Source organism: Cantharellus anzutake (assembly GCF_015039405.1).
Source record: "Cantharellus anzutake strain C23 chromosome Unknown EI90scaffold_133, whole genome shotgun sequence".
Taxonomy (NCBI): Eukaryota; Fungi; Basidiomycota; class Agaricomycetes; order Cantharellales; family Hydnaceae; genus Cantharellus; species Cantharellus anzutake.
This window is the reverse complement of record NW_024067083.1, coordinates 1-69,605: the sequence shown is the minus strand read 5'-3', so window position 1 is coordinate 69,605 and position 69,605 is coordinate 1. Positions and strand designations below refer to the sequence as shown.

The following is a 69,605-nucleotide window of genomic DNA, read 5'->3' as shown; positions in this document are numbered from 1 at the left end:
GATGCGCAATACCAAGCTCTCATTGATTCAGGATCGTTGGATTGTTTCATTGACGAAAAGTTCGTGATTAAAAACAACCTGTTGACCTATCCAGTTTCACCTTTGTCCCTCTGCTTGTTTGATGGGACCACAAATTCTGTCATCACTAAAGCAGTGGACATAAACCTCCATTTTGCTTCCGGTAACATCACCTAGACGAGTTTCTACATCACCTTGTTGGATGTTACTTGTTCCATGGTTCTAGGACACAACTGGCTCACCTGCCACAATCCGTTGATTGACTGGGTAAAGAGCAGTATCTCGTTCCGAACCTCTGAACATACCAGTCCTGCCTCCATGTGCACCCCTCAGTCGCATCCGGAACTTATTCTGCCTGTTGACTCCACTACCCCAATTACACCGATTGCATCTGACGACCAGGCTCCCTCCATCAAGTTCATTAGCTGCTCTGCATTCGCAAAGTTGTGCAAACTCGAAGGTTCTACTTCATATAGCCTGAGCACACTCCTGTTAGAAGCTAAGCTTCGTGCTGCTTCTTCAGCCTCCAAAAGTGTTGACCTTTCGGCCGTTCCAGAGCAGTACCACGAATTCACAGATGTGTTTAGCAAGAGCAAAGCCTCTATACTAGCGCTGCATTGTGAATATGACTTAAAGATCGACCTTGAGGAAGGCACATCACCACCCCTAGGGACCCTTTACTCCCTCTCTCCCCTGGAACTTGAAGCTCTTTGCGTGTTCTTGGAGGAACACTTAGCTTCCAGTTTCATCCGCCTGCTACATCCTCCCATGCAGCACCAGTTCTCTTTGTCTGCAAGAAGAATGGTTTGCTCTGCCTTTGCATTGACTTCCGAGGACTGAACAAGATCACGAAGAAGGATCGTTATCCACTTCCCCACATATCAGATCTCCTTGACGCTCCTAGCCATGCCAAAGTCTACACTAAACTTGACCTCCACCATGTGTACCACTTGGTCTGTATTGCTGCAGGCGACGAGTGGAAGACTTCCTTTCGCACCCGCTATGGATCCTACAAATGGCTAGTCATGCCGTTTGGTCTGACTAATGCCCCTGTGGCCTTCCAACGATTTGTCAACATGATCTTCGCTGACCTCTTGGATGTTTCCATGGTTGTGTATCTGGATGATATCCTCACTTACTCTGAGGATGTTGCTTCTCACCAGGAGCATGTCCATGAGGTTCTCTGGAGACTCCATGCTAACAGCCTCTACACCAATCCAAAGAAATGCAAATTCCACACCGATACTATGGAGTATCTCAGCTACTGCTTATCTCCAGTTGGACCCACCATGTCTGTGGAGAAGGTTAAGGCTGTTCAGGACTGGCCTGAGCCCTGTAAGGCTAAGGACATCCAGTCCTTCCTTGGCTTCGCAAACGTCTATCGGTGTTTCATCCACAAGTATTCTGACATTGTAGTACCCTTGACATGGCTCACACATAAGGATGCTCTGTTAGAACCGGGCGAGCGACTCAAGGGGAGTGCTGTGCCATTGCTGTTTGTCCATTTGGTCCTTAATTTCAGAAGCAGTGAGCAGGAAGTCTCTAGGGGGCATTTCTGGTCGATTTTAGACTGAGGGTCCAAAATGAGTATGTACAAGCGCCTGTATATAGTGGAGAGACGAAAGCACAAGGAAATCAAAGGGAGTCTGAATCGGAACAAAGGCGTCCGAACGGAGACAAAGGGATGACAGAAGTGGAGCGGTACCGAAGGTCATAGGTTAGACTCTGTGGTACATCTGAAAGGAGATAGGGAGGGCAAAGCCCAGAGGGGCAGGAGGATGAGGTGAAGTGGGGATGATGACTAACTGGCTAAAATGGAAGGAAGCAGTAGTCCAAATAGGGATGAGGGAAAGTGCGAAAGATACATTACAAGCGGCGAAAGTGCCGAGTATGGTCCGTGAAGCTCAGAGGTTGCAGAGCTTATGGAGGTTGTGGGAGGTGGGGTTGAAAGTCCAAGGAATATTGGCAATGGTGTTTACGTAGAATGAGGTCACCAATGCAATGGACTTAAGCCAAGGTGGAGTCAAAGTCTGAGGTCGGAATCATGATGGAATCTCGGAGCGAAGGTATGGGTGGTGTCCGAGTACGAGGTACGGGACGGTGGCAGAAGGTCGTAACTTGGTGGAGGTTTGGCAGAAGAGGGACAGAAGGAGAGGAGCGAGGAGGGGAGTGAGAAGAGGAGTAAGAGGAGGAATGATGTCAGGTCCAAAGGTGAATATCGGAGCAGATGGAGGTAGGGTAGGAGAGGGACAGATGGGGAGGAGGTGACATGAGGAGTGAGGAGGAGTAAGAGGAGGAGGGTGGTGAGAGGAGTGATGTTCAGTCTGAAGGTGGATATTGGAGCAGACAGAAATAGGGTAGGACTCTGGAGGTGATGAAGTGGAGGGTCCAGGAGTCGGATTGGGGTCGGGTTTGTATGGATATGACATACTCTATGGCTCTTCTCTGACAAATGTCACTCTGCTTTCCATCTTCTTAAAGATGCCTTCACCTCTGCCCCCATCCTTACTCATTGGGTGCCTGACGCTCCGCTCATTGTGGAGACAGACGCTTCCAATTATGCAGTATCAGGGATCCTCTCCATCCATTGTTCTGACAGAGAGATATGCCCTGTCGCTTTTCGCTTGCATACATTGTCCCTGCCGGAGTTGAATTACAACACCCACGATAAGGAGCTCCTTGCAATACACAAGGCATTTAAAGGCTGGCCTCATTATTTAGAAGGATCTGGAGACCCAATCAACATTGTCACTGATCACAAGAATCTCGAATACTTCTCCACCATGAAGCTCCTGACGTGGTGTCAAGCCTGTTGGTCTGAGTTTCTATCACAATTCAACATGATAGTCTGCTTCCATCCTGGAAAACTCGGTGCCAAACCTGATGTGTTGACTAGACGTTGGGATGTCTATCCCAAAGAAGGGGATATGGACTATGCTCACGTCAATCTGCAGAACTTCAGGCCCATTTTTTCATCGGAATTTCTCGCATCATCCCTATGAGCTACCTATCTGGCTGCTTCCATTATTGAAGCTAGTTCCATGGTCAATACAGAGACATTGCACACGGACATCATCTCCACACTTCCCTTGGATACTTTAGTATCTTCACATCTCTCCTCTCCCATACCTCCCGACTCTCGTTGGTCACTAGATGCTGAAGGCCTGTTGAGGCTGGATCACCGCATCTATGTTCCTGACCTGAATGATCTCCGACTTCGGATCTTGCATAATAAACATGATCATCCGCTTTCAGGCCACTTTGGCCAGAATTGGATGCTGGATCTGATTCATCGAGATTACACCTGGCCCGGAATCCACACCTTCATCAAGAATTATGTCTCATCTTGTACATCGTGCACCTGTGCCAAGGTCCCTCGTCACAAGCCTTTCGGCTTGTTGAAACAACTCCCCATCCCTGAATGTCCTTGGAACTCCATATCCATGGATTTCATAGAACAACTCCCCTCCTCCTCCGGTTTCACTTCCATGCTGGTCGTCGTGGATCGTTTATCGAAGCAATGCATCTTCGTCCCCACATACAATACCATCACCTCACCAGAGCTGGCAAAGTTGTTCCTCCTCCACATGTTCTCCAAACACAGAGTTCCTTCCCATATCACCTCCAATAGGGGTCCAGAGTTTGTTTCACATTTCTTGTGTTTGCTTGGTAAAGCCCTCAACATCTGCTTCCACTTCACCTCTGGTTATCACCTGGAAGGAGATGGACAAACTGTCATATCCATCCCTGGCCATTGACTTCCACTCCCTCCGATTCCTCCGGTCTACCTCCGCTCCTTCTTCACTAACCTCGGAGCTCCCGTATTCTGCAATCACCTCGGTACCCCTCGATGGTCACCACCCCCTCTTTTCAATTTACTACCTATGCCTCCCTAAGTACGGAGCCCTGAAGGCTTCTGGACAGCTCCAACGTCTGCTAGTGCACTCCCGCCTCCACTGGGCAATACACTTGCTTGCCCTGCAAGCCCACCTTTGGGCCTATCCCTCCTTTCCATTTCTGGGTTATCGCGTTAACCCCGTAACCCGACTTGTCAGTAATATTCAATCGGCTAATGTCTAACCCCGTTAGCTCCGCTCTGCTCAGCTCCGCCATTTGCGGGCCCACCCTCATTGTAACTATATATATACTCAACTTGTACATAGGTTACACCTCAGTAATAAAATCGACTAGAGTTTACCCCCTTCAGTTCTGGTTGCCAGTTTAGTAAGTTAGGGCACAGACGTGTTACTTGGCACAGCGCTCCTGGCATAAGTCGCTGAGGCCGAAGCCCTCTGCCACGGAGACACTCCTTCATCTCAACCTGGTCTCTGACAGTATTTTATTACTCCCTGACTAGTACACGTCTTGTATGGCACCAAAAGCCCCTTGCACTCGTTCGCAACTACGCACATTAGTTCCCAACTCTGCCTCACCATCCCCAGAACCCTCACAGCCTGGTCCTAGTCGATTGGTGAGAAACCCAGTTGAGTTTCGTAGCTTTTCTAATCTAGAAACCCCTCTCCCATCGACTCCGATCATGCATCCCGTTAGGAATCGATCACCAGTTGCAGATTCCGATTTCGGAGACACCACAGAACAACCCATAGACCCTGTTCACTTCTTTGGACTCGGTTCCGAGGTCCCCGACTTCGTTGACCCTCCTCCTGCTGATCCTCCCATCCCCACTGTCCCAACTGCTGACGATGCCGAACCCATCCCCAATGTGGCTATTGCACAATTAGCCCAAGCCATTGCCAGCTTGGCTCATCACACCGGATGCCCACCACCTCCACCATCCTCCACTCTCCGGACCAAGGTCCGCAAGCCCAAACAGTTCAATGGGAAAGATCCCCAAGAACTCCGAGTATTTCTGGTCCAATGCGAACTTAATTTCCAGGACCATCCCCTTGCTTTTGGTAGCGACTGTGCTAAGGTCATCTTCACGCAGTCCTACCTCAAGGGAATGGCCCTCGATTGGTTCGAGCCGGATCTATTATTTGATCAAAATTCTATGCTTCGTCCGCGATGGATGAATAACTATCAAGAGTTCGTCAACGAACTTCAAACCAACTTTGGTCCTCACGATCCTGTGGGCGACGCCGAAGTTCAACTAATGACCCTGGACATGAAGGACGGGCACCACATCAATAAATATGTCGTCGAGTTCAACTGACACGCCTCTCAACTTCATGGTTACGGAGAAGCTGCGCTTCGTCGTTTTTTCTATAACGGATTGCCGGAATGTATCAAGGACGATATTGCCAGAGTAGGTAAACCTTCTACTCTTTCGGAACTTCGCACCTTGTCGCAAACTTTCAATGCGCGCTATTGGGAGCGTAAATCTGAAGTTACACGTCACACAAAACCCTCCTCCTCTAATGTTTTCAACAAGTCCACCGCCGCTTCTCGTTCCAATCCCATCCCTTCCTCCTCCTCTTTCAACTCCGCTTCCGGTAGCAAGCCTCCGAAGGACAATAAGAAGTCCGAGGCCAGCTCTGCTAAACCGGACCTTTCATCAAAACTCAGAGACAATGGCAAGCTCACACCACAAGAGTGTAAGCATCGTCTCGATGAGAAACTTTGTATGTTCTGCGGCCAGTCTGGCCACATGGTCAAGGACTGTCCCAAGTCTTCTTCTCGCATGTCTAAGGCCCATTCGGCCCAGACCGAGGAGCAAGGATCCGCAGAAGCAAAAAATTAGTCCGCACCCCTGTGGACTCCACACAGACCGGGGGTTGCGATTCTTCCCTCCGTGCGCTCAAAGAAGTGCATTTAAACACGTCTTCCATCTCCGACTTATCCTCCCTCCATATTCCCGTTTCTTTTTCTCTTTCAAATGGTCTATTTTCTCCTCTCAATGTTGACCCTCTGGTTAATGTTCTACCCATTGTAGATAGTGTTGCTGATGTACCACTCTCTCCTCCTCCCCCTCCGACTATTTCAGTAGATCGATCCACCTCTCTCCATTTCTCTTCTTTCTCTTCTCCTGTCCCTTCTCCATCCAATGATAGGACACAAAATAAACTTTTCCGCTCCTATGAGAACGTACCCGCACTCATAGACTCTGGGTCTTCGGACTGCTTCATTGACGACACATTTGTAAAGAAGTTGGCCTTGAAGACATATCAGATTAAACCCCTACAACTACGCCTATTTGATGGTAGCACCAACTCGATCATAACCCGTGCCGTTGATATTCCCCTCCGCTTCGCTTCTGGAAACATCACCCCCACGACTTTCTTTGTCACATCGCTGGATGGATCATGTTCCCTAGTCCTAGGACACAACTGGCTTACCCGCTACAATCCGTTGATTGACTGGGTCTCAAGCAGTATTACGTTCCGAACTTCTGAACCTACCAAGACAGTTACTCCGAGCTCTCCCCCATCATCTCCGGCACCACTGCCGTCATCCGACATCCAACCATCTGATGTTCTGCCAGCACCTCAGTCACAGGCTCCCTTTCCTCCGTTACCATCTATCGAGTTCGTCAGCCATTCCGCGTTCACGAAGGCTTGTCAACTTGAAGGATTGGTATCCTTCAGCCTAACCATCCCTTCCGAGGACAGCCACTTGAGGGCTGCCTCATCCCACACTGATTCTGTTGACCTCTCGGCTGTCCCGAAGGAGTATCACAAGTTCGCAGATGTGTTCAGTAAGAGCAAAGCCTCGACACTGGCACTGCACTGTGAGCATGACCTGAAGATCGACCTTGAGGAAGGCACTTCACCACCCTTGGGTACTATGTACTCTCTCTCTACTTTGGAACTCGAGGCCCTCCAGGCATTCTTAGATGAACACCTGGCCTCCGGGTTCATTTGTCCTGCTACTTCCGCTCACACGGCACCGGTCCTCTTTGTCTGCAAGAAGGACAGATCCCTCCGTCTTTGCGTTGACTTCCGAGGGCTGAACAAGATCACCAAAAAGGATTGCTACCCACTTCCCTGCATCTCCGACCTCCTTGATGCACCTAGCCGTGCCACAGTCTACACCAGACTCGACCTCCGGCATGCTTACCACCTGGTTCACATTGCAGCAGGCAACGAATGGAAGACTTCCTTCCGCATGTGCTATGGTTCCTATGAGTGGCTTGTCATGCCATTCGGTCTCACAAATGCACCCGTGGCCTTCCAGCGATTTGTCAACACGATCTTTGCCGACCTCTTGGATGTTTCTGTGGTAGTCTACCTAGACGACATCCTTACCTACTCGGAAGATATGGCTTCACATCAGGAGCATGTCTGAGAAGTTCTTAGGAAACTCCGCAAACATGGCCTATATGCCAATCCGAAGAAATGCGAATTTCACACGGACACTACGGAATATCTCGGATACTGCCTTTCTCCTTCCGGACTCACCATGTCCATCAAGAAGGTTAAAGCCATCCAAGATTGGCCCGAGCCCTGTAAAGTCAAGGATGTCCAGTCCTTCCTTGGCTTCGCTAACTTCTATCGGCGTTTCATCCACCAATACTCCGACATTGTGGTTCCCTTGATGCACCTTATGCGTAAAGGAGCCCCCTGGTTATTCTCTGATGACTGTTGCTCTGCTTTCAACACCTTGAAAGAAGCCTTCACTTCTGCTCCTATCCTGACACATTGGTTACCTGACGCCCCCCTCATTGTAGAAACCAACGCCTCCGATTACGCGATCTCCGGAATCCTGTCCATCCATTGTGATGACGGAGAGATTTGCCCCGTTGCTTTCCGCTCTAGAACACTCTTGGCGCCGGAGCTCAATTACGACACCCATGATAAGGAACTGCTCGCCATCCATGATGCGTTCCGATCATGGTGTCACTATCTTGAAGGTTCATGTCAGAGACTGGATTATAGTCGGAGTCTGAAATACTGTCAGAGACTGGATTTTGTCAGAGGCTGGGATATTGTCGGTGTCGGAGATTGTGGCAGAGGTCTGTTGGAGCGCGCACGCGCGGATATGCGGGCAGAAATATGCGGCGCATCCGGAAGCGCTGTTCAAGGTTAGCAGAGTGGGATCACGGCCTCAGCGACTCAGGTGGAGCGCTGTGCCCTGAGCTTGACGTTTGGGGGAGATCCCGTATTTACAAACTGACACTTACAGCGGACTTCAAACCAGACTTGTGGGCGGAGCGGACCTGTAGGAGGAGCGCGGACTCTGCGAGCACGGACTCAGAGGGGGGAAGCCCCCTTTGCAGAAGGAGAGACTCAGACCAGACAGGGGGGTACTCTAGTTGATTTTAGACTGAGGTCCCCAAAAGTATTTACAAGGTATATAAATAGGCAAGAGGGAATATAGAAAGGCCGGTCAGTCCGGCGCGGTCCGGTGCGGAGATAAGCGGGGATTGTCAAACTAAATAAGGACAAGAGCCCAGGAACCGGAAACGAGGAACAGATCAATAAACAATAAGTGGCAAGGGTTATTGATGAATAACTGAATGAGATCAATAACCTAGTGCCAATAAAGAGGGGATCAAATGCCGATATTGGCAGGGAAGCAAACAATAAATGGCACTTGGCAAGGAATGAATGATAAGCTGCCAAGTGACAAATGGCCAGAGGAAAAGCGGAGGTCAGCGTGCGGCGCCGATACAAGTCCGAAATAAGCGGGGTCGGTGCGGTGCCGACACAAGTCCGCGAACAGAGGATGATCTGCCAGCACTGTCACACAAGGACAGCATGAAGGCCAACAGAGGTGCAGAGGGGAGTGGGAGTGTTGGCCTGACCAGAGGTGTCAAGGGCAACCAGAAGTGGCCAGAAGGTGCAGAGATGGGCAGAGGGTGCGGAATGCACGGAAGCGGGGCATGGCTGTGACCACATAGTGGGAAGCGATGAGTGTGGTTCAGGTGGAGACAAGGCAGGCATGACTGAATGCCGGGAGCACCAAGGGCTCAGGAACTGGAGGTAAGGTCGGAATACCGGCAGGGTCTAGGTTCTGATTATTGGCCAAGTCTCACGCAGTAAGGCAGGGGGCCAGACATGGGGTTGGGGGCTGGTTAGGATGGGTTTCGGGTCGGCGGATTCGCCTATCGGCATTGATTCGCCACTGACGGAGCCCCAGGATTTGTCGGTCGTGACAGTTCAGGAACTCCAATTGACGTCGTTACTGACCACAAGAACCTCGAGTATTTTTCCACCACCAAACTCTTGACCCAGCAGCAAGCCCGTTGGTCAGAGTTCCTCTCCCAGTTCCACATGACTGTCCGATTCCGTCCCGGAAGACTCGGAGTAAAACCAGATGCGTTGACTAGATGCTGGGATGTCTATCCCAAAGAAGGGGATATGGACTACGCTTGCATCAATCCGCAGAACTTCCAACCGGTCTTCACTTCGGAGCAGCTCACTGTGTCCTTACAAGCCACGTTCTTAGCTGCCACAGTAATCCGAGCAGCCGTACTCGTCGACACAGAGGCTCTCCACCGAGACATTCTAGCCTCTCTCTCCTCCAATACCACAATCTCTTCTCATCTCGCTTCCCCTAACCTCCCCAATCCCTGCTGGTCCGTTGATGCCGAAGGCCTGTTAAGGCTGGACAACTGCATTTACGTTCTGGATTCCAACGATCTCCATCTCCGCGTTTTGCAAGACAAACACGACCACCAACTTTCTGGACACTTCAGTCAAAACCGGACTCTGGATCTAGTACGTCATGAGTATACCTGGCCAGGCATCCGTAACTTCATCAAGAGCTACGTCTCCTCCTGCACTTCTTGTGCCCATGCCAAAGTCCCCCATCATAAGCCTTACAGCTTGCTCAAACAACTCCCCATCCCCAAACGTCCTTGGAACTCCATCTCCATGGATTTCATCGAACAGCTACCCTCCTCTTCCGGATTCACTTCCATCTTGGTCATTGTGGACCGCTTGTCTAAACAGTGCATTTTCATTCCTACCCACGATACCATCACCTCTCTGGAACTGGCCAAGCTCTTCCTCCTCCATGTGTTCTCCAAGCATGGAGTTCCTTCCCATGTCACCTCCGACAGGGGTCCGGAGTTTGTCTCTCATTTTTTCCGTTCACTTGGTAAGGCCCTCGACATCCGCCTCCACTTCACCTCCGGTTATCATCTGGAAGGAGACGGTCAGACCGAACGGATGAACCAGATGCTCGAGCAGTACCTGCGCATCTACAGTAACTATCAGCAGGACAATTGGTCTGAGCTCCTGCCTCTCACGGAGTTCACATACAACAATGCTCCGAATGCCACCACAGGCATCTCTCTGTTCTTCACCAACAAAGGCTACCATCCAAACATCACTGTTCACCTGGAGCGAGACCTAACATCAGTATGTGCCTAGGAGTACTCTGTAGATCTCGACTCCCTCCATCACTTCCTTTGCAAGGAAATGCACCTCACTCAGATCTGTTATCAGGGCCCGGCAGACTCCTGTCAGAGTCCTGCCCCAGCTTTCGAAGTAGGAACCTCGGTCTATGTAAAGGCCAAGTATTTCCGCTCCACCCAACCTTCCAAAAAGCTCTCCAAGAAAAACCTCAGCCCATTCGAGATCATTGCCCATGTAGGAACTCACTCCCTCACTCTCCACCTGCTGGAAAACATGCGAGCCATTCACCCGGTATTCCATGTCTTGCAGATCGAACCCTCCATCCCGAACATCATTCTGAACCGCCACCAGCCACCTCCGCCTCTGTCAGGGACTCGTCCGGGGTCGAGGGGCCCGGGTGTAGCATCCGGGGCTGAGAGCCTGGCAGGGGGTGGATCGGGCATGCATACTGACAGGCCTGATGCGGGACAGTGGTCCCTGGCCACTTAGACTGAAGTGGAAAGTTGTTATTATCATTAAAGGAGAGATATTGTACTACTTACCTGAAGTGGAAAGTTGAGAAGAAGGCTACTTCTTCGGTTCCCACTTCAGGTTCATTTATATACATGCGGCTTAGATCACATGATGGGTGCCACGTCACCCTCGCACACAGCCGTAACCACCTGGGTATCTCCGTGGGAGATCCTGAGGGCATCCAGTGCAGGCACACATACTGGGCACAGCAGGAAGTTGCCCAAGGTGCCCGGTCCGTGTCATATCCGTACAATCCCGACCTCCGCTCCGGGCTCCCGGAACTCCGAACCTGACTTCCGGAGTCCTACTTCCCTTCCGTCACCTCCTCCTTGCCGACTCCCAAGAGGTTATCCCACCTCCGGCTTGGACACCACCTTCGGTCCGACTCCGGAACATTCCGGGTCCGACCCCAACCTCAACACCTTCCAGACGAGTACGCAAAACCTATGCTCCCGACTCCGGACCTCCACTCCGGAATCCTGTTCGCGTCTCTGTCTCTGGAACCTCCGGTCTTAGCTCCGACCTCGGACTTTGACCCCACCTCCGCTTATACCCATTGTATTGGTTAGCTCATTCATTATGTTTGCCAATATTCCGGAGTTTAACTTCCGAGTTCGGACTTTCCGGACTTATGTCGGACCTTGCAACTATGTCACGACCATGCATTCCGGCCCGTTAGCCACCCGTCCCGATGCCGCCCGAGCCTATTCCCGCTGTGCGAGCGCAAGCACGAGCCCCGACCTCAGCCCTATCCTCCCTGAGGGCTCCCTGCTCACTCCCTCTCTTGCCCCTAGGCTCCCCTACACCTGGCCGACTCCCCCACAGCCACACCGACCTCCCTGCCCCGAGTCCGCCTCTGGTACCGACCTAGCGTGACTCCACGACATCGCCTACTCCGCTATGATACCATCGCCGCTATCGCGGCCCTACACCCCTTCGTTTATTTATCTGTTATTGTTTGTTTTGACCCTCGGTCATTGCCGGCCACAGTGCGGCCAACCCCGCTCGTTGTTCCTATTTGCTTCCGGACCCTTCGGCCTTCGGCCCGGGTCCGCTTCTATTCATTCTATCTTCATATATATATCCTGTATACTACATTATAGTACCTCAGCTCTAATATCGACTTGACCACGACCCCAAGCCCTGACCCCAACAAGGCAGCCCCAGTAAGTTCGAAATGGGGGCCAAGAGACAACTAGGGGGCACAGCACTCCCTTTAGAGTTGCTGAGGCCAAATGCCCTACCCTCGGGCCTTGTCTGAGGCATCGTGGCCATCGCGGCCCTTAGCGGTCCGCATCGGCGACCTTCAGTGCCCGACCCCAGATCAGTATCTAACAAACTATTGCATTGTCCTATTCAATTCCGCTATTCTCCCTCATTCCTATTTGGGCTGCTGCTTCCTTTCTATTCAGTCAGCTAGCCATTCCCCACTCCCAACCTCCTTCCTTCCTCCTTGGGCCTTGGCCCTTCATTCCTCCTTTGAGAAACACCATTGAGTCAAACCCTTGACCCTCGGTGTTGTTCCTCTTTCCATCTCCCTTTGTCTCCTTTCGTCCTACCCTTGCTCCTTTTGATTCCGGACCCCTCCTTATATACAATGTACATAGTAACTTGTAACCTCAGTCCGAAATCGACCTGAATTCCCCCCAAGAGACTTTCCCTCTGCTAGATCCGAAATTAGGGACCCCTAGGACAACCAGCAATGGCACAGCGCTCCGCATGAGTCGCTGAGGCCGAGGTCCTTCCATGCTAAGTCTCCGATTCCGCTCCGGAGTCGTCCGAATCCGCAAGTTCTAACAGTCCGGGTACATGGTGGGCGCACTGCAGATGGGTCAATGGTACATTGATACAAAGAAAGTCGTCCATGTAGAATAAAGAGAGAATAAAGAAGAAGTAAGATAGGGAGAAAGTGAGGAGGGAAGAATGAGGAGGGAGGAAGGGAAAGGGGGAGGAGGTAAGGAAGGGTGGACAGCAGGGTACCGGGTCAGCTTGGGCCAGGTGGAGTTGGGTCAGGTGGGTGTGCCCTGACAGCCTCCCATAGAAATCGAAGGCAAGATCGAGTTCGAGATCGAGGAGATACTCGACTCCAAGATCGACTGACGTAGGTGCAACAAGTTGCTCTACCTGGTCAAGTGGCTAGGCTATGAAGGGACCGACGAGGAGACACAATGGCTCCTTGCTGGTGAACTCGATCACGCCTCCGACCTCGTCGAAGTGTTTCACTCTCAGTACCCAGATAAGCCTGGACCCGAAGCCCCTTAGGAACCCTGACTCCTCTCCCATCTCTCCCTTTCTCTCCACTCCTCACTTCCGTTTTCATTTTTTTCTTTCTGTAAGTACAGCTCCCCTCACCTTACTAATTCTGGGCCTTCAAGGGTTCAGGCCTAAGAAGGGGATACTGTCATATCCATCCCCAGCCATCGACTTCCACTCCCTCCGATTCCTCTGGTCTACCTCCACGAGTTCAACACAGAACTCAATGCCATGTTCCAGGACCCCAACCAGGAAGCCACCGCCTGGCAGAAGTTGGCAGGCATCCGACAGGGGAGTGACTCCGTGGACAAAGTCATCCAGGAGTTCGAGATACTGGGACCCACCTTGCAACTAGGCAACGTTGGGCTTGTCGACTGTTTTGAGCAAGCAATCAACACCTGGCTCTGCGAGAGCATATATCGCCTCCACCCCATGCCTACCACCTGGGCCAAGTGGAAGCACGAAGCCACCCTCCTCATCAGCAAACCTGGATGCGGAGGCCTGAGAGCTCATAGAGCTCATAGAGCTCTCAGAGTTTCAGTACTTTGAAATTGCAGGTCTGTCAGAGACCAGATTTGAGATGAGGGAGAGTCTCCGTGACGGAGGGCTTTGGCCTCAGCAACTTATGCCAAGAGCGCTGTGCCTAGTGACACGTCCGTGCCCTAACTTACTGACTGGCGATCAGAACCGAAGGGGGGTAACTCTAGTTGATTTTATTACTGGGGTGTAACCTATGTACAAGTGGGATATATATATGGTTACAGCGAAGACGGGTCCGCAATTGGCGGAGCCGAACGGAGCGGAGCTAACGGGGTTTAAACATTAGCCGACTGAATATTACTGATGAGTCAGGTCGCGGGGTTAGCGGAAAGGCAGGCGATAACCCAGAAATGGAAAGGAGGGATAGGCCTGAAGGCGGGCTTTGCAGGGCAAGCGAGTGTATTGTCCAGCGGAGGCAGGAGTGCACTAGCAGACATTGGAGCTGTCCGGAAGCCTTCAGGGCTCCGTACTTAGGGAGGCGTAGGTAATAAATTGAAAGGAGGGGGTGGTGACCATTGAGGGGTACCGAGGGGATTGCGGAATATGGGAGCTCCAAGGTTAGTGAGGAAGGAGTGGAAGTAGACCAGAGGAATCGGAGGGATCGGAAGTTGATGGCTGGGGATGGATATGACAGTATCCCCTTCTTAGGCCTGAACCCTTGAAGGCCCAGAATTAGTAAGGTGAGGGGAGCTGTACTTACAGAAAAGAAAAAATGAAAACAGAAGTGAGGAGTGGAGAGAAAGGAGAGATGAGAGAGGAGTCGGGGTTCCTAAGGGGCTTTGGGTCCAGGCTTATCTGGGTACCGAGAGTGGAACGCTTCGACGAGGTCGGAGGCGTGATCGAGTTCCCCGGCAAGGAGCCATTGTGTCTCCCCATTGGTCCCTTCATAACCTAGCCACTTGACCAGGTAGAGCAACTTGTTGCGTCTACGTCAGTCGATCTTGGAGTCAAGTATCTCCTCGATCTCGTACTCCATTTCGCCTTCGATTTCTATGGGGGGCGGAGGTGGCTGGTGGTGGTTCGGAATGATGTTTGGGACGGAGGGTTCGATCTGCGAGACATGGAATACCGGGTGAATGGCTCGCATGTTTTCCGGCAGGCAGAGGGTGAGGGAGTGAGTTCCAACGCGGGCAATGATCTCGAATGGGCCGAGGTTCTTCTCGGAGAGCTTTTTGGAAGGTCGGGTGGAGCGGAAATACTTGGCCTTTACGTAGACCGAGGTTCCTACTTCGAAAGCTGGGGCAGGACTCCAACGGGAGTCTGCCGGGCCCTGATAACAGATCTGAGCGAGATGCATTTCCTCATGAAGGATGTGATGGAGGGAGTCGAGATCTACGGAGTACTCTTGGGCGCGTACTGACATCAGGTCTCGCTCCAGGTGAACGGTGATGTTCGGATGGTAGCCTTTGTTGGCGAAGAACGGGGAGATGCCTGTGGTGGCATTTGGAGCGTTGTTGTATGCGAACTCCACAAGAGGCAGGAGTTCAGACCAATTGTCCTGCTGGTAGTTACTGTAGATATGCAGGTACTGCTCGAGCATCTGGTTCATCCGTTCGGTCTGACCATCTCCTTCCAGATGATAACCGGAGGTGAAGTGGAGGTGGATGTCGAGGGCCTTACCAAGTGAACGGAAAAAATGAGAGACAAACTCCGGACCCCTGTCGGAGGTGATGTGGGAAGGAACTCCGTGCTTGGAGAACACATGGAGGAGGAAGAGCTTGGCCAGTTCCGGAGAGGTGATGGTGTCGTGGGTAGGGATGAAAATGCACTGTTTGGACAGGTGGTCCACGACAACCAAGATGGAAGTGAATCCGGAAGAGGAGGGTAGCTGTTCGATGAAATCCATGGAGATGGAGTTCCAAGGACGTTTGGGGATGGGGAGTTGTTTGAGCAAGCCGTAAGGCTTATGATGGGGGACTTTGGCACAGGCACAAGAAGTGCAGGAGGATACATAACTCTTGACGAAGTTACGGATGCCCAGCCAGGTATACTCACGACGCACTAGATCCAGAGTCCGGTTTTGACCGAAGTGTCCAGAAAGTTGGTGGTCATGTTTGTCTCGCAAAACGCTGAAGGAGAGAACGAAGGAAGGTCAGTTGGGAGGTTCAAACGAGACCACCACCAAGCTGTTCCCTGGTTCTTTAGTTAGGATGGGGAAGTGTACTAGTGTTATTTATTGTAAATATAGTACCAATCCGAGTGTTTTGGCTAATTCTATTTTTATGGGTTAGTTTTAAAGTTCCTGGGAATTGACTTACAGATAAACCGAGCCCTGCGGAGCTGTTTCTTTATTGAAATTTATTAATTTGTCTAGGTGTAATTCTGTGTAGCGTTGTTTAATTTGGATTTAAACTTGAATTTAATCTTCTACTTGGTGAAGTTTCAAAGATTCTGTTCAGTTAATGAATTTGGATTGTGTCTGGAGTGTCCCTTGGGTTTATTTTATTTTTGTCTTATTTTATTGCTTGTTTTAACAGTAGCAAGATAACTGTTTTGTGTTTACACTTTGAAATCTGGAGTGTTAACCAGCTCTCCTGTTGAAATATCTACTTAATATTTCTCTCCTTAATTGCTGCCTTTTACTACAGTGGCAATCTTAACTGTATATCACTTTTTCGCACTGGAGTGACAACCAGAAATGCTTGAGAAAAATAATACTCTATTTTCTTACTTCTCTGAGGGGGGCAAAAAGTCGCAGAAAGGGTCTCCCTTTTATACTCCTTGGGTCGCCTTCCTTTTTCACGCTCTACCTTCTATTTACAGGATTTATTTACAGTGTATTTTTCTCAAACTGAATAAAAAATGAAATTTTCATGCTATAGTTCTACTGCGCTTTTGCTGCGCTGAACTGCGGTTCTACTGCGGTCAGACTGCGCCTAGAATCCTTATTGTCCTCCCTCACCTAAGCTATTTTAATGGTTAATTAGAACTTGGCTGCGCTGCATTTGCTGCAGTTACCTATTTCAAATTCCCTATATATACCATTAAATTTGCTATGACTCGATGATTCTGAATTCAAACTTCGCATTACTATGCGTACGGCTGTGCTGAGACCTTCAGCTGATTTATTCCATTTTTATTTAGTGACATTTAGTTAAAATGAGACTGAAATGGTAAATGAGTGAATTATTCAGGTTTAAAACTGAAAGTAAAAGTTGCTAGTAGTCAAGAATTACTCAAATGAATGTGTTATAGCTCTCCACCTCATTAGAATATCGTTCCCTAAAATTCCCGCCATGGTCCATCGTAGTTTAGTGGTTTTCGTGAATTTCGTTCATATTCCTTGATTCCCCTTTGTATTATCACATTCTAATCCTCCATATGTATTGTTCGTTGTTATAGTAGGTCGTCCTTGAAGATATCATATTTTTATGTATTTTATTTAGGACTCTGGACCTCTTGAAGCTGTTTTCCCGCGCGTTTTCTGGTTTCTAACTTCATGTCCCTATATCTCATTCATTTCTGGATGTTTTCTCACGTTCTTGGTATCATAAATTTTCATTTATTCCCACCTTTCCAATGGTACTAAGATTGTGTCCTATTTCCTGGTATTCGTTGAGTTAGCAAAAGTTTGCGCGCACATTCAGTAATCACGTGCGTCATTCCCATAGTCGTTCGTATGCGGGCGCCGTTTCCATTTAATTGTTCGGGATTTATGATATGCACGGGTTTTTATTTCTTTCATATGGGCTTCTGTGATTTATTTCAGATTTTTTTCTCATGATCTAAGGTTGTTTTGCACTTTCCGTGCTTTGTTTTGACCGGGCTCTTCCTTATTTGGACGGAAATTGGTCTTCGCGATCTGCCGAAGTGCGGATCTCGGTTCTGACGGCCGGTTCCCTGCGCATCGCCACCCTCACATGTCATTACACATGATGCGGATTTCTATATTCCCGTCATGGGTATAACTTCACAACGGCTGGACCGTTTGGGCTGAAAATTTGCATAACTATAGTTCCCCATTTTTAATAATTTCCGTGTAAATTTCGTTGTATGTTTTAATTATGGATCCTACGCAAACATTGTCTTTTCCCTGAGCTCGGACTTTTGATGTCGCTATTCCCGTTATTGGATATCTTATTAACACATGATCCTTTTATTATGAAAATTTGGGAGGATTAAGATTAGATCCCTTCCTTTCTAATGGGCTATCAAGCTTGTCTCGGTCGTTACTAGTTAATCTTCGCGCTTGCCTTTTAGACATTGTCCTCGTTTTGCAGGAGTTTTAGTCATATCTCCATCGTTTATAGGTAGTTTCCCCTGTAATTACTCTCATTGGTTCCTTTTGGAGGACATCTACATTTCCTATTGTAAACACGACTCTGACTTTTGCATTAGTTCCTGAGGAATCTTCGTTCCGTGGTACTTCCATCCTTGGCTACGTGTTCGGACGTGGGAAAGTAGTTTCCGTGGAGGTTCTCTGATTATTTTTATAGTCAAATCTTGGTCGATTGTCCTAATTCTTGGTTTAATATTTGCTATAAATTCCCCCGAGAATTCCGTCTCGTTGATAGTAAGCTTGAAGTATTTTTGCTATTTTTCTTTCTTTCGATTTATCGTGTATAGTCATAATAATTCGTAAAAATTCGTAAAATTCGTTAAAATTCAGGTCCTTCTATTTTCTCATATCTACTTGTCGTATGAGGTTTTTGTGATTTATCTGGCATATTTCCATAATGGGTTTCCATAGTGTGGCCGTTATTTCTCCTACAACACAGAGACAGAGATCATTAGAATCCGGAATGTAAATGCGGTTGTCCAGCCTCAACAGGCCTTCGGCATCAACAGACCAGCGGGAATTGGGAAGGTTGGGGGAAGCAAGATGAGAAGAGATTGTGGTGTCGGAGGAGAGGGAGGCTAGAATGCCGTGATGAAGAGCCTCTGTGTCGACGAGTATGGCTGCTCGGATTACTGTGGCAGCTAGGAACATAGCTCGTAAGGATGCAGTGAGCTGCTCCGAAGTGAAGACCGGTCGGAAGTTCTGTGGATTGATGCGAGTGTAGTCCATATCCCCTTCTTTGGGATAGACGTCCCAGCATCTAGTCAACGCATCTGGTTTTACTCCGAGTCTTCCGGGACGGAATCGGACAGTCATGTGGAACTGGGAGAGGAACTCCGACCAGCAGGCTTGCTGCCGGGTCAAGAGTTTGGTGGTGGAAAAATACTCAAGGTTCTTGTGATCAGTGACGACATCGATTGGGGTTCCATAAACCTTCAAGGTAATGACACCACAATCGGAATGCATCATGAATGGCAAGCAGTTCCTTATCATGGGTGTCATAATTGAGCTCCGGCGCCGAGAGTGTTCTAGAGCGGAAAGCGACGGGGCGAATCTCTCCATCATCACAGTGGATGGACAGGATTCCAGAGATTGCGTAGTCGGAAGCATCGGTTTCTACAATGAGGGGGGCGTCAGGTAGCCAATGTGTGAGGATAGGAGCAGAAGTGAAGGCTTCTTTCAAGGTGTTGAAAGCAGAACGACAATCATCAGAGAATAACCAGGGGACTCCTTTACGCATGAGGCGCATCAAGGGGACCACAATGTCGGAGTATTGGTGGATGAAATGCCAATAGAAGTTAGCGAAGCCAAGGAAGGATTGGACATCCTTGACTTTATGGGGCTCAGGCCAATCTTGGACGGCTTTGACCTTCTCGATGGACATGGTGAGTCCGGAGGGAGAGAGGCAGTATCCGAGATATTCCGTAGTGTCCGTATGAAACTCACATTTCTTCGGATTGGCATATAGGCCGTGTTTGCGGAGTCTCCTAAGAACTTCTCGGACATGCTCCTGATGTGAAGCCATGTCTTCCGAGTAGGTAAGGATGTCGTCTAGGTAGACTACCACAGAAACATCCAAGAGGTCGGCAAAGATCATGTTGACAAATTGCTGGAAGGCCGTGGGTGCATTTGTGAGACCGAATGGCATGACAAGCCACTCATAGGAACCATAGCGCATGCGGAAGGAGGTCTTCCATTCGTTGCCTGCTGCAATGCAAACCAGGTGGTAAGCATGCCGGAGGTCGAGTCTGGTGTAGACTGTGGCACGGCTAGGTGCGTCAAGGAGGTTGGAGATGCGGGAGAGTGGATAGCAATCCTTTTTGGTGATCTTGTTCAGCCCTCGGAAGTCAATGCAGAGACGGAGGGATCCGTCCTTCTTGCGGACGAAGAGGACCGGTGCCGCGTGAGTGGCAGGACAAATGAACCCAGAGGCCAGGTGTTCATCTAAGAACACCTGGAGGGCCTCGAGTTCCGAAGTAGAGAGAGAGTACATAGTACCCAAGGGTGGTGAAGTGCCTTCCTCAAGGTCAATCTTCAGGTCGTACTCACGGTGCGGTGCCAGCGTTGAGGCTTTGCTCTTACTGAACACATCCACAAACTCATGATACTCCTTCAGAACAGCCGAGAGGTCGACAGAATTGGTGTGGGATGAGGCAGCCCTCAAGTGGCTTTCCTTGGAAGGGATGGTTAGGCTGAAGGATACTGATCCTTCAAGTTGACAAGCCTTCGCGAATGCGGAATGGCTGACGAACTCGATAGATGGTAACGGAGGAGTGGGAGCCTGTGACTGAGGTGCTGGCGAAACATCAGATGGTTGGATGTCGGATGACGGCAATAGTACCGGAGACGACGGGGGAGAGCTCGGAGTAACTGTCTTGGTAGGTTCAGAAGTTTGGAACGTAATACTGCTTGAGACCCAGTCAATCAATGGATTGTAGCGGGTAAGCCAGTTGTGTCCTAGGACTAAGGAACAAGATCCATCCAGCAATGTGACAAAGAAAGTCGTGGGGGTGATGTTTCCAGAAGCGAAGTGGAGGGGAATATCAACGGCACGGGTTGTGATTGAGTTGGTGCTACCATCAAATAGGCGTAGTTGTAGGGGTTTAATCTGGTATGTCTTCAAGGCCAACTTCTTTATGAATGTGTCGTCAATGAAGCAGTCCGAAGACCCAGAGTCTATGAGTGCGGGTACATTCTCATAGGAGCGAAAAAGTTTATTTTGTGTCCTATTATTGGATGGAGGAGAAGGGACAGGAGAAGAGAAAGAAGAGAAATGGAGAGAGGTGGGTCGATCTACGGAAGTAGTCGGAGGGGGCAGAGGAGAGAGTGGTACATCAGCAACACTATCTACAATGGGTAGAACATTAACCGAAGGGTCAACATTGAGAGGGGAAAATAGACCATTTGAAAGAGAAAAAGAAACGGGAATATGGAGGGAGGATAAGTCAGAGATGGAAGATGTGTTTAAATGCACTTCTTTGAGTGGACGGAAGGAAGGATCGCAACCCCCAGTCCGTGCGGAGTCCATGGGGGTGCGGACTAATTTTTTGCTTCTGCAGGAGCGGATCCTTGCTCCTCGGTCTGGGCCGAACAGGCCTTAGATGCGCAAGAAGAAGACTTGGGGCAATCCTTGACCATATGGCCAGACTGACCACAGAACATACAAAGTTTCTCGTCAAGACGATGCTTATGCTCTTGTAGCATGAGCTTGCCGTTGTCTCCGAGTTTAGATGAAAGGTCCGGTTTAGCAGAGCTGGCCTTGGACATCTTGTCCTTTGGAGGCTTGCTACCGGAAGCGGAGTTGAAAGAGGAGGAGGAAGGGATGGGGTCAGGACGAGAAGCGGCGTTGGACTTGTCGAAAACGTTAGAGGAGGAAGGTTTCGCGTGACGTGTAACTTCAGATTTACGCTCCCAATAGCGCGCATCGAGAGTTTGTGACAAGGTGCAAAGTTCCGAAAGAGTAGAAGGTTTACCTACTCTGGCAATATCGTCCTTGATACGTTCCGGCAATCCGTTATAGAAAAAACGATGAAGTGCGGCTTCTCCATAACCATGAAGTTGAGAGGTGTGTCAGTTGAACTTGATGACGTATTTATTGATGTGGTGCCTGTCCTTCATGTCCAGGGTCATTAGTTGAACTTCGGCGTCGCCCACAGGATTGTGAGGACCGAAGTTCGTTTGAAGTTTGTTGACAAACTCTTGGTAGTTATTCATCCATCGTGGACGAAGAGTAGAATTTTGGTCAAATAATAGATCCGGCTCGAACCAATCGAGGGCCATTCCCTTGAGGTAGGACTGCGCAAAGATGACCTTAGCGCGGTCGCTAGCAAAAGCGAGGGGATGGTCCTGGAAATTGAGTTCGCATTGGACCAGAAATACTCGGAGTTCTCGGGGATCTTTCCTGTCGAACTGTTCGGGCTCACGGACCTTGGTCCAGAGAGCAGAGGATGGTGGAGGTGGTGGACGACCGGTGTGATGAGCCAAGCTGGCAATGGCTTGGGCTAATTGTGCAATAGCCACGTTGGGGATGGGTTCGGCATCGTCAGTGGTTGGGACAGTGGGGATGGGAGGATCAGCAGGAGGAGGGTCGACGAAGTCGGGGACCTCAGAACCGAGTCCAAAGAAGTGGACGGGGTTTATGGGTTGTTCCGTGGTGTCTCCGAAGTCGGAATCTGCAACTGGTGATTGATTCCTAATGGGATGCATGATCGGAGTCGATGGGAGAGGGGTTTCAAGATTAGAAAAGCTTCGAAACTCAACTGGGTTTCTCGCCAATCGACTAGGACCAGGCTGTGAGGGTTCTGGGGACGGTGAGGCAGAGTTGGGAACTAATGTGCATAGTTGCAAACGAGTGCGAGGGGCTTTTGGTGCCATACAAGACATGTACTAGTCAGGGAGTAATAAATACTGTCAGAGACCAGATCGAGATGAGGGAGTGTCTCCATGATGGAGGGCTTCGGCCTCAGCGACTTATGCCAGGAGTGCTGTGCCAAGTAAACACGTCCATGCCCTAACTTACTAACTGGCCACCAGAACTGAAGAGGGTAAACTCTAGTCGATTTTATTACTGGAGTGTAACCTATGTACAAGTTAAGTATATATATAGTTACAGCAAGGGCGGGTCCGCAAATGGCGGAGCCGAGCGGAGCGGAGCTAATGGGGTTAGACATTAGCCGATTGAATATTACCGACGAGTCAGGTTACAGGGTTAGCGGAAAGGCAGGCGATAACCCAGAACCGGAAAGGAGGGATAGGCCCGAAGGTGGGCTTTGCAGGGCAAGCAAGTGTATTGTCCAGTGGAGGCGGGAGTGCACTAGCGGACGTCAGAGCTGTCCGGAAGCCTTTGGGGCTCCGTACTTAGGGAGGCATAGGTAATAAATTGAAAGGAGGGGGTGGTGACCATCGAGGGGTACCGAGGGGATTGCGGAATATGGGAGCTCCGAGGTTAGTGAGGAAGGAGCAGAAGTAGACCAGAGGAATCGGAGGGATCGGAAGTTGATGGCCAGGGATGGATATGACATGTAGCTCGAGAGCGGGAGCATGAATGTCTGGGTCATGAATGTAAAGAACATGAATGTGTTCGTGAACATCTTTCGGAGGAAGATTGTGAGCTCGTAGTAGACAGAATGGTACAAGAAATAGGACTAGGAGACTCAGCTCCAGCACATCTACTTGGAACAGGACAACCAGAACTGGTGCCTGCTCTCAGCGTCGCATCCATAACTAAGCCACAAGTCTGTGAACGTGTCAAAAACCCAAAAGGGGCATGATCCGAGTGCAGATGGGCTCAACTAGAGAGGTTCCGAGAGCTCCAGTAGTGGACCGAAGCTTCTCCAGGAAGCCTGAGTCTGCTGGGTGGTACAAGAGGCTCTAAGAAGGACATGGCCTCAGCGACTCAGAGGGAGCGCTGTGCCTCCGTTACATCTCAGTTAGTCCTTGCATTTCAGAGGTCTGAGGTGTCTTGTAGGAGGGGGTCAGGAATCACTCATAGGGGAACTTGGGGTAATTTTAGTCGAGATTAGAACTGGCATACAATGGGTTCTAATCTACATGTATATATAGAGGGAGGAAGGAGAAGGACTTTAGTCAAAGTCCAAGTGATACCGACAGATACCGAAAGGTTCCAAACGATATTCGTTGATGGGAAACCGAGGTGTTGGGTCGAGGAGGGTGGAGTAGAAGGCCAGAGGATAAAGGGAAACAAGAAATGGGTAAGGGGGAGTTAGCCGACTGAATGGAAAGAAGACAACAGTCGGACTACAAATGGAAGGTGACTAATTTAAGATGACAAGAGCGGGGTCACTGGGGGATAAGGGTAGCTCCAAAGCCGGAGTCATATATCCGAAGAATGTTGGGTGACTGTCAGGGCACGCCCCACCCGACCCTCGCTCCGCTCCCCTGCTCCGCACCGCTTCTCCCTCTTCCTTTCTCCTTTCCCCCTTTCTTCCTTTCTTTCTTTCTTTCTTTCTTTCTTTCTTTCTTTCTTTCTTTCTTTCTTTCTTTCTTTCTTTCTTTCTTTCTTTCTTTCTTTCTTTCTTTCTTTCTTTCTTTCTTTCTTTCTTTCTTTCTTTCTTTCTTTCTTTCTTTCTTTCTTTCTTTCTTTCTTTCTTTCTTCCTCACATGGACCACCTTTCCCGCTGCCCAATGTATCACCGGCGTGCATGCCCACTTCCCCTCCTGTATCTCACCGTTCCTATATCGCCGCCATCGCCGCTGCACTTGCCCCGCACCCACAGCAGGCCCTCTCGGGATCTCCCATGGAGGCACCCGGAGAGCCGTGGCTGTGTGCAAGGGTGATGTGGCGCGCCCCACGTGACCGATCCCGCATGTATATAATAACAGCTGGAGTGGGAACCGAAGAAGTAGCCTTCTTCTCACATTCCCACTTCAGACTAAGTGGTCGGGGACGCTCACCCTGCGACGAGATCGCCGCTACGCACAGCCGCTACTCGTCCCACCGAGTCCCGCATGCCAGGACCTCGCCGCTTTCGGAGCTGTCCCTGACAGTGACTCCACTGAATGAAATGAGAAGAGGAATGGTTTAGAAGTATATAACAAGATGTCAGAAAACCATCCATCCCCGGCCATCAACTTCCACTCCCTCCGATCCCTCCGGTCTACCTCTGCTCCTTCTTCACTAACCTCGGAGCTCCTGTATTCCGTAAATCACCTCGGTACCTCTCAATGGTCACCACCCCCTCTTTTCAATTTATTACCTACGCCTCCCTAAGTATGGAGCCCCGAAGGCTTCCAGACAGCTCCGACATCCGCTAGCGCACTCCTGCCTCCGCTGGGCAATACACTCGCTTGCCCTGCCTCCTTTCCGTTTCTGGATTATTGCCTACCATTCCGCTAACCCCGTAACCTGACTCGTCAGTAATATTCAATCGGCTAATGTCTAACCCCGTTAGCTCTGCTCCACCATTTGTGGGCCCACTCTCATTGTAACCATATATATACTCCACTTGTACATAGGTTACACCTCAGTAATAAAATCGACTAGAGTTTACCCCTTTCAGTTCTGGTTGCCAGTTTAGTAAGTTAGGGCATGGACGTGTTACTTGGCACAGCACTCCTGGCACAAGTCACTGAGGCCGAAGCCCTCCGTCATGGAGACACCCCCTCGTCTCAACCTGGTCTCTGACAGAGATGGCCAAGGGCGAGTGTGCCAAGGTCTAGGCCGGAGTTGAGACAGCCGGAGTGGAAGGGGAAGGAAAGTGGGGAAGCATGGTGTAGGGGATGATGAGGTGTTAGGAAGGTGTAGTGGGGTGAGAGAGTGCGGGGTCAGGATTCCAGGATATGACAGAACAGGTATGAATCACTCTAGACATAGTCAGCATTAAAGGAACGTTGTAAGTGTGTGTCACGACCAACAAATCCCGGGGCTCCGTCAGCGGCGAACCAATGCTGATAGGTGAATCCACCGACCCGAAACCCATCCTAACCAGCCCCCAACCCACTGTCTCTGCCCACTCCATGCCCTCTGCCCATCTCTGCACCCTCTGGCCACTTCTGGTTGCCCTTGACACCTCTGGTCAGGTCAACACTCCCACTCCCCTCTGTACCTCTGTTGGCCTTCATGCTGTCCTTGTGTGACAGTGCTGACAGATCAACCTCTGTTCGCGGACTTGTGTCAGCACCGCACCGACCCCGCTTATTTGTGGACTTGTATCGGCACTGCGCGCTGACCTCCACTTTTGTCCTCTGGCCATTTTTGTCACTTGGCAACATAACATTCATTCCTTGCCGAGTGCCTATTATGTTCACCCCAATATTGGCATTTGATCTGTGTGCTATTGCACTTTCCTATTCATTCATTTAATCTGTCAATATTGGTACTTGATCCGCTTTGACCTTATTCATTCCTTGCCTCCCATTTCCCAGGTTCTTGTCCTTGGTTTAGTTTGGCAAGTCCCTGCTCATTTCCGCTTATTTCCACACCGGACCGACTGGTCCCTCTTTTGATTTCTCTTACCTACTTATACCTTGTATGTTATGGGAATGGACCTAGAATCTTATGGTCCGTGACTATAGACAATCAAACCTTAGCCCCTTCAACTTTATTTCTTTGTCAAACCCCATGCCAAGCTTTCCCACTGGGTTTTGGTGCTGGCTGGGGGATTTGTTGAGTTTCAAGGGACTTCCTCTGACCATTATGATTTTTATATTAGATAGTTAGAAGTCATATGATGTATAAGGCAGATGCCGGAACTGTTCTCATTATCGAATACATAACCCAAAAACCTTGTACCGCAATTGTAACATCCTCACCATTGTGCCACCACTGTAAACTCAACCTGTAACCTTGGAACCATGTCCACCTCCCTATTCATCCTCTCCATGACAAAACCGCAGCGAGGAGGGCATTCCCACGCCCAACCTCCTGCTGCCCGCTCCCACCAGTCCACTGGGTGGTTGAGCGGTGAAGGAGAGAACGAAGGAAGGTCAGTTGGGAGGTTCAAACGAGACCACCACCAAGCTGTTCCCTGGTTCTTTAGTTAGGATGGGGAAGTGTACTAGTGTTATTTATTGTAAATATAGTACCAATCCGAGTGTTTTGGCTAATTCTATTTTTATGGGTTAGTTTTAAAGTTCCTGGGAATTGACTTACAGATAAACCGAGCCCTGCGGAGCTGTTTCTTTATTGAAATTTATTAATTTGTCTAGGTGTAATTCTGTGTAGCGTTGTTTAATTTGGATTTAAACTTGAATTTAATCTTCTACTTGGTGAAGTTTCAAAGATTCTATTCAGTTAATGAATTTGGATGGTGTCTGGAGTGTCCCTTGAGTTCGTTTTATTTTTGTCTTTATTTTATCGCTTGTTTTAACAGTAGCAAAATAACTGTTTTGTGTTTACACTTTGAAATCTGGAGTGTTAACCAGCTCTCCTGTTGAAATATCTACTTAATATTTCTCTCCTTAATTGCTGCCTTTTACTACAGTGGCAATCTTAACTGTATATCACTTTTTCGCACTGGAGTGACAACCAGAAATGCTTGAGAAAAATAATACTCTATTTTCTTACTTCTCTGAGGGGGGCAAAAAGTCGCAGAAAGGGTCTCCCTTTTATACTCCTTGGGTCGCCTTCCTTTTTCACGCTCTACCTTCTATTTACAGGATTTATTTACAGTGTATTTTTCTCAAACTGAATAAAAATGAAATTTTCATGCTATAGTTCTACTGTGCTTTTGCTGCACTGAACTGCGGTTCTACTGCGGTCAGACTGCACCTAGAATTCTTATTGTCCTCCCTCGCCTAAGCTATTTTAATGGTTAATTAGAACTTGGCTGCGCTGCATTTGCCGCAGTTACCTATTTCAAATTCTATATATATACCATTAAATTTGCTATGACTCGATGACTCTGAATTCAAACTTCGCATTACTATGCGTACGGCTGTGCTGAGACCTTCAGCTGATTTATTCCATTTTTATTTAGTGACATTTAGTTAAAATGAGACTGAAATGGTAAATGAGTGAATTATTCAGGTTTGAAACTGAAAGAAAAAGTTGCTAGTAGTCAAGAATTACTCAAACGAATGTGTTATAGCTCTCCACCTCATTAGAATATCGTTCCCTAAAATTCCCGCCATGGTCCATCGTAGTTTAGTGGTTTTCGTGAATTTTGTTCATATTCTCTGATTTCCTTTTGTATTATCACATCCTAATCCTCCATATGTATCGTTGGTTGTTATAGTAGGTTGTCCTTGAAGATATCATATTTTTATCTATTTTATTTAGGACTCTGGACCTCTTGAAGCTGTTTTCCCGCGCATTTTCAGGTTTCTAACTTCATGTCCTTGTATCTCATTCATTTCTGGATGTTTTCTCACGTTCTTAGTATCATAAATTTTCATTTATTCCCACCTTTCCAATGGTACTAATATTGTGTCCTATTTCCTGGTATTCGTTGAGTTAGCAAAGATTCGCGCGCACATTCGGTAATCACGTGCATCATTCGTATGCGGGAGCCGTTTTCGTTTATTTGTTCGGGATTTATGATATGCGCGGGTGTTTATTTCTTTCATATGGGCTTCTGTGATTTATTTCAGATTTTTCCCTCATGATCTAAGGTTGTTTTGCACTTTCCGTGCTTTGTTTTGACTGGGCTCTTCCTTATTTGGACGGAAATTGGTCTTCGCGATCTGCCGAAGTGCGGATCTCGGTTCCGACGGCCGGTTCCCTGCACATCGCCACCCTCACGTGTCATTACACATGATGTGGATTCCTATATTCCCGTCATGGGTATAACTTCACAACGGCTGGACCGTTTGGGCTGAGAATTTGCATAACTATAGTTTCCTATTTTTCATAATTTCCGTGTAAATTTCGTTGTATGTTTTAATTATGGATCCTACGCAATCATCGTCTTGTCCCTGAGCTCGGACTTTTGATGTCGCTATTCCCGTTATTGGATTTCTCATTAACGCATGATCCTTTTATTATGAAAATTTGGGAGGATTAAGAGTAGATCCTTTCCTTTCTAATGGGCTATCAAGCTTGTCTCGGTAGTTACTAGTTAATCTTCGCGCTTGCTTTTTAGACATTGTCCTCGTTTTGCAGGAGTTTTAGTCATATCTCCGTCGTTTATGGGTAGTTTCCCCTGTAATTACTCTCATTGGTTCCGTTTGGGTGACATCTACATTTCCTATTATAAACACGACTTTGACTTTTGCATTAGTTCCTGAGGAATCTTTGTTCCGTGGTACTTCCATCCTTGCTATGTGTGCGGACGTGGGAAAGTAGTTTCCGTGGAGGTTCTCTGATTATTTTTATAGTCAAATCTTGGTTGATTGTCCTAATTCTTGGTTTAATATTTGCTATAAATTCCCCCGAGAATTCCATCTCGTTGATGGTAAGCTTGAAGTATTTTTTGTTATTTTTCTTTCTTTCGATTTATCGTGTATAGTCATAATAATTCGTAAAAATTCGTAAAATTCGTTAAAATTCAGGTCCTTCTATGTTCTCATATCTACTTGTCATATGAGGTTTTGTGATTTATCTGGCATATTTCCATGATGGGTTTCCATAGTGTGGCCATTATTTCTCCTACAGCGGTCACTCCCATCCAACCAGAAGTTCCCTATCAGGAACTGTAGCCTATCCCACCTCCTTAGGAGAGGGATATAGTCCAGGCAGCTCCAGAATGTCTGGCCACGCACCCGTGGGTCCCACTTCCCACGGTCACTCACTACCGTGCCCTGGTCCACCAGCCCGCTTTCCCCAACAACTCCTGCTACCGGTACGCTCCCATGAGCGCCAAGTCACCGATAGCCACCAACTGGGTGACTCCCTTAAGGAGTCCCAGTATCCCACGCTACCGGTACGCTCCATTGAGTGCCAAGTCACCGCTAGCCAACTGCTCCCAGCACACCCGCTACCAGCACGCTCCCAGGAGCGCCAAGTCCCTGTTAGCAGACAGCCAGGTGGCTCCCTCAAGGAGCCCATGTCTTACTCGCTACCGGTACGCTCCCAGGAGCACCAAGTTACCGTTGGCCAACCCACAGGTTACACGGCCAGACACTCATCCCATTCCGCTCTCCCTCCGATGGCTATGCAGCCACCTCCATTAGTGAGCCAAACGGCTCAGGTTGGGTTCCCCGGAACCCATTCCTGTAACATTGTAAATACTTTCGGGGACCTCAGTCTGAAATCAACTAGAGTACCCCCCCCTGTCTGGTCTGAGTCTCTCCTTCTGCAAAGGGGGCTTCCCCCCTCTGAGTCCGTGCTCGCGGAGTCCGCGCTCCTCCTACAGGTCCACTCCGCCTGCAAGTCTTGTTTGAAGTCCGTGTCAGAGTCCGCGCGTCAGTTCGCGCATAAGAATCTCCCCGGGAAACTAGTCGTTGTAAAAGCTGGGGGGCCAACCCAGCTGGCAATAAGGCCTTATGTACATGAGTTCCGCAACTCACAAGAGCGCGGCTACATTGGGAACACATGGTAGCCGATAGAGAAGCGACATGAAATAGGAGAATAGATCATGCGGATAAGGGGGCGATAGCGGGTGAGGGATGACGCGATAGCGGAAATAGTGCATTGAATACAGCCTGCGTTCTAACTACGGCAAATCACACGCAGATATCGGCTTACGGGTACTCAACCTATCCGGATAGGGGTCCGGGCCGGCCGGATAACCGTCCATGCCCTGACAGTCCGCTGTGAGTGTCAATCCGTAAATGTGGGATCTCCCCCAAACGTCAAGCTCAGGGCACAGCGCTCCACCTGAGTCGCTGAGGCTGCGTGTCAGGGACGCGTCCGGGGTGGAGGGGGCCCGGCTGTAGCGCCCGGCAGAGGGACCCTCTTGGGGGACGAAGCAGGCGCGCGTACTGATGGGCCCGATCTGGGACTATAGTCCCTGGCCACTTAGACTGAAGTGGAAAACGTGAATTGTTATTAAAAGGAAGAACTACACTACTTACCTGAAGTGGAAAACGTGAGAAGAAGGTTACTTCTTCAGTTCCCACTTCAGGTACATTTATGTACATGCGGCTTGGGTCACGTGACGGGTGCCACGTCATCTGCGGAGAGGGCCGCAGCCATCCGGGTATCCCCGTGGGGGATCCCGAGGGCGTCCGCGCGTGCTGGGCGTAGCGGGAGGTTGCCCGGGGTGTCCGAGCCGGACAGGTCAACAGTACAATGATACAAGGGAAGGTGGTCCGTGTAAATAGAAAGAATAAACAGAAAGGGAGAGTGAAATAAAGGAGGAAGAGAAAAGAGGGAAGAGGGAGGAAGGATGGGTAGCGGGGAGCTGTCACGGCCGTGCATTCCGGCCCGTTAGCCGCCCGTCCCGATGCCGCCCGAGCCCGTTACCGCTATGCGAGCGTGAGCGCGAGCCCCGACCTCAGCCCTATCCTCCCTGAGGACCCCCTGCTCACTTCCCCGCTTGCCCCTAGGCTCCCCTGCACCTGGCTGACTCCCCCACAGCCACGCCGACCTCCCTGCCCCGAGTCCGCCTCTGGTACCGACCTAGCGTGACTCCGCGACATCGCCTACTCCGCTATGATACCATCGCCGCTATCGCGGCCCTACACCCCGTCGTTTATTTATCTGTTATTGTTTGTTTTGACCCTCGGTCATTGCCGGCCGCGGTGCGGCCAACCCCGCTCTTTGTTCCTATTTGCTTCCGGACCCTTCGGCCTTCGGCCCGGGTCCGCTTCTATTCATTTCACCTTCATATATATATCCTGTATACTACATTATAGTACCTTAGCTCTAATATCGACTTGACCACGACCCCAAGCCCTGACCCCAACAAGGCAGCCCCAGTAAGTTCAAAATGAGGGCCAAGAGACAACTAGGGGGCACAGCACTCCCTTTAGAGTTGCTGAGGCCAAATGCCCTACCCTTGGGCCTTGTCTGAGGCATCGCGGCCATCGCGGCCCTTAGCGGTCCGCATCGGCGACCTTCGGTGCCCGACCCCGGATCAGTATCTAACAGTATATTAGAGCTCTCTCCCTAGGTTGTCTCAACATCGTTCCTAGTTTTGACTCCGATCTCAGTTTTCCCGCGATACCGTGCCACGTCGCCGATCACGGATCTTTCCCACGGCCGATAATCGCGCGAAAACCACTCCCACTGAAGCTGGATTGCTCTCAGTAGGGATTCTTGGGTCCCTGATGCTAGTGTAGCTCAAACCCGCGTTCTCCGACCCTCTGGGGCCTTGGATAGGTACTCAGATGGGGTTTCTAGGTCGCTGAATACCATATTCACTGGATGCGCGACACTTCAGTCCCAACCCGACTCTGGCTATACCACTCTGTGCTACAGATTGTGCCCCGATCTGCGAGCCTGAGTTGTAGCCCCTTCCTGTCCTTTCTGACCCTTCATCCAGCCTTATCGCGACCCCCATCAGTCCCAATCCGACCTCGATCAGATTTTGGAAACCCGACTTCTACCAATCCCGATCTCTAATCCGACCCCTCTGATGCCGCTAGCAAGCCGCTGGCACCCCGAGTCCTTGTGGGCATCTCTTCCAAAGTCCTGGAAGCAGTTCAGATAGGCACTCCTTCACTCATTCAATTCCGACATCCAAACCTCTGGCAAGCGCGCAACTGATCTCAAGATCGCCGCCGCTTTACACCTCAATGCCTCTTCCAAAGCCCTGGGAGCAGGTTAACTTAGGCATTCCTCATCCATTCCGACCCAGACGACGTCAATTGGCTTGCTCCCAGGAAGGGGGTTTGCCAATGCAGAATGAGCACATCTCCAGGGGGGAGTGCTCAGCTTGTCAGGCTACTTGTAGTCCGGCTTGCGCTGCCGTTGTCTCCTTTGCCATTCTGTTTCCCGCTTTGCCATGCCACATGACATTTCAGTCATCCAGGCACCCCCGCTCATTCACCCGCGATACCGTTAACCTCGGTTATCAATCCCGCATTCCAAGCCGCTGGGTATTCACCCGGATTTCTGACTATTGATCGCTGGAGACGCTTAGTGCGCCGCTGGTCACATCATGGTTGGACTTCCTTATGGGTTTTCCCTGCTGGCATCCAGCTCTCCTCAGTCCGCTGATGGTTGAGTTCGCCGTCACCCCCGCATTTCGGCTAGACGCCGCTTTATGTTAGGCTAGAGTGGTTAGGAGTGTGGCGAAAGTCTCGGTGAGACAGTACCCATACACCTGCCCTCTGCCGTTATCCTGTACCCTAGGACGCATCTGTAGATGCTTGTGAAACCCGTTAGGTCGATAGGAACCGACCATCCCCGCATTCCCGCATTCCCGCTAATCTGCGGCAAGTCCAGGCCTAGATGACCAAAGACTGCCAAAGATCGCCGTTACACCCACGCCGTTGTTGAAGCTCGCCGCTTCACAACTTGTTGTTAGTCTGCGGTTAGCCCAGCCTAGACGGCTAGGGATTGCCAAAGACCTTTGTCACATTCTGACCCGTTGTTGAAGCTCACCGCTTCACAACCCCGCGTTAGTCTACGGCTTTTCTGGCCTTAACGGCTTTGAATCGCCTAAGACTCTTGTTAGTGCACCTTTGGCTTGAGCAACCAAGGCCGCACCTCCGGATTTCAAACCGGGCGTCTCTTCTGAGACAAAACAAATAGTCTGCTCCATTTCCATTTTCTCTTTCTGTTTCCTTTTTTGGTTTGACTACGGTCGATTTCCCGTTCAAGGGGACATGCCCCGGCTCTAGGTTGTTTTCCATTTCCGGGACTTCTGTCTCCCGTCCAATCCTTGTTTTTCTTGATCCTTAGATTTTCGAAATAAAAATATGACTTCCCCGAAAAATTCGTTACCTTCGCCGTTAATGGCTTAATTACCAAAACCGGCATTTCGCCGATATCTTCGCCGATTTTTGTCTTTCTGCTTCTGTTTCTCTCTAATGGTCTACTTCCATTTTGAAACATGTCGCTCGTTCTCCATGTCTCTCTGTTTTCTGTTTCTGTTTCCGTTCTTCTGGGACATTTGTTTCCTTTTTGGGAACACCGTCCACTCCGTCTGAGGACTTTGTCCTCTCACCGATTTTTCGGTCGCCGTCTCCTCACCTCTGAGGATTTTTGTCACCTCCCGATGATCTGGCTTATCGCCGATTGTCACTTCGACTGTTGTTGAGGCACTACCGGCAAACCGGTATCCAGGCCCACAACAAGTATCAAACCCGCTACGCTACCGGTGCAATCAATTTGGACATTTCAATGTCACCTCACTATATGGACCTTACCCTACCGTTTCTGGGACACCAACTACACTCACCCACCTCGCTCCGTTGAGCGACCGGGATTTTGAGCAAGTAAATTAGTCTGAACGTCCGAGTATTCCAGTTTAGTACCCCCGCGCACCCCCGGCCGCCTTTGGGCAGTACTCCCATTGGTTGGCATTCAAGCCGATTCGCCGCGTATGCACTTTGACCACCAGGCATTCCATTAGTAATGCTAGGTATACCATCCCGGGATAGCGCGCCTTTGTGCCGCTTCCACCCTTAGTTTTCCCCGTCACCTTCGGCCATCACACCGCTGGTTGACTACCCACCTTCGCCTATTTCGCCGATGCTTTGTCATCAACTTTGTTGGATGGGCCGCGATCCCACTTGTCTTATGACAAGGTTGTTCTCCCTGAGGCTCCGTTGAGCAATGGTTCTTGAACATACCGCATCTAGATAACGGCGCACCCAGCCCAACCCCAAACACTCCACTCCGACTCTACTCCGCTTTGCCGGACTTCACCACTCTACCGCTAGGATCACGGACTCTAGTCATGATACTCCGTTGAGTGATTGACGTTATGGGCCACACATCCTGAGCATTTGAGCACCCAAGCCCCGCACCCTCCAACATTACCGGTCACCGGCTTCACCACCGCTGGTTGACACCCCATCTGGCCGTCACCGGCCTTGCATTATGGGCTAGCACCCCATCGCCGTCGACCTCTCTGCCGATTCCGAGGGTATACCATGTTTTATCATGGGTTTAACCTTAGGACCGACTTTGAGGAAGAAAATTTGCTATTCCGCCTGTGTGTGGAATCCCGAACACCTGTGGTAGTTTATTGGGAATTATCCTGATAGCGCCGCACCCTCCGGCTTCGGCTATTTTGGCTTGTCCAATAGTTGAAGTACTATCCCGACACTGTGATGTTCCGCCGCTGTCCCCAGGAGACTCGGTACCGGCCTATAAGCATAGTTAGACGATGGGACGTCTTCCCTAAGAGGGGGATAAGGACTCCGCGCCTAACAACTTGTGGCCTATGACCAGTCTTCACCTAGGAGTTTTCGCCGCGTCGTCCTGTCAACCACCGCACCGCTTTAGCCTGGAGCAAGCCCGTGCGTGACGCCGATCCTCCCTCACCACCTGGACATCATCCCTATCCACTCCCGACCCTTCGGTGCCTGAGTGCACACCCCTATAGTCCTCTCCCGACCTCATAGGTCAGTCATTGCAGAAGGCCTAGTATGGCCGACTCTCGTATCCAACCCCCAATGACCCTTGAGTCCGTATCTGATGATACAACACCACCGGTTCCAAACCCACCTGGCCGGGTCCTTGTAACCCAGTTGAGGACTAGTTGCCCTCCTCCACCCGTGCCTAGTTACCCCACTCCGAGCCTGTTTGGCTCCCCCAGTTGACTCCGACTCCCCAAATGGCCATAGGACTCCACCTTGTCAATCCCGCTATCGCCGCTTTCGCCGTAATCAACATAGCGGCATGGAGTACCTCCTTGTGCCATCACCGAATGGGATCCCGAGTCCTTCATCCCCGTTCTCCTGGTCACGCCATTGCCACTTAGCCGACTACTCATACCAAATGCCGCAAATCTGCGCATCCCCGGCCCTTGGCAGGCTAACCACCTGAACACCCTGAGCGAGTCTACCCTCGGCCTGTGCTCCAGCACTCTGAGGACCTCATCTCAACTTCACCATTTCCTTCCGTGATGAGTTTGCACCATGCCGCAGCGGTACCGTGCCTTGTACTGCCGCACCGCTGGGAACTCTATCACATTCCGTTCCTTCGGGCACTATGAGAGTCACTTGTGTGGTCTCCCATGTGTCATCATTTGACCCCTCCGCTTGCGGCTGCCTTGTGAGTTGACTTCTGTCCTCCCTGCGCCGCATTCCCGAACTCCGCGGTCATGTTGAGGGGACTCTTGTCCTCCATGCGCCGCACCTCTGAACCTTTGGACATGATGTGAGTTGCCCAACCGGCCTCCATCTGTCACCTCCGCACCCTTCGGGCCGATTAGGCCACTTCACTTCCGCACCCGGATCCCTGGACTCATAGGAAGCATGGTAGGAAGGCCAAGTTTTGAGTTAAAAGACAAGTACACCAGCTTGTTCTCCCCTGAGCCTCCAGCCATCGTCGCCGACTTCATCTCCGACTTCCATTTTGAGTACCACACCAATCCCGCGCCGACTTCGCCTCCGCTAGAGGCATTTCGATCTTTCCACATTGCCGTTTTCGGCGATTCGACTTTGTCTCCTTGTGGGACACCCTCTGCCGTACCCTCTGCTGATTCCGGACTCGGTGCCACATGCGCTGACTGGATACCGAAGCAAGGTACCATGCCCTTGTCCTTTTATGGACACCAAGCCCCTGCCGAGATGTCGGCAGCATTCATCTCGCACCGTTTTCTCCCCCGACTCTGGTGCTGTGCTGCAGCTGGCATTCCTGACACTGCCACTCTTAGGCCTTCAAGGGTTCAGGCCCTAAGAGGGGGATACTGTCACGGCCGTGCATTCCGGCCCGTTAGCCGCCCATCCCGATGCTGCCCGAGCCCGTTACCGCTATGCGAGCGTGAGCGCGAGCCCCGACCTCAGCCCTATCCTCCCTGAGGACCCCCTGCTCACTTCCCCGCTTGCCCCTAGGCTCCCCTGCACCTGGCTGACTCCCCCACAGCCACACCGACCTCCCTGCCCCGAGTCCGCCTCTGGTACCAACCTAGCGTGACTCCGCGACATCGCCTACTCCGCTATGATACCATCACCGCTATCGCGGCCCTACACCCCTTCGTTTATTTATCTGTTATTGTTTGTTTTGACCCTCGGTCATTGCCGGCCGCAGTGCGGCCAACCCCGCTCTTTGTTCCTATTTGCTTCCGGACCCTTCGGCCTTCGGCCCGGGTCCGCTTCTATTCATTTCACCTTCATATATATATCCTGTATACTACATTATAGTACCTTAGCTCTAATATCGACTTGACCACGACCCCAAGCCCTGACCCCAACAAGGCAGCCCCAGTAAGTTCAAAATGAGGGCCAAGAGACAACTAGGGGGCACAGCACTCCCTTTAGAGTTGCTGAGGCCAAATGCCCTACCCTCGGGCCTTGTCTGAGGCATCACGGCCATCGCGGCCCTTAGCGGTCCGCATCGGCGACCTTCGGTGCCCGACCCCGGATCAGTATCTAACAGGAGCGGGTGAGCGGGTGAGCGGGTGAGGTGGGCCTAGGTGGGCCTGGGTGGAACCGGGTCAGGCGGGTGTGCCCTGACACTGCGATCCCACTCTGTTAACCTTGAACAGCACTTCCGGATGCGCTGCATATTTCCACCCGCATATCTGCGCATGCACTCCAACAGACCTCTGCATCACCTCCGACCTCATTTCAGACAGAACCCAATCCGTCTTCTATCCACCTCCTGACAGTGTTCCGACTCTGACAGTACTTCCGACTCCGACAATAATCCCATCTCTGACAGTGTGCTAGGGATGTAACCCAGCAGCACACAAGAAAAGAAAAAGGGGGGCAAAGAAAATCTTACTACTGGTAAGGCTGCACATGGTCCCGGTGCAAGAGCACTATACTAATAAATTCTCTCAAACTTAGCACTCACCCCTGGTCCTTCTTGGACAGTTGTCAGGGAGTCAAACTAAGCCCTTTAAACATATGGAAGGGTCGCTCAACACCCACAGTCTTTGTAGCACAGAAGAGGGGTCCTGTCAGAGACCAGGTTTGAGACGAAGGAAAGTCTCTGTGGCGGAGGGCTTCGGCCTCAGCAACTTATGCCAAGAGCGCTGTGCCTAGTAACACGTCCATGCCCTAACTTACTAACTGGCAACCAGAACTGAAGGGGGTTAACTCTAGTCGATTTTATTACTGAAGTGTAACCTATGTACAAGCTGGATATATATATGGTTACAGCGAAGACGGGTCCGCAAATGGTGGAGCCAAACGGAGCGGAGCTAATGGGGTTAAACATTAGCCGACTGAATATTACTGACGAGTCGGGTTACGGGGTTAACGGAAAGGCAGGAGATAACCCAGAAACGGAAAGGAGGGATAGGCCCAAAGGTGGGCTCCGCAGGGCAGGTGAGTGTATTGCCCAGCGGAGGTGGGAGTGCGCTAGCGGACGTCGGAGCTGTCCGGAAGTCTTCGGGGCTCCGTACTTAGGGAGGTGTAGGTAATAAATTGAAAGGAGGGGGTGATGACCATCGAGGGGTACCGAGGGGATTGCAGAATATGGGAGCTCCGAGGTTGGTGAAGAAGGAGCGGAGGTAGACCAGAGGGATCGGAGGGACCGGAAGTCGATGGCCAGGGATGGATATGACAGGTCCAACAACTGTAAGTACAACACAAACTGGGTGTATATATAGAAAAAAAGAGAAATCAGAACAAAAAACAAGGAAAATAGCTGATGGATGGTGACAATGGAAACAATGGCCTCAGCGACTCAGAGAGGAGTGCTGTACCAATGTTCGGTAACGCTAGTGTTGGGTCCTTAACTTCAGAACAAGGGGGCACAAACTCTGGGGGGATCTGTCAGAGTCTGTGCATCAGTTTGCATGTAAAGATCTCTCCAGGAAACTAGTCATTGTTAAAGCTGGGGAGCCAACCCAGCTGGTGATAAGGCCTTATATACATGAGTTCCGCAACTCATAAGAGCACAGCTACATTGGGAATACATGGTAGCCGATAGAGAAGCAACATGAGATAGGAAGATAGATCATGCGGAAAAGGGGGCAATAACGGGTAAAGGGTGATGCGATAGTGGAAATAGTGCATTGAATACAACCTGCATTCTAACTATGGCAAATCACATGCAGATATCGGCTTACAGGTACTCAACCTATCCAGATAGGGTCTGGGCTGGCTGGATAACCATCCGTGCCCTGACAGGATCTAGTTGTCGATTTTGCACTGAAGTGCCATCAACTATGGTACATGACTTACATATATACATACATAATACAAGACAAATATGAAAAGAAAGGGAAAACCCAAGATGGACTTACCCACTTGCTGGGTTGGCGAGCTCATGAGAGAATTGCCTTATCGAGCACTGTGGAGTGGGTAAGTGCAGGGGAGAATTAGTGACAGCTATTGGATAATGGGAAAACCTTTGCAGGGTTGGCAGAGGTCCTAGGAGGTCTGTAGTAATGTTGGGTAGATAGAAATATTAATAAACTTCTATGATGAGGATATGGGGTACTGGAGAAGGTACCAGAGATTGGAGGCGGAGGTGGACCAGAAGTATACTGGAGGATATGGTGGAGGTGAGGGAGAGGACGAACCAGAGGTGAACTGGAACGGTGGCAGAGTAGGTTGGAGGTTGGGTGGAGTTGGTATGGATATGACACTGCCCAGATTCCTTGCTGGAAGTTGGAGGAGGGTTGAAAAAATCAAGGATTGGGATTGTGCATTTCTTCCTGTCAATCCTTGTCCTTTTTTGCATCTCCTGGATCCTCCCACTAATAGTCCTCTTGATTGCTGCATCGTGGTACCAGCTGTGCTCCGAGTGTACTGTACCTACATGACCAGGAGCCGCCTTGGGTTTGAGTGTGACAAGGGAGAGCCTTGTCAGGGCATGCCCCGACACGCCCTGCCCGATCCCTGCTCCGCCTCCCCGCTCCGCACCGCCTCTCCCTCCTCTCCCTCTTCCTTCCTCCTGTTCTCCTCTCCTCTTTTCTTTCTTTCTCTCTTTCTCTTACACGGACCACCTTTCTCTCTGCTCAATGTATCATCGGCGCACACGCCCATCTCCCCTCCTGTATCTTACATCCCTACACCGCCGCCACCGCCACCGCGCTCGCCTTGCACCCTCAGCGGGCCCTCTCGGGATCTTCCGTGGAAGCACCCGGAGAGCCATGGCTGTGTGCAAGGGTGACGTGGCGCACCCCACGTGATCATTCCCGCATGTATATAATAACAGCTGGAGTGGGAACCGAAGAAGTAGCCTTCTTCTCACATTTCCACTTCAGGCAAGTAGTGTAGCATTCCCCTTTAATGATGACTCACATTTCCACTTCAGACTAAGTGGTCGGGGACGCTCACCCCGCGACGGGATCGCCGCTACGCATAGCCGTCATCCGTCCCACCGAGTCCCGCACGCCGGGACCTCGCCGCTTTCGGAGCTGTCCCTGACAAGCCTGCCACAAGCAGCCCTTCAAGGCATGACATACCTGGACTGGTGGACTCCAGAGGCATGACACATGAGTTGGCATTTTCCTGCACAACAAAATAAGCAGGCAGCATATATTTCTGAATTTGAACATTCAAAAATTTCCCTCTTGCAAAAATCTGCAACAAGTGTCAAATGGTGATTTTTCGATGAAGTATAATTGCCTTTTTTGGAAATTGAATTGAAAATGTCACAGCCACCCTGAAACTGTACTCACAGCATGACAAGGGACCCAGAGCCTCAGACCCAGTGTGACATGTGACAAAGGACCAATTTGAGCCATGCCACAAGGCCAGTGTGATGTGTGACAGGCTCCCAGTCATGTAGGTACAGTACACCATTTATGGTGGTCCTGGCACATGTGACTTTGTTGCCCAGGATTTTTCCCCAGATATTGGCTAACTGAGCAAGCTGTTCCTCAGTATTGTGGCACTGGGCAAATGCATTCTTTAAGGATATTGCTGGGTTGATTGTTTCATCTGTTAGAACGTGCGGATTCGGACGACTCCGGAATGGAATCGGAGACTTATCATGGAAGGACCTCAGCCTCAGCGACTCAGGCGGAGTGCTGTGCCATTGCTGGTTGTCCTGGGGGTCCCTAATTTCGGATCTAGCAGAGGGAAAGTCTCTTGGGGGGAATTCCAGTCAATTTCGGACTGAGGTTACAAGTTACTAGGTACATTGTATATAAGGAGGGGTCCGGAATCAAAAGGAACAAGGGTAGGACAAAAGGAGACAAAGGGAGATGGAAAGAGGAACAACACCGAGGGTCAAGAGTTTGACTCAATGGTGTTTCCCAAAGGAGGAATGAAGGGCCAAGGCCCAAGGAGGAAGGAAGGAGGTTGGGAGTGGGGAATGGCTAGCTGACTGAATAGAAAGGAAGCAGCAGCCCAAATAGGAATGAGGGAGAATAGCGGAATTGAAATGGACAATGCAATAGTTGCAAAGTCCGGAGTAAGTCCGGAAAGTCCGAACTCGGAGGTTAAACTCCGGAATATTGGCAAAGGTAATTAAATGGAATGAGCTAACCAATACAATGGGTATAAGCGGAGGTGGGGTCAAAGTCCGAGGTCGGAGCTAAGACCGGAGGTTCCGGAGACAGAGACGCAAACGGGATTCTGGAGCGGAGGTCCGGAGTTGGGAGCATAGGTGTTGCATACTCGTCTGGAAGGTGTCGAGGTTGGGGTCGGACCCGGAATGTTCTGGAGTCGGACCGAAGGTGGTGTCTGAGCCGGAGGTGGGATAACCTCTTGGGAGTCGGCAAGGAGAAGGTGACGGAAGGGAAGTAGGGCTCTGGAAGTCGGAGTTCGGAGTTCCGGGAGCCCAGAGCGGAGGTCGGGATTGTATGGATATGACATCATCAAGGTCTGTGTTGCTGTCTGCATCGCTGTTTGCACCATCATATGAGTTGGAATTGACATTAGCATCAGGCCAATCCAGAAGTACATTGTCCCCAACAGTCTGTGTGTGCTCTAGGGGGGTTGTGTGGATTGACTCTGTAGTCAGAGATGGGTCTACATGTAATTTCTAGTAAAGAAACAAAAGTAATGAATCATGACCCAATAACAATATATGGTGAACCTTACCTTCTGAGAGTACTTTCCAAGGTTATTTGCTTGCTTACGCTTTTTCCCTAGAGGCATAATGTGCAATGTTGGAGGGGAAAGGGTGTGGGCGCTTAGGTGCTTTCCCACTTCGGCCTCGGCAAATTCCGAATGAATTGATTTCGCCATTCCATGCACGCCAAAATTTCACTACTGAATTTTCAGTCGCGGTTCCCAAGTGACAAGCATTGAAAGAAGAACCACTTCCGGGCACAAAACAAAAAAGCCCCTCTCACTTCTCACTGAGTACAAATATCAAATTTTAGAAACCGGGAATGTCTTCTTTACTGCGTACCCTACATAGTTCAGGCTGTAGCATTGGCTAGATCAAGTCGTGTCCAAAGTGAGAGGGTTAGTTCATTCTGGAATAGTTTGCATCCGTAAAGTGATGACTTGTGCACGTCGCCAGTCTTACAACCTAGCCAGGGGACTACATATGCGGGATCGAGTTAAGGATTAGCTACTGAATACACTGCAAAAATAGGGGGAAGAATAATGCACAGAGTTAGAGAGTATTGGTATCCAAACGAGGATGATTGCTCTGCAGAGGAATGCTTCAATAGAGAACGCTGAGATCAAAATATTTATCACGATGTCCGCACGACAGAAGGGTCGAACATTAAACATTAATCCAGTAAGTAGCCGCCCATAACAACCCGACCGCTATCCATGGCAGGCTATACTCAGCTTCTGGCGGCGTTACCTTTACCTGCTCAGTTGTCGTCGTCGTCAGACGAATGGACGCTTTCTCTCCTACCCATGGTGCCGCATCCTCCTCAAGGTGCAGTTCACTCGTAACGAATCCCTTCTCCCTCCAATACCTCAACCAACCCAAAGCATCCTCCTTACCAAGACTCCTCAAGTTCTCCCGTCGAAGCGCAGGGCTAGCCTTCACGGCTTTAACGTTAGAAAGTACTGGTACGCCCATAGCCTCTCGCGCCTTGGTAACGGGCATCCCATCCTTGAAAGGACGGAACATATCGATAAGACGTAAAACCGGGTTGGCAGTCGCAGCTTCAACTTCGGAGTGCGAGGGGTTGGCAAGATCCTTCTCGAGAAGTTCGAGCCACTGGGAATAAGGGACGAGGGGCACACGAAGAGCTTTGGCGATAGGGGAGAAGATCTCAGTCCAAGTTGTAGGGTAAGGATGAGAAAGGTGAACTAGACCGCTCGTAGTGTTACGGAAATCGATGAAAGCCGAAGCAGCAACGTTCATCGGGAGCCACGATACTCTCTGTTAATTTTTTTTTCGATTCCCCGAAAAAAAACAACAACAAACGTCAGGACCCCATGGCATCCATCAGCAACGGCGGAAAAATGAAAGAAAAAGACTCACATCATTAACGGCAGGAAGAGCTCTTACGACTTCACCCGATTTGACAATAGCGGGAATCCACTCCGACGTATTCCACGAGCCATTCTTCCCACCACTGAGTTGTCCAACGCGCACGACGACCGGTTTGAGTGGCGTCTCCTGCGCTACGCGAGCAAGGATCTGTTCCGCAACCCACTTGGACTCTCCATAACCACCGGCGTTCAACACGGTGCGAGGGTCATTGACGTGTACTTCCGCTGCGGGGGCATCAGAAGTGATCGTGCCAAGCACAGAGACGGAGGACGCAAAGAGGATTTTTGGAGGGGTTGGAAGGTAAGATGAGAGAGAGAGGTCGACGAGGCATCGAAGACCTTGGAAAAGAGGTTCGAACGAAGAAACGGCAAGATTGAAATCCACACGCCAGGCTGAGAAAGGAAATCAGTACGAGAAAGCGGGGGGAAGGTCCAAGATATCAAAATCGAAATAACGACCCACCTGTATGGATAATGGTAGTCGCAGTATGCCGTATAGTCTCATACGCATAACCGTCCAGCCCAAGATCCCAAGAGATCGGATCAATCTCGTAAAGCTCAACCTTACCCGACCCCAACACCGCCTTCGGATCATACCCTCTCTCGATCAAACTCTCCTCCTGCCTCTTCCGAAGCGTCTTCCCCCCACCTTTCGAATTGACCCGGTTCAACGCATAAACTTTAACGACCGTCGACATCTTCGTCAACTGCGCCAATATCGCAGTACCCAACGCACCCGTCGTTCCAGTGACGACGATCACCTCGCTGTTCCCTGGACCCGAACCCGGAGCAGGATCCGTTGGTTTGTGAATGGGTAGATCCGAAGCGTATCGATCAACGAACGCTCGGAGCTCAGCGATCTTGTTCTCGGCAAAGTCAGTCGTGGAGGAAACTGAGGAAGGATCGAAAAGCCCATAGAGAGCTTCAGCGAGCAAGTCGATCGTAGGTGCTTGATAGATCAAACCGGAAGAGAACAACGAAGTGTCGATGAGTTCCCCTTTAACGTCCTTTGCCTTCGTGTCACGAAGAGCGGTCACGATAGAATTCCGCATGAAGGTCGCCTGAAGGGAGTCGCTTCCATTCTGAAATATATCTTGATCATCTCCAATCTTGGCCCCCATCACGCCAGTGACGACATCCCGCACAAACGTATGCAGGCTTTCTTTGGTCCATTGGGTCGGAGGGTTGACACTAGCCTTTGAAGAAACCGCTTTCTCGAGAGTTTTGTAAACGGTTTCTATCTCTTCATCGTAATCTTTGATAACGGCTGATTTTCGAATGGACCCTTTTCCGGTGAAGGTGAAAGGCTTCTCAGGTTTAGCAAGGATGATCATCTACAGAAAATGAAAATGAAAAATAATTAAATCTGGAGCGCAGAGCCGTGTTCAATTTTTTTCGTACCTCCCTGAATAATCTCGAATGCGACGGTGCATATTCATTTGCTAGCTGAACCGAAGCCCTAGTAATATGAAAGGCAACAACAAACCAATTCTTGAGAAAAAAAAACTAAGGAAGCCGGAAAAATAAAGTTGCAACTCACCAAATTGAATCTATATACGCAGCCACTTTCCCTTTATCACTGATATCGAGGGAAAGGTGTGGGGCAGGAGTGATGATGACTCCATTATGTGGTTTCCCACGACCGAACATCACTGAACCTTGAATGAGTGGATCCCTGGAGATGATAGCCTCTAGCGGACCAGGATTTGTCTGTATGCACCGAGGAAGCCAAAAAAAAGAAAAAAGAAAAGAAATTGTGAGATTGAGCAGTAGTAGAGTGATGTCACATACAAACCTTCTCCCCAGTGCTCAACATAAGCTGATCATCTGCACGTCCATAAATGCTATAATACCCCTTCTTCGTCGGATGTTCCAACAACAAATCACTGGTCGAAAGGCCCATCTCTCCATCGAATTCAGAGTTTATCCCAGAGGGCGTATGCGTTGGACCACGCTAACAGATAATAGAACAAACAAATACACACATGTCAGCGCTTCCTTCCGAAAACAACCCGGGGGTGGGGGTGAAAAGGAGAGAGAAAAAAAAAACTGACCAGAGCTCTGAACTCTACCGCATCGCTATCCTCTTGTCGTTTTAACGAAACGTGGATGTGTTTCGAGAAACGCCAGTATTCCCACGCTTCGAGATCAAGCTTTGCAGGGATGAAGATGTTCACGCCTGCAGTTTCGGTACTAGAAAAACAAAAAAAAAAAACAAAAAAGTCAGCTTCATGTCGAACAGTCTAAAAAAAGCAGAGGGGCAGTCGCACATTCCGTAGAAAGGGTAGACGGGAACGCCTGCTGCGGCGAGGCTATCCCCTACGACTTTGCTGAGCGGTCCACCAGAGTAAGCCTATTAATTTATGTCAAGCATTGCCCAAAAAAAAAAACTCAACATAACAACCACCACCACAAACTCACCACGATCCTCGACCGTTTCAACACCTCAATCCACTCGCTCTTCAAACTCCAAGCCTCCAAAAAGCTCGGCATAGTAAACAAGATATAAACGGGGGTCTTCAACAAACTCTCGATGACCCTTTCAGGAGAAGGGAACGAAGGTCTTTCTTCAGGTTTGAAAACGGACAGGATGGCACCGCATCCGATCATTTGAATGGCGTTCATCGAACCGAGAGCGTGAAACATGGGTAGAGTTGTGGCACCGATGATTTTGGAACATAGGTCTAGTTCACCGTAGGATGGGATTCGGATGAATTCGACGATTGAACGGTGGAGGATCGAGATGGGTTTGGGGAAAGCGGTGGAACCTGCAATAAAAATATAAAAACAAGTGGGTTTCCCAGAGGTAAGAAGGTGTTCAGTCCAAGGTAAGGATGAAATGGAAAAACGAATGGACATACCCGATGAATGGAGTAACATTCCGGTGGAGTTAAGATCTGCACCAGGTGCAGGGATCGTACGCCCATCCGGTTTATCCTCATACAACATATCATAAAAAGGCGTCATAACGGCCTTACACACCAGCTGACCACCTCCATGAAGAACCTTTTCAGAAGCAGCCCAAAGAGCTTGCATATTCGGATCACCACTGACGAACACATGAGTCGCGTTCGTTTTTGTGAGTAAATGAGCGACCGAAGAGGGAGAGTTACGTGGACTGAGTGCAAAGGGGATGTACCCTGCACGCATGATACCATGAAACAAGGTGAAATAAGAGATGGAATCTATGGATGCGAGGATACCGATGATCTTGCTGGAAGTACCGAGTCTAGGGACGTTCAAAGCACGAACGATACGAGCAGCTCTTTCGATGGCGATACGAACTTTGGACCAGGTGATCCAAACTTTATTGGGACCATCGTCGAAGACGAAGAGAGGATGGTTAGGACTGTGTTCGGCTTGCCAGTCGATCAATTGGGGTACGGTGAGTGAACCGTCCATAGGCGGTGAAGAGAAAGTCTTGGAGTTCTTTCCATGGATGAGTGGCGGAGGAGGAAGTGGTATGGAAGATAATGGCATATTGATGATTCCCCCGCTGGAATATGGGTGTCAAAGGGTTGGGTTGGGGGTTGGGGGATTGACTGGAAATCGAGGCTATATAAGTGAAAGAAATACGGTCCAGTTACTATCTGCTCGAGATAAAGCCCCAAATGGAATGAGAGTGACTAGCTGAGGGGAGGAGTGTTGTCGAGAGAGAGAGCCAAAGTTATGATCAAAGGGAGATTATAGGATTCATCTTTTCCTTTGCGCAGCCACATAAACCGCGAAGGATATGATCCGGGGACTCAAAAAGTGCGATCTGATCGCCTTTTTACGGCGCTTCCCCATGCCTCCCACCCCACCCCCCCCCTTTTCGGCGTTGGCATTGGTCCCCCCCCTCCCTGGTGGTGTTTTGCTCCGTGATGGAACAACCCAGTATATAGCAAAAAGGGCAAGGGAGACGGATAACGCGGCTTGCGCTCTGTCTCGAAACCATGTAGTGGTTGTTGTGGCGGTTCCGCTTTTTTTTGTGGCTTGCGACCTAAACTCGGAGTGATGCCCGATTGAATTGGGTAAATTCAATTGGATTTGTCAATTGACTCATTTCGCTTATTTGAAATACTTTGCCGACGCCGCTCAATTCATTTTTTCCAACATGGCAATATTGTTGGAATGTAATCTCTAATGCTCGTATCCAATGCTTTCCTGGTCTGTATGCCTGCCTGCAAGCGAAGGGGAACTGGCCCTACTATCACCTAGGAAAGAACAAAGAGAGGCAAAGAGTAACTCGATCGAATCGGCCTGCTATCATCTGACCGCGGAGCTTACATCTACTTTAGTAGATCCTTTGCCTAGAGCTTTACGGTACTTCTGCACGCCCCCACGCTAACACCCAATCTGGAAAGTGACCTCATTTTTGGTACTCCGGTATATTGATGTACATTTCATATCTATGACCACTCTGTTTATTGGCTGATCATCTATTGGAACGCTTCAACCCAACCCATGCATGATAACCCAGCTTTTGCTTTCGGACTTGTTTATCCGATCGGTTAGACATAAACAGGCCACATTGTACATGCCCCGACTGGTATATATGGTCATGTAGTCCCTCAAGGCATCATCTCTCGCCGGTCATCCTCTGATGATACCCAACCTCAGCCCTACACATACATACACACACACCAATTCGCAAAGCCATTATAATCCAATGGCTAACCTATGACAATTATCAAGAGAATCCTCCGCTACTCATGATTATATTAATGGGCAACCGGACTCGTAACTTCATGGACTCCGCCTTTTGATCCCAAGGAAAAACGTCTCCAGTTAATTCTTCCGGCTGACTCGTATTTTCAGAATTGACTGGTCGTCACATGTGACGACTCGTTCCTTCCACAACGTCAATCTGTTTCGCTTTGTCGTTTCGAAGGGCAATATGAGCACGTTGTTTCATAACATCTCGCAAAGGGATGTCGTCATCGCATTACTATGATGAGGCAGCCACCGGGCAGTTTCCTCGTTGGAGTCGCGCGCAGTTTCGAGTGCTTCAGCAGTGCCAAAATTAACGTGAGTATCAGCCATCTCTCGGAGTTTGAACAAAAGATACATGAAGTCACGGTACCAAACATGAGCTTTCAATTCCTTTGTTACAATTATTGTTAGCGCTATTACTTATATGTCTCTCTCCATCGTCTGGAATGACTCCTGTCTGGCCATGGGCATAAATACTCCCACGCATGCATGCATGCCATTTACTTCCCCGTACGGTCTCACCAGGGCAAAAATAAGGAGGGGGTATGTACTTGGTCGCCAAGTACTATTGTACCTGACCATCCCTGGATCTACCCGCTCCCACCTCTGACCTTTATCACACGTCTCTGACTCTCTCTCACCCACTTTCTTACTTACATAAGTAATTCTTCTTTCCAAAGCAAGAGTGTCTGTCTCTCCCCATATATATTTATATTTTTAAATTATCGTGGCAATTCCAAATGTTCGGGCGAACACACCGCCTTTCGGATGAAGATCGTTGACACAATAATGTATACATCTTTTCATGGAGCTTGAGCTGATTATCAGTCCCTAACCTATCCGTTGATACTTCTTCGACTCAAAGATATACATATACGTCCAAAAGAAACAAAAACAAAAGCATGATGAACGTCGTACCGCCATATATAGAACACACTGATGATCCTGTAGATAACTTATATATCAACGAGTGCAGTCGTGATACCAGTGCAAGGGCGATTCCTTGATCCATTTCCGTTTCAACAGCAGCAGCAGCAGGTAGCACATCAAGGGGGGGATATTTGTTTTGTTTGCACCCTTTTAGCCCGGGTCTTAGTTTCTTCTAAGCTTAGCTAGGCATTTTTCGCTCTTCCATCCCCGCTTCCCGTACTTCCCCCCCCTTCAAGCTGAAAATAACCTTCCCGTAATTCGCCGCGGTTTCGGGGCTCTCTAGCTCTGCAGTACACCGGGTACTTACGCAGGAAATCAATTGGCATGTCATTTCGACTTTAATCTATATATATCTTAACATTAGGCTCTATCAGTATTACGACCAAATAAAGCCTGCGAAAGTTGCACACGACGCGGAGGGTTGCCCGATGATCGGGTGTACAAGCGAGCGAGCGAGCAAACGGGGCTATAGGGCAGTATTTGAATTGTTGAACGATGGCCTAATGGTTCCAAGTCGGCCAAATTGTCCAGTGTGGGCACCGGCCACTCAAGTCGATGTAGCTGTAGATTGAAAATGCTGGTCCCTTTGGCGAATGTTGGCTGTGAGATCGGTCAATAACATGTTCCATGCATGATCAGAAGATTCAGAACGATGCTCGTGAGTGGATGGTCAGTGGGTTATATAACTGGGGTAAGATGTGTGTCATGCAGAATCATGCATAGCAGTTGGGACAAAGAACTATATAAGATGGCATTATGGGACTTTTTTTTTTTGGGGGGGGGGGGGGGGGTCGAGCTAGCACGGCAAGTACGACGACTCGCAGTATTTTTGGGAGGCCTCATGCGTGTCGATCGATGCACGTTAGCATGGTGTCGAGTCGCTGAGCTCAGGCTAAACTATAACAAGTCGAGGGCCAGCTCCGATATCGATCGTATAGATTATATTATTCCCCCGGCCGAGATGGGAATGTTATGCATAATTGTGCCCCTGAAGAACACTGCAATCCTACTGCATGGTGTGATTGGTGTGGACTGTCCACTCTCGCGCGTCATGTCAGCCCAGGGATGAGCTTGAACCTGAGACGGGAAGGAGGGGAAGGAGAGGGAAAAAAAAAAACAAAAAACAAAAAAACCACAGCACCCAGGATTCCCATGTAGTCCCCCACCATAGTACTAACTGAACGGTACTCGGCTTAACTTCGCAGATCGGACGGGATGCGGTGCTTCCCGAAACCTATGGCCGTGGATAGCGGCCCAGGGGATCTTACCTCTCATGATTGATATCTTGTCTTTTTAATCAGCTTTATCAGACTAAAGTACCTGGGTGCAATGGCAAGATGTTGTTAGACACCCAAAGTAGTTCTCAGTTTAAAATTCATATATCCGTCATGATTATCATACTTTGTACGTACGTTACAGATTTTTGGGTCAGAATCAACGTCGAAAAAAGGGTGAGGTGAGGTCATCCACGAAAGCAACACGATGAGAAAGCGAATATTTTTTCAAAAGTGTGAATGTTAGGTGAAAGCAAGAGAAGCCGTGTAATAAACTGTATATGAATGTACCAAACCCTGAAATAGTAAAACACGAAAGGAAAGAAAAAAAAAAAAAACAAAGAAAAAGATAAATAAAGAAAAATCGAGTAATCGAATATAGGTACGAAGACGAATGTAAACAGGCGAACAAGAACGAATACGTTGGGGAAATGTCGTCCATTTAGAGACATTTAATTCTCGATGTCAGCGTCAGTCGTCCCGCAAACTGATGCTGATTAAATCGTTCAGATGAATCTCGTCTTCTGTCCGTAAGTTAAGACTGCTCCCGGGAGAAGGTGGAGGTGACAGGGTCCTGTTAAACGTAGACTCCGTGGGCGAAGAAGCAACGATCGGTGGAGTAGCAGCCAGTCGCGACCGAGCACGAAAAGCAACCCCGCCTTCATTCCCGGGGTGGGTATCTCGATCATCGGACCACTCGTCCGCCGAAGAAGTGGTAGCGAGGACATCATTCATGACGGGACTTTGTTCATTCATCAGCATGGAAGTCGTCCCTACACCAGATATTTGGGGTAAGGTAAAAGAAGATTCAGAGGGTGCGTAGCGGTGTCGGGATGTTGTGTGGTTGCCCGTTTTCGTTTTCGTTTTCGTTGAAGCGGAGTTAGTAGTCGTCATTGTGTTTGTGGTTGTAGCGGTAATTTGTGATGAGGATCTGGGTTTGGTTTTCATGATTGTCGCAACGTCATGGGAGGTGAGATTTCGCTTGCTAAGTGGAGGGGGAAGATTGGGTTCTTTGCTCATCGTCAGCTCGACGTCCTGTTCGACGTCCCCCGATGCACCATCTTCGTCATCGGTTTCAAAGCGAGAGACAGCTCCAGAAGTAGCTCGTCGCCGTGATCTCAGCTGTTCTAGACGGGTACGCGTATCTTTGATGCTTCCTGTTCGCGAGCCATTCATACGAGGCGATGTGTCCTCTGCTGATATACGAGCCGAAGCAGGACGCATCGCACTTTCCTTATCTAGGAACGGCAGAGGCCCCCGTGGCGTGACGCTTCTCCTTCGCTCTACCTTGCCTACGTACTTCTCCTGATCACTGTATTTCTCGTACCCCATGAGCCTACTTTCCAGCTCCGTCACATATGCTTCCAACTCCTCATTGATAGACCGCAAGAGGCCATTCTCCTCGCTAAGCTCTCTGACGCTCTTCTTCGCCTCTCCGAGGGCCACAAGTAGCGCATCGGTTTCGAGTTCATGCCGATCCCTCAGAGCTTGGATAGTGTTTGCATTCGCATTCGGGTGGGGTTGCATGCTGTACGGTTGACCATGAGAGCTAGAATAAAGCGTACGAGAGGATGAGACAGGAGACTCTGCCCCAAAATGGGGTGACACCCTACGGCTGGTACCATTAGAGCTTGAGTGACTTGCAGGCTCCGAGGGCGTTGAATCAGGGCGATAATAGGGTTCCCCATTTGAACCGTGGCGAGAGTGACCGTCTCTTGTATCACCTCTATATCCAAGAGTTGAGGTAGACCTAGCGCCAGGCGACCACCCAGAGAAAGCGGTGTGTGGTCTCTTATAAATCTCCCCTGAAGAATGAAGGGGCATATCAGGGGAATCAGGGGAAGACTTTTTTCCGAGCAATCCTGCAGCCTTGAATGCTCTGTAGGTTCTTGGACCAAGGAAGTCCGCCGGTGGCGCTCCGCCAAGACGACTCGTGGAGCGCATTGCACCACCTCGCACTTCCACCCCTGGTCCAGGCACATTGGAGTGTGACGGACGTTGTAGATCGACACTATGACTCCGTCTCGGTCGTATTGTCCGCGAAAGATTTGGCTGAGAAATAGAGGTATCGTCAGGCCGATGAAACACTCCCTCAACACCAATCCGACGAGATGGTAACTGCGTACTGACCCCAAGAGAGGAATACGATCGAGGCGGTGTCGGTCTTTGAATTTCAGGAGTGCGTGAATGGCTACTGTCGGGTCGTCGGAATTCCTGACTCAGTATTGCAAGCTTATTCTTGAAAGGAAGGTTCCCGTTGGATGTTGGCTCATCACGTTGATTCGATGGCGGTCGGCTGAATCCAGCATCATCGAGTGAGAGACGGGAAGAGGAAGGTGGATATTTCGACAAAGTGGGGGAAGGGCGTTTCGCTGCCATGGGTACCGCTCGGATTCCAGGGGATGTGGGGGAGGAAGACGATGCAGGAGAAGAGACAGTGGGACGAGGGTAATTGTTCGTATCATGTCGTGTCTTTCGCGGTGAGGTGCTAGGGTTACCACCCCTGCGGATCCCTCCAGGTTCATCGTTCTCAGACACGGAAGGAGGTGTAGCCGTTGATGTGCGTAGTGAATTCTCATCTGTGACACCTAGTTCTCTGGGCATAGCGCTTCTCGCGGTTCGGTGTGTCACCGAGGTTCTGGACTTAATGGGTGTAGATGAAACAACAATCGTAAGATCCTTCCGTGTAGAGGAAGCAAGACTCTTCCTCTTTGGAGATGACGAAAGGTTTGTTCCTGCTGTTGTCATTCCTGCCATATATCTAGAATCCCCAAGTGGGTGACGAGGATTCCAAACAACAGCCAAATCATCATCCACATCCAAATCAGGACTAATATGTGTCTGCTCAAGAGGAAGTTTCGAGGCAGCGCTGTCCCGCCTTTCCTCTTGTTCTCCTTGGGCCGATTGCTGCTCATCGTCATCGCATCCCTCGCTACTGTCAGCCAGAGGAGCTGCAACCGCGCTTGAATCCAATCCAGCTTCCTCCAATCCTTTAGCCAACGAGAGTGTCGACCCAGAGTACGGAATAGGTGGTATATCAAGCTTCATGAGTGAATCCTCTGCATCGAGAGTCCCAAGATTGAGCTCGCGACTAACTTGAGCTTCGCTTCTCAAACTTTGTTCCTCAAATGACACTTTAGCAGTGCCCTTCGGTGAGGTGCGCCTAGGCTGGAGCTGTATCGGCTCGCCGAGATTGAACGACGCCTCCGGTTCCGTCTGTTCTGAGATGCGTGAGTGTTCCACGAAGTTAACTTGACGAGGCCTTAGATCCAGTGGTTCTATTGCTAAACAAATAGGTCGTCAGGATAAACGTCCGCCAAGATAGAACAGTGTAAAATAGCTCACCTGATGGGGGACATGATGGTACAGGAGAAGCATTTCGAATGTTGAGAGTTGATTGTGTTGCAGCAGGAAGAGCAGAAGGCTTCGTAAACGGTGTCTGGGGAGCAACAGAAGAGGACGTCGAAGCCATCAGTGATTGTGGTAAACCTCGCCCAAGAGCGGAATATGTCGGAGTAGGTGTTGACAAAATACTCGACAAGTTGGGATTGAACGGAGCCTTGGGGTCTGGAGAATCCTGAATCATAGTCGGAAGGTCAAGACTACGAGATGATGACAACGATGGCGGTGGTCCAATATTCAACACCAGACTTTCTTCACGTATAATTTCCTGCCCATATCCGGAAGCAGGAGAATTCGGGGCTGGGCTGTTCGCATGACCACTACTCCCTTTTTTCGAAGAGAATGGCCCTCCAAATGAGAATTTGGATCGCAAACTTCCCGAAGTCGTCCGCGGTGTCATCAACGACGACCCCAGAGAAAATTTAGACTTCAATGACCTAATGCTCCCTGACAAAGCCCTTCCACTGCCTCCGCTCGATGAAGGAGGTGTGTTGACATTCGACCCATCCACAAGTACAGAGAGACGATCTTTCTCTCCCATTTGGATTGATGCCCTAGAAGCCATCAGACCTGATGCAGACCTATTATCATTACCATGACCCGAATGCAGAGAAAACGTGGGAATAGATATGGAGGAAGGCACAACGCTGCTCGCACGAAAACTCGAAAACGAACGTCGACCGGTCGACGGCTTTGAAGCGACTGCTTCTGGTACAGCTCCTGCCGACATTATAATTTGCTGCAAGAATTACAATGTTAGGTCCGGGCACAATCCTCAAGGGCGTTAAACAGCGATAATTGACGTCGTTCGGTCGTTACGGATTTCGCAAACAGGCTCGCTGGTGAATTCCAGTTTTCCTCGCAGGGAAAGAGGCTCCAACCAAAATTTAAGGGAAAGTGTGATCGACGACAGGACCTCAAAGGAGAGCGAGGAACTCTCAGCGTCGCGAGCCCGTAGCGCCAGAAGGAACGAAAGTAGGGGAGAAGAAGGATTTTGAGACGGCGGAGAAATTACGAGGACGGACTGGGGACAGGCGGATGCAAAATTTGAATTGCAGCATTCAATCCGCAATTCAAAAATGAGTTGAAGTTACCTGATCGAAAGTTTCCATATTTGGACTTCATACATACACGAGAACAAATGACGAAAAGATAAAAATGTGTACAGGAAGTTGGATATCATCAAGAAACAATGAGGGAGCGCATGAGCTGGAAGAAATGGTCTTGGAAAACGAGGAGTAAAAGTAATGCGACAGTAAACATGTATTTAAACACCATATCCGCACCAGGAAATTCAACCACCTCCCATGGTGATTCAACAGGTCGTAACAGATCATCATCAGACTGTTCAAGGACGTAAAGGCGCCACAGTAAAACCCATTGGTTGATGCAGATGTTAGGCAAGGATAAGGCATCCTTGGCGTGCGGGGAGGCAATATCTATAAGAACCGGAGGCTGGCGCATTGGTGCGAGTGCAGGCACCAAAGTAGGAGACGGAGGAGGCAGCGTGACAGGAAGCAGGGAACGAAATAGCGACGACGTTTCAACGGAGTCTGTTGGCGTAGAAGGCGTGACCAGGATAGTCGGGATTTCCCAAGCGCTGAAGGAGGAGAAAGGGGTCTCTGGAAGCTCTGGCTCCTTTAAAACTTTCATTTTAAGGATAACGTCATCTATGTCAATGTCGTGGGTATCGATACGTTTGATAGCATGAGGGTTCGTGAGAGGCTCAAATTCCCCAAGCAAGTCAGTGTCCTGGGACGCAATGAGTGTTGACAAATCAGTTGAAATCCTATCTTTAATCAAGTCTGTATAATATTTGATATACCTTCACAGCGCTGCTTTCAGAATCGCTTGATGCTATGGAGACTGATGGGAGAGAGAAGGATATCTCAATAGCGTGAGGCGGAGTCTTGCATTCATCGGGGGTTGAGACTTCTGACGAAGAAGTGCTCGCGAACGTGAAATCCTCAGGGGAAGTCTAAATGAAAGTGATGTCAGTGTGAAACAATTCATGAAACGTGAAAAATGATAAGAGAAAGGACAGCTTACGTGCGATTGCACATCTGTAACTGATGGGAAACTAACGTTGCACTCGGAGCAGTCACTGCTAGCCTATAAGAAAGAGGCACATGGATCAATCAGTGGCTCCAATACAGGAAGTTTGAAACTCACGGCTCGTGGAGTAAATGGTTTCCATTTTTTGAGGGCCTTGGCTATGTTTCTGGCAACGATCCTGGGTATCAACTTGCGTTTCTGGCCTGCTCCTGCCCGATGGGAAAGTGATTTGACGAGCACCAAGCTCTGGGAAGGTGTTGCGCGTGCCAGTGCAGGCTGCAAAGTTTGAAGGTTAGATTGAACAATATCATCATGTTGGAGATTTGGAAAGAAAAAAGTTACTGATGCGGGCAATTGATCATGAAGAAGCCACAACATACTCGGGATAGGCCGGTCGCTGAGGCGAAGAACGAAGTCATTGGAGATGCAGACATGCCAAGGCAAGAAAATCAATAGATGAGTGAAATTTTTTTGCCCAAAGGGTGTGGTACTATCCTCCTACACGAGCGCAGTTATAATCAAAAAGCGTTGGAATTCGAACCAAGAAGCCGTAAGACTGAGACTGGCATCAGTTTCTCTCCTAAAGGGAACAGCACGAGATGCAAGACAGAGACAGAGACATAGAACAACCTATACGTCCAAGTGACAACTATGCAGCGATCGCTGCGAACGTTCCTCATGTGCGGGAAAAAGTGGGGCAAGTAATAGCCGGAAACCGTCACATTGTTCAACGTTGCTTGATAAGACTCGACCCTTGATTCGTCAGCCGAAGTCCAATGGACGTGGACCTCACGCCACCACTTGGCTAAATGAGTAAGCCATTATACTCAATAAGGGGTCTACCCTCTCGGAACACAAACTCCGGGCCTCAGAAGCCACTCCAAGCATGATGCGCACTGCAAACAAGCGCCCATCTGCCTCGTGGGATTTGTGAATGTATTGAAGGGATTGGCCGAATAGAGTCGTCACAACTGAATACAGATGTCACAAAGTCACATATCTGTGACACTTCTATAGGTTCCTTTGGAACTCAGGCCGTCCAAACGGACGAGTGCCCCCCCATCGGCCGCATCCACCCTTAGGGCTTCACGCAAAGAGTTCATCTTTTCACTTCTTTTTCACTATCTTTCTAATAGCACTTACCGCCTTCTATCAAAGCTGTACCCGCACCTAATCTATATCCACTTATTCAATGCCAAAGGCAGTGGCCAAAAAGGACGTCTCTCCAGACAATGATCCCCCAGTTTCAAAGCGCAAGCCCAGAGCCCCCGCGCCAGTTGAAGATGAAGCCAAGGAAAAGCGCCAGAGAGGAAAAGACGGGTGCCTTACCTGCCGGATGCGAAGAAAGGTGAGAATCTTCTCCTTGATATATCATCAGTCGCGGCGAAACGTGGTCTGGGCCTCCCTCGGTACCGATGTTCTGATTGCATCCATTTACCACCAGAAATGCGAGACTCAACGAAGTCCCGATGGCTCATGTTACACCTGCACCCGTCTGAACTTGGATTGCTTGGGCTTTGGCAACAAACGCCCTGACTGGATGAGAGTGAGTCGTTTTCCACCATGCATTGCCCATCGTTTCATCGCTTCATTTATGCTAGGACAAAGCTCGTTTAGAGCATGAGCGCCAACTTGTGAGCACCTTTTCTCGTTTGTGGTTTGTCATAATTCTCACACTCACTCATCCTTCGCAGATCAAAAATCGTCTTGTCGCCCAAGGTCTCGTGCGAGGCGTGCACAAATCCGAGACTGGAGAAGCGATTTCGGTGCGCAGAAGGAGGCCACGCAGACCAAAGTCTCCGGAATCCTCGACTTCCAGTGAGCCAAAGGAACAGACGAAGACGCCTTACCTAAGGCGGCCAAGCACCCCTTCGTCTTCGGATGAGGTAGCCCCTCCCCCAACCGTTGTCCCTGATATCTCAAACGGGGAGAGTGTCCGCGTTGATCCTTCTCATAACATCGAACTCCCATCCACCACCGAATCGCCAATATCCCCGACAACGACTTTCACATCCTGGAATACGACTGATGCCTCTGATCATCCTACCAGCCCCATTACATCTCCCGAAGTGCGGACGAGCTTAATGCCTCAAGAGCTAGGTTTGTCAGATGTTATAGCTCAATAGGTACAAGTCTAACGGACTCCCACACAGACGTTAGCGCTGCAGATTCAGGGGGGGTTATAGGAATTGGTTCTAGTGTGGTGAACGACCCATACGGTTCTTTGGAAGGCCTAGTACCTTTCATGCCAGCTGAGATTCCTGCGATCCCCAATACCTATGACAGCTACTCGGCTGTGACGAATGACTACTTCTCCGACATGACTCGACAGTTCCAGATGCTTGTCGAATGGGGACTCGATCCCCAAGTGGCCGCGGCAATGGTGACCCAGAGCTTGGAGGGTCCGTCTTCTTACAACGACTTCTCCGGCTTGATCGCATTCAACCATGTCCCCAAGATCCGCTGCTTGGTGCCTCCGACTCCATTGGCCGAAAATCAAGAGGACCTCATCTTCTATTACTTTTCGCGCGTATCTCAGATGCAGTACATTTACGATCGTACCTCGGTCGATACAATGCATTCGTTCATCACTAGAAACCCTCACGGGTCTGTTGCCAGTGCTATTATCGCTTTGTCGTCATTGCATGATGCACGGATGCGCGCTGCTGAAGGGGGCATAATTGGCCATTTGCGCACGTCCAATTCCCATGACCTCTATTTCAATAGGGCGCAGAACGAACTTAATTCGATAGTTAAAAGTGGCCGTTCCTTGACCGAAGCGGAGGCCACTGCAGCACTCCATTTGATCTCCTGGTGGCTGTTCCAAGGTGGCTGGCAAGGGGGGAAAAGCGGGGGTTCAGGCTGGCTTGAAGCCCTCGACGTAGCGTGCGATTGGTATGAGAAGAATAGCGGCATCTTGAGCAGTGGTCCAGAGCCGCTCAAGACGATATACAAACTAAATCCTGAAGGTCGTTTTGCTGCCCGAACAACCATGTGGTGAGTACCGAATCTTCAGATGCACCTCGAGCGGCTGACGATTGTGCCTGAACAGGATGGACATTTTCTCGGGAATAACACTTCTTCGCCCGCCGCGGTTTTCTCGCTTGTATGAGCACCTGTTAAACTATTCCCCCGGTCAATCAGACTTCTTCCTGTCAACGAACGGATGCTGTGATGAGGTCATGTTTTGCCTCTCAGCTATAGTCAACTTGGAGCACAACAAGTACCACGATGAGCTCAGCACTATGGAGCCTTACGATCGTGAAGTTGCACATAGCGATTTTATCCTTCGCTCGCACAAACTTCGCAAACAACTCCTCTCGATCGATTGCTCAACTCAGCCCATCTCACCCTTTATTGAGCTTTCGATGGAGTCATCCTCCTCTTCTGCATACCCTTTCACTCATAGCAATCCCAACGTGCCCGACACGTATCCTACTTCCGAAATCTTCCGGCAGGCCGCACTTTTGTATTTGAGCACGGTCACTTCCGGATACTCCCCTTCCGTGTCGCACACCCAAGACGCTGTCGCAGCCCTAAAGCTATCATTGGAAGCTGTGCCATTCGACATGGTAAACAAGGTCGACAGAAGCCTAGTTTTTCCGATCTGCCTCGCTGGATGCATGACAGATGATCTAAATTTACGTACGTTCTTTGGTGGACGACTGAGAAGTCTAGGTAACACGGTGGGGAACACCATTACCGCGCTCCAGTTGATGGAAGCTGTTTGGGGCATGAGGGACTCAACGGGTGAGGCTGTGGCTTGGAGGGATGTGATGAACGAGATGAAGTTCGAGTTGTTGATGGTTTGATGGCGCTCCGGGTGCGCGTCATACTCTGCTAAATGTTTCTGGGGTTTTCACACAGATGTCGCTTCGTAACTTGCGAAAAATCTTTCCCGGTCAGCTGAGGGTCAACAACCTCTTGTTGAATCCCTGTGAGGGCGCGTCCTTTACCCTCGCTGACTTACATCCGTACACTCCCGCTCTTTTCACCCCTTCACCCCTTCTATTCCGCCACCTACGTCCTGTGTTTTTCCGCTTTGCTATCACGGTACTATCTCTCATAAAACGGTGGGCTTGGGAAGGGAGGACCCAATTCCCACTCGATTATTGTTACAACTACCTCCCTAACTTATTTGTGCATTTTTTTCCCGTTACATGATCCTGTCCGTTGCGGACACTACATCTTGTTTCTCAGATAACCAACCAACTTTTTGCAATATGGTACGTGCAAGATATGATGCCACGATAAATCCCACCCTCATTTCCCTAACCACCATTACCGCATATGCAAGTTGGGGCTTGCTTTCGATGCTTCTTCCTCGTGGTACCCTTGTCCTACCGCCTTGAATGGAATGATAATGACAATGAAGCTGCGACTTCTTGAGGTTACTCTCAAGTGTTGTGGTATTAGGATCTTTTCCGTATCCTCCAAGTCGAACTGTGGCTTGTGATAATCGACAACATATATCTAGAAATGGTGTAGCTAGTGCATTGTTATTGCTTCATCAGCGGCCGCGCGCACGCGATGTAACTGATTTGTATGGTATAACTTGAAACGTGTGGATATGATGGATTTGCCTTTTTACACAGGCCTTTTGGTTCTTTTCAGCGATTGGGTCCGGGTTAACTCGAATTGGGAAGTTGGAGCACCGCCAGCCATCCATCACTTGAAACATTGTGTAGCTTCGCGGTTGTAGTATAAAGATAGAGGAAAATGAGGCGGATGGACCAGTGTAAGATGGCGAGCGGACTTTGAACTTTCCTTTTCTCTCTCACCACTTATTTCAATCGCTTCAGGCGAGGCAGAAGCTGCGCGTGCACCGGTATTCCGGTCGATGGCGGTGCTTCGGTTGGTAGGTGAGTGCCCGAATGGTCTAGAGTTATAAGTGTTCGGGATCGTGTCACAAGTTTGACAGGTGTCACCCTCCGGAAAGTCAACGTTGGTTGGTGCGCGCGCATCACCAGTAATGTTATGTATCATCTAATTGGTTATAAGAGTTACATCACCTGCTACGTTTTAAATTGATCCGCGCGGGGATATTATCGGTTAGTGAGCCTGTACAGGTCTGACGGTAAGTGCTTCAGGTACACTTATCTCAGGGAAAGTTTGATTCTGAAGGACCAACGTTGGAAGTTGTTGAGAGCAGCAACAAATCCTGTGCTCAAGGAAAGACCTTGGTCGAAAGCGGTAACGAGAAACCCAGTTTCAACATTGGTTCAATGGTTGCATCATCAAGGGCCATGTGGCAACCAAGCTGCGAGTCACCTGCCGTTGTTGCTTCATGTTCGCAGCTTTAGCGTGGAACTTGGTGGTGTGCCGCTACAGATGCCTCCCCGGGGCGCTTGTGTGTGATGCACTCCAGGACGGCGAATAAGCAGGTGGGGTGCTTTGTAAACGATCAATTAAGCCCTTGTCGCCGAAAAAGTCGTGAGAGAAAACAAGCGAATTTCGTCTGTGCGCAGTCATGTGACCTCTCAGGGTTCACGGCGCAGAACAGGCTTATGACGGTTATATCAGCATCAGAGACTTGCGGGATTGATAGAGCCATGCTACTCCGGGGTTTGAAGAATGTCCACACCCAAAAATGTAGCTATCCGTTACTTCCGGAAGGCTCTGGCAAGCTTTCCTGATGCCTTGAGGCAGCCTCATGTACTTTTCAGTTGACACTCCAAGCGCACCACATCCACACCATATATGCACGGCATCCTCATCTTTTACTCTCCTTCTTCGCCTGTATCCTATATCTTTCCAAAGCATCCAGACCTTGCCTGCTCTTTGCCATACCTCTTGGAACACTGAACACGTAGAACAGTCCTTTGCTCACTCTGGCAACCGTACACGCGCTCTGATTCAGTTTTCTAGGCTTGACAACGGAAACCTCCACTAGGTTATTGGCGTTGAACCTTCGGATACATCGACACAATGCCACTCGAGCAACCTGCTCGCCCATCTCTCATCCCGAGGGATTTCTACGAAGTCCTTGGCGTACACCGCGACGCCACAGCTCGGCAAATTGTGTATGCCTATCGGTCTTTGGTACGCCTCATTACGCTTGGGACCACTTCACACTATTCTGATCAGATGAACATGGCAGGCAAAAGTATGGCACCCCGACCTCTCCATTACGAACAAAGAGCAACGAGCTCGAAGGTTCATGGAGGTATGTCCTTATGCAATAAACTGAACTTTCGGTGAAGGATGGCTTATTCGAATTCCTCGGCAGGCACATGAAGCCTACATGATCTTGTCCAACCCAGACAGTCGCGCATTGTACGACTCCATCCATGAGACTGATCTTTCTCACGACCTAGAACCATCTCCGTTGGAATTGCCACCAACTGGAGACACTTTCAACCCCGATCCTTCCTTTCCTTCTACATCCCGTCCGGTGACTCCAACACCTCACTCCACTGCACGTCAAGACACTCAGCCTTCGATGGCCGCGAACTTGCACGGTCGGTCTGACTTTGACCAAAGCACAATACGAGACGCTCCGCCTACCGCCGATTATATTCCTCCGACGCCGTTTACGCAGTATTACAACGAACATGCACTCGCTGGACAACCACCCGAGACTCCGACGACCCCGGTTCCACCTGCAGCGCAAACGCAAAATACCGACACTCTGGGTGATGATTCTGGAATTCAAACGGCTGAGACAACACCAAAAGCAGCTCTCACAGAACTTCCTGCTCAGAAGGCAGAACTGCTGGATCCCAAACCGCCAGTGGAGACCAAAGAGACCAAGGAGGCAGAGGATCCTCCGGAGACACCTGTAACCGAGAAGCCTGCGGATGCAGCCCCAGGTGCGCCTTTGCCGTCGCAGGAGTCACAAGGTGACCAAGAGGCACCCCAACCCGAACTGAAAGTGGCTGAGCCGTCTGTGGATGAGGCCCAAAAGGACATTACAACGCCGGATCCCCCAGTGGATGATTCTCAACCCGCATCTGTCCCGAAGCCTAATGCGGAGCCGGACCCGCCTGTTGCTCTGCCTGTTGCTGATGTTCCGGAGCCCGCCTCTGAAGAAGGTGCATCGGGCATTCCCGTTGCATCTTCTGAAAACGATGCCCAAGATCCTACCCCGCCTCCTGAGACTCCCGTTGATGCCGAGATCACTACAAATTCGTCGACCGACCCCGAAGCCGAGATGCGGCAACATTCGGCGGATGCGTCCGACTCTCAGTTGATTCCTCCAAAAGAACTATCTTCATCACCCACGAATTCTGCCGCTCAGGAGCCGCCCGAAGGGGCAGGTTCCGCGACTCCCATGATGGATGACCCTGCATCCACTGTCACTCCCACGTCTCCAATTCCAGGTGGTCTGCAAGCAGCGGAAGAGGCTTCCTCACAGCCAACAGAGGCCACGACCAATGCTCAACTTTCTACTGCGACAGATGAAAACCAGCAGGCTGACACTGATACAGTGACGCTTTCCGAGCCAACTGAGAAAGCTTCAGAACCAGAAACCTCCGCACCGGTCACTCCTCTTCCTGAGACCCCTGTTGACCAGACGCTAGTCCCACCAACGCCAGCCGAGAATGAGGCTGTGACTACTCCAGATGCCTCCGACGACAAAGCAGACCAGAAGCAGGATATCGTCCCACCATTGGATCCTACCACACAGATCGGCAGAGATGCACAGGATAGCGACAGTGACGACATGCAATGGGATGACGACGACGACAAGACTCCTTCTGATATGTCAACAATTGACCGTGATGGAGATGACTTCGCTCCTATAACTCCGTTGACGGCGACACCACCTGTCGACGAAGCAGATGCTCTCAAAACCGACCCATCGCCTGCAGACGACCTTGTCGATGACGCTCAGACAGAAATCCCGACGGACCAAACGAATGAATTTACTGCGAAGGACGAGGAACCGGTCATCCCACAGGATCCTGCTGAATTAGCTGCTGAGGAACACCCATCTCCGACGGACTCTAAGCGTGCCGAAGAATCTCCTGCTAGCCCTTCGCAAGCAGCGCAGACTGCCGTTGCTGAGGACTCATCAAAGAGTCCGGAAGTGTCTGCACCGCCTCAATCCCCTTCGATGGATCTTACTCTGAGTACCCCTCTCCCCGACTCTCCTACCGCATCTACAGAGCACGAAACGCGTCCAGAAGACCCAGTGCCTGCCACAGTCCCTCCTACGACCATTCCTGTCACTGAGACTCCTACCTCGCCTTTAAAGGAAGCCGTTGAACCCGAGACTCCTCTGGAGAAATCTAATTCGGAATTAGGACCAGAGACTCGCCCACTTCCTTCCGACATCCCTCAAAACTCGCCTGTCGAACCTTCTCACGACGAGGCCCCGGCTCAGGATTCTATGCCCCCACCGGCTGACCAGACAAGCCCCGCCGACGATGACCCACCCTCTCCCCAGCAGACTGCACCCGAGTCTCCCGCGGGTGCAGAGAAGCAGGAGGAGAGTGGTGCTGAAACATCTGGACCTGCCGAGGAGAAAGTCTCGTCTCCAATGACTGCAACGCACGAGGACGCTACTGCGATGCCGTCACCAGTTACCCCTAGCCAGGAGACGGAGAAAGCAGACAAGAATGAGGACAGGAAGATCGAGAAGGAGAAGACTGAGGATGAGGGAGACGGGGAGAAGATCGAGAAGGCAAGTGGGGAGGACGGGGAGGACGGGGAGAGTAACAATAAGGCAGATGGAAAGGAGCCTGGAGAGGATGAGATCACCAGGAGTGTTGACGAAAAGAAGGGGGATGGGGAGGACATCGAGAAGGTAGATGAGAAGAACGAGGGAATTGAGAAAGAGACGGTGGAGAAGAGTGGCGAGAACGAGGAGCAGCTGCAGCCGCAGCCACAACAAGAGCCGGAGAAGCAGAAGTCGGAGGGGGGCGATGAGGAAAAGGAGACGGAAATGGGCGATGGCCCAGCTGGGACTCTTGCTGTTAGTGATGCACCCGATGCGAATGCTGCCGATGTCACCGCAGCTACTTCCAGGAATGCAGATCCACACGAGGCAACTCCACCTTTGACAACGCCCATCCAAGACCAGGCTCTTCAAGAGGAGAGACCCGGCCCAACGGAATCGGACGTCGCGACCGCCGACGCGGAGACCAAGGACGTGGATGAGACGCAGACCCCCTTGGGTATTGAGCGACCGCATGGCAACGATGAGACTGGTGCCGACAGGGAAAAAGTGGAGTCTGGATCTGATGAAGTCACGCCTGATGTGGATGCGGGCCAGTTAGCTGTGCATGAGGGGGAACCGGAGCAGGAGCCTAAGGAAGTAGAAGATGCAACTCGTGGTATTGGTTCCGAAGCCGAGAAAGCGATTAGCGATAAAGATCTGCCGGTTCCTACAACTGAGGTCCCAACACAGGCCAATGACGACTCGGTCGGTGGGACTCAGAGTAACGAGGCAATCGAGACACCTGTAGAAAGTGCTGCAGCCCCTGCCCCCGAACCCTCCACTACGATCGATGCTGACCTTACTGCTGACCCGTTGCCAGAGGATACCACTGATTCTCTCAATGTACCACCTCAGCCCGAAGAGGAGCAAACTCCAGGTGACCCTACCTCAGAACCCACCGTTGCGGCTCCTAGTGACGCGGCTCCCGATGCCCATGAACCATCCTCTGCAGACACTCCTCCGGATCCACCGAAAGACCCACTCCCGGACATATCTACAACGCCCAGCGAACCTGCACCTACCTCCAACCCCGCGGAGACTACCACAACCTCAGCCGATGACGCACCTACTGATGAAGAACCCGCCCATAGTGAAGCCGTGGCCCCCACACCCGATGCCCCGTCTACGGACACGACCGTGCCTCCCGCCAGCTCTCAGACTCTCAGTGCGGCAGCAGACCCCGTCCCGGCTACCCCCGAAGACAATACTCCAGCTCCGTCGAGTCCCGCTGGGACCATCCGTCCATCCTCTCCGAGAGTGCTTCTAGAGCCTAAGGAGTCTGAAGCCTCCCAGGAACCTCAGAAGGAACCAGAGACGCCTGCTACTCCTACCGGTCCTACCCAAAAATCGCATCCAACTGAACAACGGGCTCCCCAACCCCCTCCACCAAATCCTGAAGCCAACACGGTTCCAGCAACTCCGACGGACGATGGCTTCCGCACGATCATGCCGAACACCCCTATAGGCCCTTCCTTTAGTGCCCGAATTCCCAAGAGCAATGTGAACCCTGTCAACGAGTCTGTTTTAGCCACACCCTATGACCAGACGCCAAATCCTCAAACACCTGCTGATTCAGATAACGAGTTTAGTCGAGGACCGGCAGATTCAAACAAGTAAGTATATGTTCGATCGTTCATAGTGTGTCTATCTCAAACTTGTCTCCCAGCCGTGCTCGACGCAAGGAGCGCCTTCAAACCAGACGCTCAGAATCTCATGATGGCGCAGCGACTCCAGCCCCATCGACAGCCACTGGAGAGCTGGGAACTATGAAGAACGGGAAGACTATTTCATCCCCACCTTCCATCCCACCGATCACTGCCTCGAACGGAGCTGTACCTGCCGAATGGCACTATCCTCTCCATGTATCACTGGACACTCTGTACACCGGCGCGAAACTTCGATACCGAGTAACCAGGTACCTACTAACTGGTCAGACGCAGGAGTCCTATGTTGGTGAGTGGTTCTTGCGATGATAAGGCCAAAGATCACTATCTGATGTGATGTGATAATAGACATCGAGGTGAAGCCTGGTTGGCGCAAGGGCACGAAGATACGATTCGCTGGACTTGGAAATGAACGAGCTCCGCCGCAGCCACCACAGGATGTTATCTTCATCGTGGATGAAATTCCTCATCCTCGGTTCCGTCGGGAGGGCTCGAATTTGTACACGACTGTTGACATTTCATTGCTTGACGCCCTTTCAGAAACTCGCCACGTTATCCAGGGTCTGGATGGCAAAGATATCATTGTGGACGTCGACTTTGCAGGCGGTCTTATCAGACCTGGGGACGTCACGAGGATTCCAGGCAAGGGAATGCCGATCCGGAAGAATTCCCAAGTCGTCGGACAAGGAGATTTGACAATTCGGTGAGTCATCACCCCGTCTGAATAGAGGAACCGTGCTGATATGTCAATGTTAGGTGGAACGTTGTATTCCCAGACAGCTTGTCCGAGCGTCAGCGACGGTTCATTAGAATGGCTCGGGATGAAGACCGGGACGACCGGACATCTTAGTCATATCCCAACGTTGCGCTGGACCGTGACTCGCATGGACCTCACTGTTCTTTTTACCCCGGGGCCGAACAACTAATCTTGTATGCTTAAGTAATTAGTTATGGTGTTTCATTGATATATGGGGAATTTCTTGAGTATGCGGCTTTCAAACTGAATGACTGAGCTTGCTGTGCCCTCGCATGTCTCCCGATCTTCTCTGCTACCTGAGGTACCCATTGATGCCAATGCTACTGCCAGCTCACGGACCAACTCAAAGGTCAAGACGCGGTAAATTTTGGTGAATGTGCCCAGGCTCCTCAAAATGAACAATCTTCATCACCCACAAGTCCCAGGCGCCATCCAATGGGCCTGGCTCTGCATGTACTACAATGGATAGCCCTACAACTACAGTTGTCCCTGCGTTCCCGGCCTCAGACAGCCAGCTGGAGACATGTCAGCGAAAGGGCAAGCCGCCGCCGCAGAGCATTGCCAGTTGCTCAGCTGTCAGCGGCAAGGACAAGTAGATCGAATGACGCTGGCATGGTGATGCTTCCTTCTCCGACTGAGAGAGTCCCAAAGCCGAGGACCCCTACGTGGGCCAGTGTAACACGCTTGTTGGTCAGAGTCAGTTTCCTAAAACGTTAATCACTCTCCACGACGGTCCCAAATACTTTCAGCGACAAAGGCGCCGATAGAAAAAATACAATCTCATGATCAGATATCCCCGCAGTTTGACGCCGATATGCCGACAATGAAAACGGGTTTCCTCATCCTGTGACCGTAAGGCGACCAGGCATCACAAACAACCACCATGTTCCCTAGCTCCTGTTGACATGGCATTCCGATGCCCTTCGTGCCGATGGTTGGGTAGTCAACAATATGTTGCCACCATAAGACAAAGCTAAAGGTTTCATTGTTGTTATTGCTTTGTCCCTTTGTGCTACTCAGAGATGTATATAAGCACGATGTGTGAGCTGAGAACAGCTCCTGCGCTCCCACGAACTCATAACCGAGATCCTATGGATACGCACCCCCCGCGCTTCTGTTACGAACACCTCGCCCCAAAACGCCTTCTCACTTCAGGTAAGTGCGGCGTATGCCGACCTGCAGTGACGCACTATAAAATGAAATCATTATCATCCTCATCATCAATCACCATGTTATTGGACGAGCAAGTAATCTTGTTAGGCTGAAGTGGTTAAGGTATTCATTAATACATTCATTGCGGATTTTTTGAGTTGACACCTGTCAAGTCGGGACTGGAACGAATTACAGACAACAGTCATTAAAAGGGCAGCACAATACATGTCGTAATCAAGAAAACTACACGGATCGGGTGGTATGGAATATTCAATCGATCCACGATAGCGAGAATCCTGCTAGGTCTTTGCCCGAAAGAATCCCAATTCCACCGCGCAAGTTGGGGCAACGGCGGGCACACGGATATCTTGACCCAGCGGGGAAAATGCTGGAGCCCCGAAGAAGCTATCTGGAAGGCAAGATGGATATTCCCTGACATGGTTTCTCCAAAACTGAACTCTGCGTTCATCATCAACCATAAACAGAAGTCCAGTTAGGCCAGGCGGCTGTATTCGGTTAAGAAGACTGGTAATCCTCAATATGAGATCGTATTCAAGGGTGGGTGCAACTGAATGGGGCTCGGTTTGCACCGACGATGTGAGTGCCTGAGGTGAAGGGAGAGAGGTGTTCAAATATGGTAATTTGCTGTCAGAGAGTGATTGGTTCACATAGTTATTGGGGCGAGCGGAGTCCGTCAACCCAGTACCCGCAGGCACAGAGTCGTAAAATTTGAACAGTTGTTCACTCTCGCCGATCAACAACCCCCGGTGGACGCCGGCAAGGTGCTCGTCCTCCGCGGCATTAATTATGGACTTGGGACGGGGATCAAATGTGAGTGATCGAGAACCCGCTGATCCCGGAAAGGGAGGTACGAAGTTATGAGCATTCGTGGTAAACTGTTCTTGTGGGTTTCCTAAAGGAGGAAAACTTATAGGAGAAGACGGGACCATACGATCGCTCCGTTGATGATGAAAACCAGATGGTTCCGCGGCTTCGGCTTCACGAGCGATTATACGAGCCTGAGGTCCATCCTCACGGAAGGCGACTAGAGATGGAGAGGCGTCTGTGAAGAGTTCGTTTCCCGAAAGCGGGCAAGATATGCTCCGAGTGAAAAACGTAAAATGGGGATGGGGATGTAGTGGAGGCATTCTAAGACCCCGCAGCACCTCAGGCTCATCCAAGGAGTCGCTGGGTTCGTTCACATGTTCGTCTCGTTTCTCTGGATCTAACTGACTGGCCGGTACAAGTGAGCCGCCATGGGAAAACGGTTTGATTCCTGGACCACATGCAGAGACATGGCCTGAGCTTCGGGGATGTGGGTGGGGGATGCTGTGAGCGGCGGACGTGGGGTGGTGAGGGAGAGGCAGCAGAGGCACTTCGGAGCCTTGTACTGCAAAATGGTTCTGCTCATCTGGAGGGTCGCTGGTTTCATTCACAGGCTCGTCTTGGGGCTTGTCTCGCTCCAAGTCGGATCCAGCGGTCCACAACAGGGTTTCCTCTTTTCGGCCTTGACGGTGAACCTTTGGCATGTGGTGCAGCAACTCGGGCACTTCATCCCCATAATAGTGCGCCAATGACAAGTGCCCGACTGTTACACCGGAATTTTTCTTTCCGAATTTGTCCGACAGCGACAGATAGATAACGCATACCTTTCGAGCTCTGCGAACGTCTTCCTGCCAACCAAGATCCGATTTCTTTCTTACAGGCCTCAAGCTTAGCATGATCCTACGCCGGAAACAGATGGTGCTTATCCCGTCAACTTAATCAAAATGAGATGGGGAGGGGCTTGATACCTTCATCCAAACCGGGCGTTTCTCTGCATATCCCAAGCACTCGACACCAAGGCGACTACAAGCCTCACAGAATCCCTTAGGGTCCTTCAGTTCAGTGCATTTCTGGGGCGTACTGAGTGTGTGGAATGTGGAATACAGAATGCAGAACATTAGACTGCGCACCTTACGCCGAATGCGGCAAGTGAGGCAGCCGTTTCTGGACCTGGAGGTTTTCTCCCCTCCATTTTTTTCGTAAGGTACATGACGAGGGACCGTCGACAAAGTAGGGGGGGGCGAGGGCACGCGGGGCATGAGGGGCTCTTGTGAGGGGGGATGGGAGGTGGCGAAATGTCCCGTTATTATAGCGTTTCAATACAATTCAAATCAGCGCTTGCCCCGTTATTATTATTATTATAACGTTTCAATAAAATCCAAATCAGCGCTGATCTAAACTAAACGGCCCTCGCTTGTTGTCACAAGCGCGCGCTGAAATCAATGTGCAAGGAGCCACTCGGAAGAGGGCTCCGGGAAGATGTCCTGTCACCATACCCTTTCAATGCAATTCAGATTGGCAATGATCCAGGCTGGGTGACCTTTGCT

At 50.2% G+C, this 69,605-nt stretch overlaps 8 protein-coding genes across 8 annotated transcripts; 2 read left to right on the top strand and 6 right to left on the bottom strand.

The window, feature by feature from the left end:
• Positions 1-38,697: 38,697 nt before the first annotated feature.
• On the bottom strand, positions 38,698-41,624 carry EI90DRAFT_3159165 (uncharacterized protein; the record flags this gene model as incomplete). The annotated part of the gene is made up of 4 exons (XM_039066221.1): positions 41,595-41,624; positions 41,275-41,536; positions 40,849-41,215; positions 38,698-38,882 (listed from the first exon to the last, which is right to left on the bottom strand). Exons 2-4 carry the CDS (start codon positions 41,419-41,421, stop codon positions 38,698-38,700), a joined length of 699 nt encoding a protein of 232 aa, XP_038908852.1. The 5' UTR covers positions 41,422-41,536; positions 41,595-41,624.
• Positions 41,625-41,911: 287 nt separating this feature from the next.
• EI90DRAFT_3282630 (acetyl-CoA synthetase-like protein) lies at positions 41,912-46,440 on the bottom strand (the record flags this gene model as incomplete). The annotated part of the gene is made up of 11 exons (XM_039066908.1): positions 45,501-46,440; positions 45,061-45,407; positions 44,910-44,992; positions 44,694-44,832; positions 44,435-44,593; positions 44,180-44,349; positions 44,041-44,098; positions 43,103-43,973; positions 42,629-43,032; positions 42,290-42,526; positions 41,912-42,253 (listed from the first exon to the last, which is right to left on the bottom strand). Exons 1-11 carry the CDS (start codon positions 46,117-46,119, stop codon positions 41,912-41,914), a joined length of 3,429 nt encoding a protein of 1,142 aa, XP_038908851.1. The 5' UTR covers positions 46,120-46,440.
• A 3,409-nt stretch (positions 46,441-49,849) lies between these two features.
• EI90DRAFT_3159163 (uncharacterized protein) lies at positions 49,850-53,972 on the bottom strand. Its single transcript, XM_039066220.1, has 2 exons — positions 52,884-53,972; positions 49,850-52,822 (listed from the first exon to the last, which is right to left on the bottom strand). The coding sequence occupies exons 1-2, from the start codon at positions 53,668-53,670 to the stop codon at positions 50,010-50,012; spliced, it is 3,600 nt and encodes a 1,199-aa protein (XP_038908850.1). The 5' UTR covers positions 53,671-53,972; the 3' UTR covers positions 49,850-50,009.
• Positions 53,973-54,024: 52 nt separating this feature from the next.
• EI90DRAFT_3088247 (uncharacterized protein) lies at positions 54,025-55,914 on the bottom strand. Its single transcript, XM_039062261.1, has 5 exons — positions 55,376-55,914; positions 55,113-55,271; positions 54,990-55,052; positions 54,766-54,918; positions 54,025-54,692 (listed from the first exon to the last, which is right to left on the bottom strand). Exons 1-5 carry the CDS (start codon positions 55,427-55,429, stop codon positions 54,123-54,125), a joined length of 999 nt encoding a protein of 332 aa, XP_038908849.1. The 5' UTR covers positions 55,430-55,914; the 3' UTR covers positions 54,025-54,122.
• Positions 55,915-56,187: 273 nt separating this feature from the next.
• Positions 56,188-58,807, top strand: EI90DRAFT_3135206 (fungal-specific transcription factor domain-containing protein; the record flags this gene model as incomplete). Its single annotated transcript, XM_039064716.1, has 6 exons — positions 56,188-56,343; positions 56,374-56,541; positions 56,597-56,629; positions 56,690-57,095; positions 57,149-57,992; positions 58,048-58,807. 6 exons carry the CDS (start codon positions 56,188-56,190, stop codon positions 58,805-58,807), a joined length of 2,367 nt encoding a protein of 788 aa, XP_038908848.1.
• A 6,619-nt stretch (positions 58,808-65,426) lies between these two features.
• EI90DRAFT_2946499 (uncharacterized protein) lies at positions 65,427-66,174 on the top strand (the record flags this gene model as incomplete). The annotated part of the gene is made up of 3 exons (XM_039055344.1): positions 65,427-65,613; positions 65,673-66,027; positions 66,081-66,174. 3 exons carry the CDS (start codon positions 65,427-65,429, stop codon positions 66,172-66,174), a joined length of 636 nt encoding a protein of 211 aa, XP_038908847.1.
• A 1,254-nt stretch (positions 66,175-67,428) lies between these two features.
• On the bottom strand, positions 67,429-68,558 carry EI90DRAFT_3088235 (uncharacterized protein). The gene has a single exon (XM_039062260.1). It carries the CDS (start codon positions 68,379-68,381, stop codon positions 67,533-67,535), a length of 849 nt encoding a protein of 282 aa, XP_038908846.1. The 5' UTR covers positions 68,382-68,558; the 3' UTR covers positions 67,429-67,532.
• A 350-nt stretch (positions 68,559-68,908) lies between these two features.
• On the bottom strand, positions 68,909-69,408 carry EI90DRAFT_346901 (uncharacterized protein). Its single transcript, XM_039067508.1, has one exon. The coding sequence runs from the start codon at positions 69,315-69,317 to the stop codon at positions 68,994-68,996; it is 324 nt and encodes a 107-aa protein (XP_038908845.1). The 5' UTR covers positions 69,318-69,408; the 3' UTR covers positions 68,909-68,993.
• Between the last annotated feature and the right edge of the window lie 197 nt (positions 69,409-69,605).

Excerpts from the sequence above, each read along its gene's own strand:
- EI90DRAFT_3159163 (XM_039066220.1), bottom strand. The coding sequence starts at position 53,670 with ATGTCGGCAGGAGCTGTACCAGAAGCAGTCGCTTCAAAGCCGTCGACC. Across the intron at positions 52,823-52,883 it reads ACCATCATGTCCCCCATCAG|CAATAGAACCACTGGATCTA; the intron begins GTGAGCTATTTT and ends CTATTTGTTTAG.
- EI90DRAFT_3088247 (XM_039062261.1), bottom strand. The coding sequence starts at position 55,429 with ATGTCTGCATCTCCAATGACTTCGTTCTTCGCCTCAGCGACCGGCCTA. Across the intron at positions 55,053-55,112 it reads AACCATTTACTCCACGAGCC|GCTAGCAGTGACTGCTCCGA; the intron begins GTGAGTTTCAAA and ends TCTTTCTTATAG. Across the intron at positions 54,919-54,989 it reads TTACAGATGTGCAATCGCAC|ACTTCCCCTGAGGATTTCAC; the intron begins GTAAGCTGTCCT and ends ACTTTCATTTAG.
- EI90DRAFT_3088235 (XM_039062260.1), bottom strand. The coding sequence starts at position 68,381 with ATGCCTCCACTACATCCCCATCCCCATTTTACGTTTTTCACTCGGAGC.
- EI90DRAFT_346901 (XM_039067508.1), bottom strand. The coding sequence starts at position 69,317 with ATGCCCCGCGTGCCCTCGCCCCCCCCTACTTTGTCGACGGTCCCTCGT.